Source organism: Zootoca vivipara, chromosome 16 (assembly GCF_965207765.1).
Source record: "Zootoca vivipara chromosome 16, rZooViv2.hap1.1, whole genome shotgun sequence".
NCBI classification, from domain to species: Eukaryota; Metazoa; Chordata; class Lepidosauria; order Squamata; family Lacertidae; genus Zootoca; species Zootoca vivipara.
In genome coordinates this window covers 31,723,506-31,776,154 of record NC_142599.1, presented here as the reverse complement: position 1 = coordinate 31,776,154, position 52,649 = coordinate 31,723,506, and the positions used below count along the sequence as shown (strand labels likewise).

General features: G+C 45.9%; 3 protein-coding genes across 5 annotated transcripts in view; 2 read left to right on the top strand and 1 right to left on the bottom strand.

Moving 5' to 3' along the window:
- Window positions 1-530: 530 nt before the first annotated feature.
- Window positions 531-33,311, bottom strand: TTC9C (tetratricopeptide repeat domain 9C). Of its 3 annotated transcripts, none has more exons than XM_088659289.1 (5): window positions 33,217-33,311; window positions 31,908-32,163; window positions 31,394-31,576; window positions 30,282-30,381; window positions 531-650 (listed from the first exon to the last, which is right to left on the bottom strand). In XM_088659289.1, the coding sequence occupies exons 1-4, from the start codon at window positions 33,235-33,237 to the stop codon at window positions 30,287-30,289; spliced, it is 555 nt and encodes a 184-aa protein (XP_088515415.1). In that variant the 5' UTR covers window positions 33,238-33,311; the 3' UTR covers window positions 531-650; window positions 30,282-30,286. The 3 variants fall into 3 exon arrangements, with proteins under 3 accessions (XP_088515415.1, XP_088515414.1, XP_034955132.1); XM_088659288.1 differs by lacking the exon at window positions 531-650 and adding an exon at window positions 25,974-26,928; XM_035099241.3 differs by lacking the exon at window positions 531-650 and having other exon boundaries at window positions 29,942-30,381.
- Window positions 543-22,842, top strand: LOC118076072 (uncharacterized). The gene is made up of 4 exons (XM_035098598.3): window positions 543-722; window positions 15,791-16,076; window positions 17,461-17,703; window positions 19,279-22,842. Exons 1-4 carry the CDS (start codon window positions 543-545, stop codon window positions 20,724-20,726), a joined length of 2,157 nt encoding a protein of 718 aa, XP_034954489.2. The 3' UTR covers window positions 20,727-22,842.
- A 2,944-nt stretch (window positions 33,312-36,255) lies between the features above and the next one.
- The window catches only part of HNRNPUL2 (heterogeneous nuclear ribonucleoprotein U like 2), a 23,015-nt gene continuing 6,621 nt past the window's right edge, over window positions 36,256-52,649 (top strand). The window contains exons 1-11 of the mRNA XM_035097939.3: window positions 36,256-36,950; window positions 40,827-40,959; window positions 41,450-41,523; window positions 42,335-42,474; window positions 48,123-48,213; window positions 48,329-48,441; window positions 48,842-49,105; window positions 49,795-49,917; window positions 50,328-50,459; window positions 51,475-51,643; window positions 51,785-51,985. Of these exons, the coding sequence (XP_034953830.3) occupies window positions 36,434-36,950; window positions 40,827-40,959; window positions 41,450-41,523; window positions 42,335-42,474; window positions 48,123-48,213; window positions 48,329-48,441; window positions 48,842-49,105; window positions 49,795-49,917; window positions 50,328-50,459; window positions 51,475-51,643; window positions 51,785-51,985 (1,957 nt within the window). The 5' untranslated portion in view covers window positions 36,256-36,433. The remainder of the gene's footprint in view (window positions 36,951-40,826; window positions 40,960-41,449; window positions 41,524-42,334; window positions 42,475-48,122; window positions 48,214-48,328; window positions 48,442-48,841; window positions 49,106-49,794; window positions 49,918-50,327; window positions 50,460-51,474; window positions 51,644-51,784; window positions 51,986-52,649) is intronic.

Genomic DNA, 52,649 nt, shown 5'->3' with positions numbered 1-52,649 from the left:
GGGCCATCTGGCGTTCCGTTCAAATGCAAGCGAGAAACTTTCCGAACTTATCGCTCTTTGAAAATGTTGGCGTTCGGCGTGGGCGCGCCCGGGTCCCCTCCCCTTCTGCCTCTCGCTCGGGCCAATCGGAAGCCGGCAAGTTGATTGGGAGGGAAAGGGGGAGGAGAGAGAGAGAAGGCAACCTGTCTCCACGTGACACTTTCAAAACCTTCCCCTTTGTCTGAACTGCGGGTTGCTTCTTTGCGAGCGTCCGAGTCCGGCGTCGTCTTGTGCGCCCTGGAGTTGGTGGCGCGTTCCGGCGCGTGCGAAGCCGGTGCTTCCCTCCCCCCACGACACGCTTCTGGCGCTGCTTTGCGATCCCCCCCCTCCTCGACCACCCCAAATTGCGGTGACCCCTCCGATCCTTGCCTCTAGTAGGGATCTACCGCTCCTCTCTCCCCCCACCCCCCAAAGGCCGATCCCCAGCTGCGGGCGCATGAGAGGCGATCTCTCCAAAAGGGACAGGAGCCCGTGGATTTAGAAAGGCGCGTCTCGGAGGGGCCATGGCCGGCCGCAGAGCAGTGCCCCCGTCGCTGTGGTCCGGGAACGAGCGGCTGCGGATCGGGGAGCGCCTCCAAGCCAGCCTGGCCGGGATCTTCGAGCTGGATCTCCTGCGGGAGACACAAAGGGAGACGGTGGAACGCGCTCTGGAAGGGAACCGGAGAGATGGCGAGCCGCAACAGGTGTGTGTGTATGTGTGTGTGTGTGAAAGAGAGAGATCTGAGAGAAGTCTGAGGGGAGGGGGGAGAAAATCGTGGGGGAAGTTTGCTTAAAATGTCCTTTAACTGCCTTTTGCACCAAAGAGTTCAGGGCAGTCAACAAAACTGACAATCCACTAATTCACATAACTGCGATTCAAAGCCAGCCGATTGGTACAACAAAGTGTAACATTTTTTGGGGAAAAAATATACAGTACCGTAATATCCCAAAACTTTAAAAAAGGAAGAAAGAATAGGGCGCATATCTTAGAACCAAAGGAATGCTATGCCAAACTCTTAAAATGCTCGCTCCTAGGCATGCTTACTCAGGAGTAAACTTACAGGCTGTCGTAGGTAAGGCCAGGAGGGGCTTAGCTTGCTAGGTTTCCAGTGCAGCTACTCTAAGCCAGTGTGCAAAGGATTGCAATCAGATAGCCCCATCCCAGGCTATCCATTATATATAATTATACTGTATGCATTATATATAATTATACTGCATGTGCCCCAAGGTATGTAATCTGTTGTAGTTGGACTCCTTGCAGAGCTACAATTCCCAGCCCAGCACCCTTAAACTACAGTTCCAAGTATTCTGGGGGAAGACTGCTGTAAAGGTGTGACGTGTATGCAGCCAGAGTCCCACTCGGTTCAAAGGCGTTTCTCTATCTGATTGCAATTCTGCAGTCCTGCGCACACTTAACTTAGGGGGAAGTGGCACAGAGGAAGGTGCCATTGTACCAAGTCGGAGCATTAGTCCACATTGTAAACACTGTCGGGCAGCGGTTTGGGGGGGTGTTCAAGTGGGGAGTGACAGAGCAGGATAGCTCAGCCAGTAAAGCTTGAGACTCCTAGTCTGAGGGTTGTGGGTTTGAGCCTCATGTTGGGCAAAAGATTCGTGCATTGCAGGGGGTTTGACTGGATGACCCTCGCGGTCCCTTCCATCTAGGATTCTACATACAAGGCAAGATGCTCTTATTGCCGAGCGACGACATTTCCCCCCACTAAATAGCGCTTTACAGGGTTTGTTTTCAAAGGCTGTTGACGACAATCTCATTGCCAGACCTGCTTTTTTATTATATTTTTCTGTTTTGACACACGTGGTAAGGCAATTTAGGTATTTTCTAGAAAGGCAAAGTGTAAATCCGCACATAATGAATTGCACACTGTGAGACTTGTGTCTGAGTAGACAAAATGTGGGCCTTTGGTGTAATCCAAGGAGGCACTTCTGTGATGGGTTATGCCTTAACTCTTCAGCGATTCACAGCAGGTGCCGCTGGCTTTTCTACTGGTAAAATGCATTTGAGTAAAGTTGGCTTTCTAGTTTTTGAGGTGGGGGGAGTAGCTTGGTTGTTGGGAAGTGATATCTTTGGGGCAGGATTTTGGGGTGGGGTGAGCAGGAGGGGCCCCAAACAAAGTAGAGCACCCCCATTTTAAAAATTAGCTTTTATATAACAACAACAACCAATAACAGAATGAACACACACACACACACACACACACACACACACACACACGTACAGAATCTGAAGTACTCCACACAATTTCAAACACTATACCAGGGAAAATACACTACTGAGATTATTCTCTCTCCTTGCTTGATTGGAACATATTGAATATAGGGAAACCAATCGATAAATTGGGAAAGGATCCTTCTCTGATTGTCCTTGAGGCTTCTCAACCACACTGGTAAATTTTTCAGAAATGTAGCCCATTTTGAAGAAAGTGAAATAATCAGACCTAAAGAAGCCCTGTATCCATTATGTTTAGAGTCTAAAGCTGCTTGGCTGCACCACTGTTGTAAGGATTTTTAGAAAGAGCTTTGGGCCTAAGTGGGTCTGATACAGAAATGCACTTCTGCGTGTTGCAAGTACTCTATTCCACACTTAAAAATGGAAAGCGTAATGCTGGTGGTCAGCAAAAGAGGTTTAAAGACTGTCTCAAGGCAAATTTAAAAAATGTAGTATAAACACTGACAACTGGGAAACACTGGCCTGCGAGCGCTCCAGTTGGAGAACAGCCTTTACCAACGGTGTCATGGGCTTTGAGGACACTCGAACTCAGGACACAAGGGAGAAACGTGCTAAGAAGAAGGCACACTTGGCAAATCCACACCCTGATCAACTCCCTCCCGGAAACCAAAGTCCCCACTGTGGAAGGACGTGTGGATCCAGAATTGGCCTCCACAGTCACTTACGGACTCATTGTTAAAACCGTGTTTATGGAAGACAATCTTACTTGGCTACGAGTGATCGCCAAAGAAAGGACATACTTGAGATCACTTCAGGAAAAGTAACTTATGCCTTAATTTGGGGGTGGGTCGGCAACCTGCTGGGGGTTACGTGTGAGGTGTGGGTGGGGCTACAGGAAAGCCAGAGGTTTCTGCATCCAGCTCCTTTTCATAATGCAAGAGGCATTATGGCAGTTGCGAAACCCATTCCAGTCAGGCAAAGACGCTCAAGGAGCATCCAGCATAGGGCTGTTGAAGGACATGGGGCCAGACAGGGCCAGACAGAGAGGCCTAGAGGGCCGGCCCCCCCATGCATCAAGTTCCCAACCCCTACCTTAGCTGAAAGAGATCCAAAGTGTGCCTTGCTGGTTTCATTTGAAAGCCTGTCAGTTGACTACAAGAAATCTAGTTTTTTAAAAAAAGTTGGCCTATTTAAGAACCCTGGGATAGCTCAGCTGATAGAGCATGAGACCCTTAATCTCAGCGTCATGGGTTTGAGCCTCATGTTGGGCAAAAGATTCCTGCATTGCAGGGGGTTGGACGAGGTGACTCTCACGGTCTGCAATTCTATGATGGGCATAGAGATGTGGCTGTTGTTTTTAAAGAAAAGAACAGTCTAACTTCAGCTGGGAACACCTGTTCATTACTTGGAGCTTTTTGCAGGGAAACATATTCCAAATAATGATTTAGAGAGTTAAAAAACAAATCCTGAGGAAGAGTGGTCCCTGCCCCGAGGAGCTTCCAATTTAAAACCTGAGAAGGATAGGTGCAGAGTTGTGAAGTCAGCAGTTGGGGTAGGGTGTATGTCTTGGGGGATAATGGGAGTGGGGTTGATTTGGAGACAGAAAGATTTGCTTTGTACAGTCCAGGTGCCCTGACCTTAGGGAAGGCTGGATTCAGAAGGGCTGTGGCAGAAACTAGGAAGATCAGGCAGGTGTGTGAGCTTGGGGAAGTCCATAAGTAAGGCTTGCCGACGTGGCAGATGTTTAATGAACGTAGGAGAGGAGCTCTTCAATAGAGGAAAAAGAAGAGAGGGTGGTAGTCTGGGAAGGTTGAAGGAATGGGAACTATAGAAGGGAGCAATGTATTCAAATGATGAAAAGGGGAGAGCCTGTGGCGACGTTTTGGTGGAATGGCGTGATTCTGGCAGGACCCCATGTCGTGTGTGCTGGATCTTGCACAGGGCAGAATGTTTACACCAAATATGTGCAAGGTCACACTCTTGCATGTTTGTCTGGAATAGCGCCCAGGTTCTGTTGTTGCAACCACACATGTGTTTTGGAATCCGCCCATCGGCATCCACCTGAAATGGTGGCGTGGGCAGCAAGTAATCCACTGTTTGGATCCTGAATGGCTAAGCAGGTGGTGTGGGGGGGTTGTTTTTGCTTTTCTGCTATTCATCCTTCCTTGTGCTGAAAGAATTTGCTAGCAGGGGGTGTTGCTGCATCGAAACTCGGACAGCTGGGCCACTGAGGAAACAGTTGTTATTAACTGCCCAACAAAGGCTGGTGTGTTGCTTGAAAGCTTGCATGCTCCTCTTCTGGATTCTCCCTGTACAGAGTTGCCCTACCAGTTTCGCATCAAAGACGTACCCAGTACGTAGCTTCCCGTTTTATATTGCGTACAAAAAAGGTTTCTGTCAAATTGTTAGCTCTGCTTTCCTCTCTGTGGTCTGAGCAAGGTGTTTCGGGAAGCTTTTGGCAAATCAATGAATTTTGGTAAATTAGCAGCTGGGCTAGTTGCAGAGAAGAATACCAGCACAGAACACCTTGACGTTGGTTTGATGAAGCGTTCTGCCTCTCCTGAAAGCTTGCACAAGCTGAGACTACGGCCTGTTAATGATTGCCAGTTGGATGTTGATGAGGCATCTGTATCTATAAATATACCAGGAAATGTCACTTTCATTTTCTGACTGTTCTCTCTCTCTCTTAAATGATCCTTGCTATTCATCCGTGGCCACATTTTACATCATGTTTTGGTGAACTGGGATCCTTGATCAGCATTGCCAATTGTAAGTGCAGAATTAGGAAGCTGGTGCTCCTCCTGGGATGAATTAAATTGGATAACACAGGAAGCTGTGATAGACCAAGACATAGTTTTCCCCCTCTAGTCCAGTGTTTCCCAAACTTGGGTCTGCAGCTGTTTTTGGACTGCAACTCCCATCATCCCTAGCTAGCAGGACCGGTGGTCAGGGATGATGGGAATTGTAGTTCAAAACCAGATGGAGACCCAAGTTTGGGAAACACTGATCTAGTTATTTTATTTTATTTATTTATTATTTTATAAACCGTCCTTCATCGTAAGACCTTGGTGTGGTTCACAAGATAAAAACATAGGATAAAGGCACAAATAAGTACTTAAGAAAAAAGCAAATCAAAGCAATAAAACCCTCTCTCCCACAATAGACTACACTTGCCCGCTCTGACTCATGGCAGCTCAAGAGTGTCATCTTGCAGACAGAGCAGGAGACTGTTGGTACCGAGGTCACATCCCCACCATGAATTCAAAGCAGCCTTATATCACTTGTAACAGCTATGGTTTCCACAAAGAGAGGAATGTAATTTAAGGGTGCTGGGAAATGTAGTTCTGCAGGGGATCTCCTAATGCAGGCATGGCCAAACTTGGCCCTCCAGATGTTTTGAGACTACAACTCCCATAATGCCTAGCTGACAGGACCAGTGGTCAGGGATGATAGGAATTGTAGTCCCAACAACAGCTGGAGGGCCAAGTTTGGCCATGCCTTGCCCTAATGACTCTCAGCATCCTTAACAAACTACACTTCCCAGAATTCTTGGAGTGGGAGGGGGGGGGACAATGACTGTTAAAGTGGTACTGTATTAGAATTTGTCTGGTGTGGATTTGCCCCTACAATAGTGCATCTTGCAAGTCTCACCAAGAGGGTGATTTGTTATTAACATTTAAAAACAAGCTGACTTCTGGGTGTTAGGATGTGGTCAGAGCCTGCCTGTGTCTGGAGTGGAGCGCCTCCTTTGGAAATGAGATCTTCTCTTTTCCTGCAGTCTTGGAATCAAATCAAATAATGCAGGGGATCCGGGCTAAAAATGGCACTAGCGAACCCTCTTGGTTTTCCAGGCCCCTCTTTGTCTCATGCAGGTAGCAGCTGTTGCTGCAGAGGTCCTCCCCATGCTGGGAGTCCTGGCAGGTGGGGTTTGCCTTGTGGTTTGGCTTGCCAGCTGTGGGCGTAGGCCGGCCATTCCCCCTGCATGCGTAGGGTGGGGTGAGAGAGCAGAGCAAAACAAAGCACCTGCTGTTCACCACGGTGACTTCCTGCTTGGCACATCTGCTACCTGGAGGGAACAGTGTCTGTCCCTCTCCTCCAGCTTCCTTGTTTTTGCTCAGATTTGTAGACCTGAACTACGGTACCTGACAAGCGTCTCACTGATGCACAGTTCGTCGCTCTGTGTTTCCATTCTTTTCCTGCATTCAGGAAGACCCTTAACATGCGTTGTTGTCTCGTCCGCTGCAGAACCCCTGTGTGTTTTGCAGGGGATTCTGGGAAGAGCATGCGAAATGCATTCTGGGAAGGGCGCACACGGTTCAAGCACGGTACTTGTGGCGCTGTCCCACGCGGAGAATGAGCTTGCACTAAAGCAATACCACTTGATCGCTGAAAAATTGATGCTTTTGAGTTATGGTGCTGGAGAGTCCCATGGACTGTAAGAAGATCAAACCTATCCATTCTTAAGGAAATCAGCCCTGAGTGCTCACTGGAAGGACAGATCCTGAAGCTAAGGCTCCAATACTTTGGCCACCTCATGAGAAGAGAAGAATCCTTGGAAAAGACCCTGATGTTGGGAAAGATGGAGGGCACTAGGAGAAGGGGACGACAGAGGACGAGATGGTTGGACAGTGTTCTCGAAGCTACAAACATGAGTCTGACCAAACTGCGGGAGGCAGTGCAAGACAGGAGTGCCTGGTGTGCTATGGTCCATGGGGTCACGAAGAGTCAGAAACGACTAAACAACAACAGCAATACCACTTTATAGAAAATCTAATTGTCAGGAGTGAGCACTGCCTCCGCTGAGGGACAGCAGCTCTTTCCCAATCCTGCTTCCTGGGACCCTTCTAAGTGGAGAAGCCGGGAATTGAACCTGGGAACTTCCGGATGCAAAGCAGGCACCCTCTTCATTGAGCTATGGCTCCTCCTAAGCAGCCCATGTAGAGCTGATTCATGTGAGAAACAAAATCGCACACTGACTGCACAGCTTTTAGACTATAGGTGGAGATTGTTGCCTGTTTAAATCGGCCCCTATTAATACTATTTTTTAATTTCTTAAACTAAAATCTGGCATATCAGGACTGAGGCTGTTTCTTCCTGACACACTATTTTGTTTATCTTTTAATATTGGAGTCAGTTGTTTAATATCGAGGACTTATTAATAATAATAATAATAATTTCATTTCTATATTAAGAAAAATTCACAAAGCAGTTTACAACCTACATTAAAACGTCAAATGAAACAATCCAGGATTAAGTATTAGTGAAGAAAGTAAAGTATACAATCAAAGCAACACAATTTGCAGGAAACTGAAATATTAAAGATTTCAAAATAAAACGTTGCAAAAAAGGTCAACTACAGAATGCACATTTAACACAGCAAAGTCAACTTTTTAAATGTTGTTATTATCAGGAGTTGTTCGTACCCCCCAGGAGCTGTTTGCTCAGTGTCGTGGGCCCAGCTTTATGGAACTCCACTGCACTTGAAGTCAACAAGGGCCCCTTCCCTGTTGATGAACTTCTGGCTGCTGCTGAAGACTTTAAAAAAATAATAATCAGCAGGCTGAATTCTGATTTTATAGCTCAAACCGATTTTTATCTTTATCCTGTTGTTCAGATACTTTTTACTAAGAGACATTTGAAATTCAGCGGTGTATAAATAATCAACAGCAAGTAATTGCTTTCCACATAGGTTCCAAGGCAGGGTAGAAAATAAGGGTAAAAGCAGTTCCAAAACAGCAGGGGAAGAAATAACAGATGAGTTTAAAAGCGGTACAAAATGGGATGCCCATGGCAGAGACCTCTTCATCCAGCTGGTAAAGCTGCAGACGTGTGTACACACATTGCTGCTTTTTTATACTGACATAACCTCCAACGTTTCTCCGATGAAAATAGAGACATACTAAGGAAAAGCAGGACGTTCTGGGATCAAATCAGAAAACGGGACGGTGTCTGTAAATCCATGACTGTCCCTAGAAAATAGGGAACGTGGGACCTTCTGCATGCAAAGCAGATGCTCTATGCACTTAGCCACAGCTCCTTCTATAGACGCAGCTTCTATCTTTGCTCAATGGTGTTGTAAGAAAGAAAGCCTTCTGTTTTTGTTTTATTGGGGGGGGGGAGAGAAATGCTAATGGATTGGCAGTTGATTTGTCTTTCGAGCCCTCTTCTTTCTCCCTGCTCTGTGCCGACACACCCCTCTTAAACAGCTTGCTTTATTTTATGGGAGAACGAGCTCTTGGGCAAATGGGCAGATGGCAGCCGCCGGCGGGGAGCTCCACCCGTGGCAGGGAGAGGCTTTCACGTACACCCAGTGACCTAATCGTGGGCAAACAGTGTTATCTTCCAGGCTAGGCGAGGAAGGGTGGCATGTCAGCCGAGGGTGGCGTGAGATCGGGCCTTTAGGCCGTCTAGCTCAGGAATGTCTGCATTGGTTGGCAGAGGCTCTCCCCAGGGTTTGAGGCTGGGAGTCCGTCCCCCCCCCCATCCTACCTGGGGGTAACTAGGGATTGAGCCTGGGCCTGCCGTGTTTCACAAACTTGGGCCTCCATCATCCCTGCCCAGAACGGAGGGCTGTAGTGAAGATTGATCAGAGCTTTGCATTCATTCCTTTATTTATTGCATGTCTACCCCACATTTTTCTCCATCTCATTTAATCCTCACAACAACCCTGCGAGGTAGGTTTTGAACCCTGGTCTCTTATCTCCAAAGCCCTGACACTCTAACCAGTATGCCACACAGTAGCTCTTAAAATACTGTTCTGGCTCTCATCTGTCGGCCTCGGCTCTCCTTATCTTTAAAGTGAGAACAACATCGATCCAGTTCACAAAGTTCTCATGAAGGTAAACAAAGGACTTTTTAAAAAAACAAAAAAACAGTATAAGGCGGGTTTGCCTGTTTTAAGTCATGCACAAAAAAAGGCTGACATTTGCTCAATGTGCAAAGAAGCATTTTGTCCGCACAGCATGTCCTTAATTTATGGAATGTGTTGCCGGAACATGTGGCGGTAGATACTGGCTCAGCTGGCTTTAAAATCAAAATAAAAGGATTAGAAAATCAGCGAAGGCTCCGTTTGCCTTTGTCCATTAGCCGGCAAAGACTGGAACCTCCAAGTACAGGGGTAATATATCTCAGATTACCTAATGGCAGGGAGAGGCAGCAGGGGAATGTATTGGCCTTCTTGCCTTGTTTCTGAGCTTCCCATGGAAGCATATGGCTGGCCACTATAGGATTAGTAGGGTATTTGCTGGATTAGATGAACCTCAGGTCTGACTGAACACTTTTTCTTACTATGTTTATTTTTTATATTTTTTTTTGCATTTATATCCCGTCGCCTTCTCCAAGGAGCACAAAGTGGTCTACATGGTTCTCTCCCTTCTTGCTAAATCCCCACAACAACCCTGTGAGGTAGGTTGGGATGAGAGGCAGACCCCAAGCTCACCCAGTGAGCTTTGTTGAGGAGTGGGGGGCCAAGTCCTAGTCTGACACTCTAACCACTATGCAACACTGCTATGTGGGGGATAGAGAGAACATGCGGCCCTCCAGATGTTTGTGGGCTGCAACTCCCACAAGCCCCAGACTGCATGGCTGAAGTTCATGGGAGTTATAGTCCAACAGCACCAGGCATGCCACAGGTTTCTCCTCATCCCTGCGCTACGTGTAATGATAACAGTGTGGCATTGGTGTTAATGTTGTTGTTGTTGTTGTTTAGTCGTTTAGTCGTGTCCAACTCTTCGTGACCCCATGGACCAGAGCACGCCAAGCACTCCTGTCTTCCACTGCCTCCCGCAGTTTGGTCAGACTCATGTTGGTGGCTTCAAGAACACTGTCCAACCATCTCGTCCTCTGTCGTCCCCTTCTCCTAGTGCCCTCAATCTTTCCCAACATCAGGGTCCTTTCCAGGGAGTCTTCTCTTCTCATGAGGTGGCCAAAGTATTGGAGCCTCAGCTTCACGATCTGTCCTTCCAGGGAGCACTCGGGGCTGATTTCCTTCAGAATGGATACCGTAGGTTTGATCTTTTTGTAGTCCATGGAAATCTCAAAAGAGTCTCCTCCAGCACCATAATTCAAAAGCATCAATTCTTCGGCGATCAGCCTTCTTGATGGTCCAGCTCTCACTTCCATACATCACTACTGGGAAAACCATAGCTTTAACTATACGGACCTTTGTCGGCAAGGTGATGTCTCTGCTTTTTAAGATGCTGTCTAGGTTTGTCATCGCTTTTCTCCCAAGAAGCAGGCGTCTTTTAATTTTGTGACTGCTGTCACAATCTGCAGTGATCATGGAATCCAAGAAAGTAAAATATCTCACTGCCTCCATTTCTTCCCCTTCTATTTGCCAGGAGGTGGTGGGACCAGTGGCCATGATCTTAGTTTTTTTGATGTTGAGCTTCAGACCATATTTTGCGCTCTCCTCTTTCACCCTCATTAAAAGGTTCTTTAATTCCTCCTCACTTTCTGCCATCAAGGTTGTGTCATCAGCATATCAGAGGTTGTTGATATTTCTTCCAGCAATTTTAATTCCGGCTTGGGATTCATCCAGTCCAGCCTTTCACATGATGAATTCTGCATACAAGTTAAATAAGCAGGGAGACAATATACAGCCTTGTCGTACTCATAATTTCACAAAATTTTATGCTTTGGGGAAAAAACGTTTTTATGGGCAGCTGTAGCCCTGACTGTTTTTGGGGGCTGCTAAATTCTTAGAGAGACATTTCTTTTTAAAGAGCGGATAATCTTCTCCAGCACTTGAAATTCGCCAGGAGCATTTTGCACCTGGCTACCAAGTGAAGGTGCCTGGTGCAAGGATAGCACCTGATGGCTCTACCATTTGGAGATTCTTGCCTGGGGATCCTTGGATCTGGACTGTTTTCACACACTAATACCCCATCCTGTAGAATTCTATCCATTATATTTTATCTGCACGAATTTCAGGAACCAAAAAGTTGTATTGAAAAATATGGTTTTTGAGCTGTCTGGTTCAAAAATAGCAGCTAGACCAGGCACCCCCAAACTTCAGCCCTCCAGATGTTTTCAACTACAATTCCCATCTTTCCCGACCACTGGTCCTGTTAGCTAGGGATCATGGGAGTTGTAGGCCAAAACATCTGGAGGGCCGCAGTTTGGGGATGCCTGAGCTAGACATTATGTTTTGTTGGCTGTAACCCTGGTTTAAGGAACCATTTGATGCCTGGTCTATATATCTGAGTTTCTAACGCTGATCTCATCTCCCCCACCACCACCACTACTCCATCTGAGCCCATCTTCTCAGCAGCCTTTTTGGAATAATAAATACAATTCTATAATTGGTTATTATTCCCGGCTGAACTATATAATCAAAGTAGTTTTTTGCAACAGCAGCAGTCTCGAAACAAGCATTTGGGTTGTTTCTTTATTAGTGAATGTTAAATTTCAATTTAAAAATGACGTAAACACACCGTTGTCTTTGCAACGGTTTCCTTCTTAAGAATTACGAGTGTGTCTGGCCTTCACAGAGGCCTCAAGGCTGTCATCATCTGAGGTCTTTGTCTGTGTGCCTACTCCAAGGGAGGTCCAGACGGTGGCAAAATCGAGACGGGCCTTTTCAGTGGTGACTCCCCACTTGTGGAATGTTCACCCTGGGGAGACTCACCTGGCACCATCTTTGCATGTCTTTTTCGCCAGGCTTTTTCGCTTCTAATCATTTGCAGCCTCCTTGAGCTGGTGGGGTGTTTTATACCCACCTTCTCAAAGCAGGACCATCGTTCGGATTTTTGCCTTTGTTTTCTCTTACACTGGTTTCAATGTGCGCATTCGTATAATGTCACTCACATTGAGTTAACTTGATTTTTGGAAGAAGAAAAAATGCAACCAATAGATTTGATGCAGAAAACAAAACATTGCGTCTCGCTCCACCGACGGGGCGGATTTGGGGGTGGTAATGAATTAATGTGGACAAAATGGCAGCCCCAACCTGGGCCCTGTTAAGTTTTAGGGGCCCAAGCCCAGAGGAATGGCTGCTTCCCAGTCTGCCAGCCACACACGCCATGCACCCGCCACATGACACGTGCGTCCGGCTGTCTCGCTTGCTATTTCAATAGGTAGCCAGGAGGCCCCAAGACAATGGCGACAGCTGCTTGGCTTTAGGAGGAGGAGGAGGAGGAGGATAAACCTCCCCCCTTCTCCTGTTCATGTTTCATTCCTGCTGGCTCAGCAAATGGGACTCTTCCCCGCTCCCCCTTTCCTTGCGTGAAGCAGCTGTCTTAACTGTTGTGGGGGGGAAACTCCGCAGGCATGTTGCAACTTTTACCCCTCCAACGCCCCACGGAGATCAATAAATCTTGGAATCCGGCCCAGGTGCAGTCTTGAGGGACAGGCAGGGTGGGTTAGGAGATAAGCCGCAGCATGTTTGCTTCCTCTTGGATTTCTGCACCGGTTAATACCTTTGGTTTTGGAGTCATGCCTTGCTATCAACCTGCCTTTGGAACGCAAGAGTTGGAAGGGACCCCCCCCCCCGGGACATCTCATCCAATTCCCTGCAGCGCAGGAGTTGCAGATGAAGAATCCATGACAGGTGACCATCCAAATGTGCACACTGTCAATAAGACATATTAAAGGTTTAGAGAACTGTGTAGGGAGCCAGCCAGCCAGCCAGCCATGCCCTGTTTCAGGATACTCCATTCCATTGTTCACCCTGCCCAGGTCCACCCACTGGGCTTTGTTGTAGAGCGGAGACTCTGTGTCCATCTGAGCATTCTCAGCTGCCTTTTGAGCTGCTTTGAGGTCCCCCCCTTTTTAATCTAAATATTTGTTTGTACTTCTAGAAACCTTGGGGTTTCCCCAAGCCTGCTGCTATCTGCCTCTATTTTTTTTTGGGATAAGTCACACTCTTCTGACTACATAAGGATTAGCGTATAGCGAATGAGTTCACTCTTAGTGTAGGGTTCAATCCCTGACATAGTCTGATTTGCTGTGGGACAACGTCTTATACGGGTGGCAGCCATTTTGTGTGTGGGTTCTGTTCCTGGCCCCTGTACATGTAGATGGAGCGCACATAAGCCTGCCACATTCTGCCCCTGTTCCCTTTTCCAGGTCCAAAACGAGCCATTTGTCGGCAGTCACGCATCCATCGGACACACACAAAATGGTTGCTGCCTGTATTCCTGTGAGACCGCTACAAACAGTCATGGCTTCTCTCCCCAAAGAATCCTGGGAACTGGAGCTGTTTTGAGTGCGCTAAGAGTTGTTAAGAGCCCCCAATTCTCCTCACTGAGCTCTGATTTGATCCTGGGAAGAGTGCGAGAGGAACAGGGGCTTCCTACCAACTCTCAGCACCCTTAACAAACGGCACTTCCCAGAATTATTTGGGGGGAAGCCATGATTCTCTCAAATGGTAGCATAGAGGGTGACGGGCAAGGAAGATTGGCCTCTGTTATCGCAGGCCAGGTGGTGGGAGGAGACGTTCCAGAATGGGGCTTAGCGAGGGCCCCCGAAAAGCCTGAGGGTGGTTAGCTGGCTTTTGCAAAATGGGATTAGACAAATCCAATGAAGGGACACATCTGTCAGTCACAAGATAAAAGCATCAGAAACCTCTGTGTACAGAGCGTGGGGCTCCTTCCTTCTATTTCCGCTCTCTGGGAGAAGCGTTCCATTCCTTCCATAGCGAAAAATTACCCCCGCACAAAAGAGAAGGATCAACCTTGAGGTTTACAAATGCTTAAAAATATTTAAGGGAGAAAACCCAGGTGGACAGGAGAATGGAATGGCGTGACTGAAGGAAGTGGCGCGAAGAATGAGGTTCCATTCTGTATTTTTCGTATTTATCTGGATAGGTCGTTTCCTGCCTCACACCTGCAGACAGAAGTGGGTGTTGCTCATAGACATCGGTGCACAAATCCAAGAGCCCAGTGTGGCCAATAATAATAATAATAATAATAATAATAATAATAATAATATATTTATTTATACCCCACCCATCTGGCTGGGCTTCCCCAGCCACTCTGGGCGGCTTCCAACAGAAAAATAAAACACAGTAATCTATTAAACATTAAAAGCCTCCCTGAACAGGGCCGCCTTCAGATGTCTTCTAAAAGTCTGGTAGTTGTTTTCCTCTTTGACATCTGTTGGGAGGGCGTTCCACAGGGCAGGCGCCACCACCGAGAAGGCCCTCTGCCTAGTTCCCTGCAACTTGGCTTCTCGCAATGAGGGAACCGCCAGAAGGCCCTCGGTGCTGGACCTCAGTGTCCGGGCAGAATGATGGAGGTGGAGACGCTCCTTCAGGTATACTGGACCGAGGCCATTTAGGGCTTTAAAGGTCAGCACCAACACTTTGAATTGTGCTCGGAAACGTACTGGTTAGACTGGTTAGAGTGTCGGACTAGGACTTTGGAGAGAGACCAGAGTTTGACTCCCCAGTCAGCCATGAAGCTCACCTTGGGCCAGGGCCTAACCCGACCTCACAGGGTTGTTGTGAGGATAAAATGTGGAGGAGTGTATGCTGCTTTGAACTCCTTGGAGGAAAGGTGGGGCTTAAATGTAATCAATAAATAAAATAGATAAGTTTTTGATGCAGGTGTGTCCATTCATCGTCGCCTCCACCATTTGAAAGAAAAAAAATGGGGTTGGAGAAATGGAAACAGGCAAATGAGGACTGCCTGTTTGGAGGAGGAGACGGTCACAGGTTGGGGAAATGGAGCAATGTGGTAGGTGCCAAAGGGCTAAAGACCCAATTCCTCTACTGTCAGGAACAGACCTCCTAATAGGATGGCATCTGCAGGAGGCCCTCATCTGCAAAGTGCGGGAATCAATTGGGTATATAAGGGATGAGACAATCTTCCGTATACATACATAAAATGAAATAAAATTGCATATTAAAATATCTGTCAGTGTCACATATCTGGGTAAAAAAAGAGGTAAAGGTAAAGGACCCCTGACAGTTAAGTCCAGTCGCAGGCGACTCTGGGGTTGCGGCGTTCATCTCACTTTACAGGCCAAAGGAGCTGGTGTTTGTCCGCAGACAGTTTTTCCGGGTCATGTGGCCAGCATGACTAAGCCGCTTCTGGCACAACAGAACACCAAAACCAGTGCAGCACACGGAAACGCCGTTTACCTTCCCATTGGAGCGGTACCTATTTATCTACTTGCACCGGTGTGCTTTTGAACCGCTAGGTTGGCAGGAGCTGGGACAGAGCAACGGGAACTCATCCCATCGCGGGGATTCGAACCGCCGACCTTCTGATCGGCAAGCCCAAGAGGCTCTGTGGTTTAGACCACAGCGCCACCCGCATCCCTCACATATCTGGGTAGGCCTGCCTAAATAAAAAAAATACAGTACAGTACAACAAAGATGTCTGCCTAATGTCAATGGGCCGGGTGGTTCCAGGTTGCAGGTGCTGCCATGCTGGAAGATTGATACCCTATGAGTGTGGAATGGAGATTATGTGGCACTTTCGAAAGAGCCGACTGCGCAAATCGAAGTGGTCAAGTGGGCATATATGATAATAGCAAAACTTTGAATTTGTCTGATAATAAAATCAGCAGCCGTTTCCTTTTTCCTCTGCTGTTCTGTCTCACAAAACCCATGCTTGTCCCCCCCCCCCTTGCAAAAAACAGGAGGACCAAAGCAGCCTGGGCGATAACCGACTACCCACCACCACTAAGCTGGACCGGAGCAAATCTGAGGACCTGCTGGGGACCCCAAAGGGACCTCGCACCTACAGCTCATCAGAGAACATTGAGGCAGACCCCGGGGTGCTCCATGCTCCCATGGGGGATGGATCAGAGAAGGGATGCCTTGGGTTGCGGATGGTCAGCGAGCAACTCCTTTCCTCCAAGAAAGCTGGAGTCAATGGGGGAGATACCCAAGAAATCTTGGAGGCAGACTCCAGGCCCAGCTCAGGTATGCCTGCTCCAGGTTCAGGGGGGAGGAATCTACCTGCCTGGTGGGTTGTTTGATTTATTTGTATTGTAAATTTAACAGAAAAAAGAAAGAAAATGCAGGCAGCTGGCTCACATCAGCAATAAGAATCATCCATCAGTTCTGATTTACAGGGCAGTCTCGAGCAGGTCGGCCGCCCTGGTGCTGAGGGGCGGAGATCGCTCCGGCGCCCCCACCCTCGTAGGGTGCAGCAGGTTTTCCACACAGCTTTGCCGCCCGGCACCCTGCCTACCAGCCTGGCGCACCGTGCCACCGGGGGTCTACCTAGAGCCGGCCCTGCTGATTTAAATGTTTATATTAATATAGGCAGTTCATGTGTCCAAATAGATATCCAAACAAGACTGATGATTATAATATCAAATGTTCAAATATAGAAAGGGCAGTTGATTAGAGCATGGTGCTTATAATAATGATCTATGAACCTTTTAGTCTTGAGGTATAAAGGTTATATTCAATTAGTAGGCCCATTGAATTTAATGAACATGTTAATCACGTCTGTTAACTTCTGTAGTTCTGCTCTGAGTACAAATAGTATTTGGTCTCTACAACCAGAAGGGTTTTGTAGGATCCACTTCCATTGTCCATCTGTTAATTCCTTGCACCAGAGCAATGGAATGGAAAAGGGGGTGAATGTCCGAAAATATCAAGGATTTTTCCGAAACAAAGCTAATGTGAACAATGTTTTCTGACCAAAAAGAAGACCCCCTCCACTAGACACTAGGCAGTCCCTACGACACACACCGGTCCTTCTCCCAGAAAACATCTGATCCCTTTTCTTTAAATCCAGTTAAACCTCCGTCCAGAGTGCTTCACTAATTTTTATTGAAAATGTAAAAGACAAGGCTGCAAACAATAAATAACAAACACTTAAGAGAACTGTCCAGAATTAAATTGTTTAATTTAATTTCACTGCACACAGGTGGTGTAGTGACAATAAAGGTTTATTTATTTTATTAATGGCAGCAAAGGTAAGGAAAAATAAATAAAATATACAAATAAACAAAAATCAGGGGTGAGTTTGATTTATTCTGCCTCTCTTCCCAAGTTTCATAGTGTGCAGCATAGAGTTCCCAAAATACCAGTCACTGATCTTGAGTGCCAAATCTTTTAGCTATTAAGAGATCCATAAATGTGTATTTCTGGCTGGCGTATTTGAGGCCTCTGCTCCCACATGTATATATTTAATAACATCAAAACTAGACTAGATAAACACTGCCTTTTCTTGATTTTCCCTCTGTGTAAACAAGACTCTTTGTATTTGCTTTTTTTACATGTGGCCAGACTTTACCACCTCAAATTTCCACCATGGCCAGAGCACTGCATCTTCTTTCATTGTGTTTTCCAGGGTTTTACGAGACGAGCGAGATGGGCTCCCTGTCTGATTCCTGCGCCTCCGTCCACAGCGATGGGCCTGGGGGTTCCCGCTGCAGCACTGGCTCCCTCTCCCACTTGCCGGGCCTGCGGGAGGCCACCTTCTCCCGCCCACGATCTACCGATGAGGCTGCTGTCCGCCTCCTAGATCTCCAGCTGCAGCGTCTCACCTTGGCAAACGCCTCTGGCGCGGACAGCAGGAGGCCTGTGTCGACAGGTGAGACGCACTTGCATGAACAGGTCCGCTGTGTGCTTGAGCCTCTCTCCTCTGCTCCAGCCAAGAGAGGAGTTAAAAAGGGAGGAATGAGGGTAGAGTACAACAAAGAACACAGACTGGGCTGCACATGTCCAAAAATAAGACACCGTCTTATATTTATTTTTCCTAAAAAAAAAAAACACGGTGGCTTATTTTCAGGGGATGTCTTTTATTATTATTATTAAGTATGGTACAGTTTAACCTGCAAGGTTAAACTGCCTATCACTTTGGCTTATTTTCGGGGTATGGCTTATTTTTGAAGAAACACGGTAGCTCAGTTGTAGGGCACCTGTTTTGCATGCAGAAGGTCCCAGGTTCAATCCCTGGCATCTCCAGGTAGGGCTAGGATAAACTGAGACCATGTTTACGCTGTACAGATAGAGCAATTTGATACACAGTCCTTTGGGGGAATAACTTGGCTTTTCCCCAAAGAATTCTGGGAGCTGAAGTTTGTGAAGGGTGTAGAGCAAGCAACCCCAAACTGCGGCCCTCCAGATGTATTAGCCTACAACTCCCATGATCCCTAGCTAACAGGACTAGTGGTCAGGGAAGATGGGAATTGTAGTCCAAAACATCTGGAGGGCCGAAGTTTGGGGATGCCTGGTGTAGAGAGTTGTTAGGAGGCCTCTGTTCCCCACACAGAGCTCCCTTGGAAGATTGTTAAACCATTCTGGGGTTTGTGGCTCTGTGAAGGGAATAGGAGTCTCCTAACAACTCTCAGTACCCTTAAAAAAAGACACCTCCTTGGATTCTTTGGGAGAAGCCATGACTGTTAAAGTGGTATAACGGTGCTTAAAATGTATAGTGTGGATGTTGCCCATAGGACAGCTTTCCTATGACCCCAAATTCTATGAGGTGATCCTGACTTCTAAGTTCAGCTTCCTGAGAACCTCCCTCCTCCCTTTCAGTTTGAACTAACAAACAGGAAGTTTTTCTCTTTATTATTATTTCTTTTTTGAAGCATCCTTTTAGCGGTTTATGAAGATCAGTAATAAGGCAGACCCTGTTCTTGGGCTTACCGTATACTAACTGAAAAGACATGACACACAAGGAAAAAGGGGGAGGAGGAAAAAGCAAACTCAACTCAGGTGTTATGTTTTAGTTACGAGATGGCACCCGTTCCCCCAGGGCAACTGGACTCTGCTGCCATGGGCTGCATAAACAGTTTTGTACCGCCCCAAAATATATTTTGGATTTGTTTTACTCCATCGGCCCCGGCCAGCAATTCAGATGTTGCTGAATGACTACAGATGACCCACCCCTGTTTTATGCCCATGTGAGTTCAAGGAATGATTGAACATGGGCAATACCCAATACTAGGTCTTCTGAAAATAGACTCATTGAAATTGATAGGTATGACTACGCTAAGAACATTAATAGCAATGGGTCTGCAGTGAGTCTAACTTAGCTGGCTACAACCAGGTAGCTTCTGCCTCCCTTGAATCCCTGTTAAAGAGACAGTCCATCTTCTATGTTGCCCGGCCTATGGTCGTTGGTTCCTGTTACCCATAAGTCCCTTGTGTTCCCTTGCTGCAGGTGACCTTGAATTCCTCCTGGGCCTTGGAGACTTGTCCCTCCCACTCCCAAAGAACCCGAGTCTCCAGCTGCTGCAGTACAAGTCGGACCTCGTCTCCCGGAACACCAACGAGATCTACCACTACCCGAGCCCCTTGCATGCCGTGGCTCTGCAGAGCCCCCTCTTCACCAGCAGCCTCTCCCAGAGCTCGTCTCAGGAGGATCTGGATGAGGGACCCCTGGAGCAGCCTGGCACCAGCTCCCCAAAGAGAGTGGCCGCGTGCTCCAAGGAGCAGCAGAGAGCCCGATTGGACCAGTACGTGGCCAAATTGGTGCTACGTTACAAGTGCCGCTCGGCAGCCAGCAGGCCGGAGTCCGGATACCTGGCGGGGAATCAGAAGAGCTTGTCAATGTCCTCCGTCTGCAGTTCTGTCCTGGGTGCCAGCCAGCTCCTGGCGCCGGCGCCCGGGTGGAAGATCCGGCGGCGCATCTCCACCTGCTCGCACCTGCGCTCTCCAGAAGGTTCTGAAGGGGCACGAGACTCCCGGGTTTTAGACAGCCAAGGGGATTTCACTCCATTTCTGGAGCTCAGCTTGGTCCAGTCCAGCACCACCAACCTCGTGAAGACTACCGAGCCGTCGGTGGTGTCCCTGCCTGATTCTCTCCCACCATTTCCAGAACCTTCCGTCATCCCCTACCCAAAAAAGCAACATGGCGGATCGGAGGTCCTGGGCTGGGTCAATGGGGCCCGTTGTCATGTTGTCCAGGCCGAGGCTCCCTTCAGAAAGGAGGCCTCGTTGCCGCAGGCCACTATAAACTTTGACAGGCTGTACAAAGGCAAACATGCCTCGCGGGAGTTGGTGAAAGCAGCTGAGAGGCAGGAGAAGCCGGCCGAGAGGAGCTGGCTGAGCCCCCGGGAACTGCTACGCAGGCTGAGCCTTCGCCGTAGGCCGCCCGCCCGCGTGGGGAGCAGGGCCCGCGCCAGCTCGGAAATCAATGTCCACGCGGCGGCGGGGCTGGGTTGCCACAGCGACTCACAAGCCAGCAGAGGCAAAGCGGTCAAGCCGAAGTGGACATCGGTCTTGGAGATTTCCAGCAAAGCCCCCGGACGGCAGCGGCTGAAAGCCGGCACCTTCCACCCGCCCCAAGTGCTGAACCGCCACCTTGCCTTTTCCTCTGACTCGCCAACATCGTTTTGCTTCCTGGGTGGCAGCCATCTTGACCTGCCGCCTCGGCAGCGGGCTGGACTTGCCGGCAGCAGCCTTGGAGAGGTGGACGCCACAAGCGCCGTCAGCCTGAACGGGGACTGGATCCTCCATCAGCTCGGGGACAGGTGGCCCCGCACTGCGGCCACGTTGGACTCTGCTGACTTGCCAGTCCGCAGCTTCAAGCTCCGGCGCAGCCGCTCCTTCAAGGAGCTCAAGAAAATGATGTCACGCTCCTTCAAGGGCTCCAGGACCACCAAGTGACTCCTTCCTCCCCCCCCCCAAAGGGCTGTAAGATGTGTTGGGTGGGTGAGTGGAGGAGAAGAAGCTTCTTAACCGTTTTTGAGGCTTCTTGATTGACCTTCCTAGACAAGTTTCCCCATCCCCTTGGACAATGGGGGTTGTCTCCCGAGTTTTTCCCGCACCCTTATTGTTACGTACATCCTTGAATTTGGACATGATCTCTTTATGCCTCAGGATTTCTCACTGGCCTAAACAAGAACCAAAGATGGACATGGAACTCCAGCGCTTCTTCAATAATCTTTTCCTAAGAATGGATTGAGGGGCCTTGAAGCCACCACACCTAACCCTGGTGGTGGCTGGTGGGGTGGCAGGCTGGAAGCCCCACAGTAGGTGGCACCGGAGAGCCAATGGCAGGCAGAACCAACACATTCTAGTTTTGTCCCCATGCCCCCCCCCCATGAGTTGTACAAGGGGCAGTGCAGAGACTGAGGGAAATGGCAGGTAGTGCCACCCCCTGGACTGGATGTAACAAGGCAGGCGGGTGGGGGCTGGCTAGGGGCAGACTGAGGTTAGTGGGGCAGCCTTGCCTCCGCCCTCATGTACCGGCTTCCACTGAAACCCTTGAATTATGGTAGTCCTGCAGCCTAGCCAATATGAGGGTCAGAGACACCCCCCCAACATCCTTTAAAAGTGTTGCCTTGCCTTGGGTTACCCACCCACCCCAAATATGGTAGGGAAAGCATGCAGATCTCTATAAGTATTTTTTAATTATTATTATTTTTAGGATCCCCGGCCCAATTACAGTACTGAGGTATTTGAGGAGGAGGACGCTTTTCATGGCTCCCCATGGCTCAGACACACGGTTTGTATTGTGTTCGACCACCCTCTCTCTCTCTCTCTTGAACTCCCAGCGCTTGGTGACAACTTTTTTCTATTTCAGCGCACATTTTGCGAGGGGGTTCCCCAGCCCCATGATTTCTGTGGTTCATTTTAACTTGCTCTATGTTCTTCTCTCTCTTGTACAACGCTTAGAAAAGGTAGCATGTAAATTATTTAAATGAATAAAGTGTGCAGCCTGTCCTGAGGAACACACAGCCTGCCCAAACAAAGTCATTCCCTAGACCACCATCTGCCACCATCCTGGATTTTTCTTTTTGGCAGTTCGAAGCAGGTGGTGAAAACCAAAGAAGGGTTTGGCAGGGGTCCATTGTGTGGGGAGGGAGCTGTGTTAACAGGTTGCAAATCGTGCAGGCCTAACACTGATTTTGAAGTGGTATTAATTTGCCTTTTTCTTCAAGGTTTTATATTGCCTTCCCTTTCCAGTAAGGGTATAATGCAGAGTTGTGGCACTTTGGATGCCAATGGAATACAGTTCTCATATCACTACCCAATGTGGTGTCGTGGTTAGAGTGTCGGATTAAGACCCGGGAGAGCAGGATTCGAATTCCCACTCAGCCATGGAACTCACTGGGTGACCTTGGGTCAGTCACTGCCTCAATCAGTCCAACCTACCTCACAGGGTTGTTGTGGGGATTCAGTGAGGAGCGGGGGGACGACTTGTACTTGAGCTCCTTGGAGGAAAAAGTGGTATAATGAAATAGATGAAATAAGTACTGTAATCCTTGGGTAGCCGGGCCTAGTGGTCAGGGATGATGGGACCTGAAGTTCAACATCAGGCAGGCCACAGCCACCCCCCCTTCCTAGTGCAAGCTAACCCTGCACAGGGAAGGCCTTCATCACCCCCCCCCAATTTCTTCATTTTGGCCCCCAAAGGCTTCCAAAAGTCTTCCTAGATATTTCTGTCTGGTACCGCTGCCACCTTTAAAGGCTGTGCTCCCATCTGCCTTCCTCCCCCCCCCCAACTGTAATTAAAATGGATGAGTAGCCTTTAGCCATCTGGATGTTTCTGAACTACAGCTCCCATCTGCCCTAGCAAGAATGGCCAACGAAGATGGGAATTGTAGTTCAGCAACATCTGGAGGCCCAAGTCTCCCCACAGCAGACTCAAAACGAGGTAGCTTTTTTAAACCGTCGTTTTGTTTTTATCCGCCTTGCTCTTTGAAACTGTGAACCTTACTTCCCCCACTACATGTAAATGTTAAGATCAAGATAGAAAATAAAAATGAGCAGTTTGAAATTGGGCGTCTTGCTTGGTCTTGGGAACATGGGATGATCAGAGTGTGAAGAGATTTAAGGATGTTTTTTCTACTGAAGCATTATTACAAAGTCTTGCAGCAGCTAAGTATATATTCCAGTATGTTTTCTGTCCGTATATATCTATAACTCTTTACTGACTGTGACTGTCATGAAGAAACCCTGTAGACGGGATAAAAAGCTCCCCTTTATCCTCCTAGGGTGGTTGTAGGTCACTGGGGAAAGGACTCTCCTGCAGAAATAGTAGACTTTGACACTCTTCTGCACCATTGGAACATTGCCCCACTGATCTCGAGAATAACGTGCCCTTCAGACGGTGAAAGTCCTCCACCCCTGGTATCTATGATCATACCTCACTGCGTTTTCATATTTGCGATGCAACACTTTGCAATGCACACTGGAGAGAGGTGTGTTCCCACCAAGCCATGGGTTTATAAAATGGTGTGGGGGAAAGAGAGGCGGGATGACGGATTATTCCCTCCTATAATTAATCCCTCCCTGCTCAGTGCCTAGAAGCAGGTAGGATATAGCAAGCTGGTTTCTCCTGCCTTCCAGGCACACATTTTTGCCTCCTCGACGCCGGTGCTCCTGGTTATGCCTTGAAAAGGCTGAGCGAATTGCTGTTTACGGCATGCCTCCTGGCACCGCACAGCTAATAATAGTAATTAAGGAGGCTGCAAGACGGTGGGGGATGGGGTTCGGCAAGCCGGAGCTTGTTGTCTGGTCCTGCCACAGCCTTCCAGCCCAGAACGTGCATTTTCCAGCAACAGAAAACCCCCGTTAAATGGCTTGAGTGGCTCAAAGCAGTTTGCATACATTGTCTCAGTAATCCTTAACCAACACCCTGGAAGTAATATCATTCCCCCCCATAATGCAGATCCGGAAGACCGAGACTGAGAGTGAGTCTATGGACACGTAGTGAGTCGGTGGCAGAGGTGAAATTTGAACTGGGGCCTTTCTAAAGTGTTATTCCCCACCCTCGGAGAACTCTGGGAGCTGTAGTTTTTGATAAGGGGGCTGGGAGTTATAGAAAGCTGCAGTCCCCGGGGTTCTTTTGTTGGGAAGGGGGGTTACTTTAAAAGTAAGGTTGAGTATGAAGCCTTAGCCATTATATTGCATCAGGAAAGCTTCACCAGGTAGAAACTTGCTTCCTATCAGGTGGGTATTATGAGGCAGAGAAGCAGTATAAGGTGAGAGTGCCTTTTCAGCCAGAACAGGCTGCACCATTAGGAACAGAGAGGCAGCCCACAAACCCTTCAAGGACAGCAAATAATAAACTACAGTGGCACCTTGGTTCTCAAACGCCTTTGTTCTCTCAAACTCCAAAAATCTGGAAGTTAGTGTTCCGGTTTTTCAACGATTTTTGGAAGCTGAACGTGCAATGCAGTTGTCTGCTATTGTTTCCAGGGCGCCTGCACCAATCAGAAGCTGCACCTTGGGTTTTTGAACATTTCGGAAGTCGAACAGACTTCCGGAACAGATTAAGTTTGGCGCTTTTGTTTTTGCCATTTTTTTTTTGTTTATGAGGGGTTTTTTGGTTAATTTGTTTTTGTGACTGTGTGGAACCCAGTTTAGCTACTGATTTATTGACCGCGTGACTGCGGAAATGGATACCCACCCACCCACCCAAACAATGACTATCGTCAGTGCAGCAAAGAAAAAAGTATCTACAATACTGTCTTATTTATTTTATAGTAGGGTACATTGATAATTGCTTTAATTTTATGGATCAATGGTCTCGTTAGATAGTAAAATTCATGTCAAACTGCTGTTTTATGGGGTTTTTAAAGTCTGGAACGGATTAATTCGTTTTGCATTACTTTTCTATGGAGCGGACTTCCAGAACGGATTAAGTTTGAGAACCAAGGTACCACTGTACTTAGTTCAGGCACATGGGTTCTTGTTTGGTCTCTTGCCAACTAACCCTTTTACCCCCACCAAACATTACCAGATCCACAATTGTGGCTGGGTGGGTCAGCTAAAACAGGGTGGCTGAGGGGCAGAGCTGATTACTCCCTGCTGTATAAGCCACAAGCCATACACCTCGTGATCCCCAAACAAAGAAAAGTCTACATCTGAGCGACTGATTTATTGCACCTTTTCCTCCCACTTCGGGGTGGTGTACACGGTTCTTCTCATGCTCATTTAATCCCTGCACAACAACCCTGTGAGGTAGGTTAGGCTAAAAGACAGTGACTGGCCCAAGGCTGCCCCATGAGCATCCTAGCCAAGTGGGGTTTGAAACCCTCTTCTGGTCTCAGCCCGACACTAACCACTACACCACACTGCCTTTTGACTACTCACTGACTGGTGGTTCTAACAAGCCCAGTTTAGAAAACATGCTTTTTGCTATTGCAATTTACGCTGCATACACACATTTAAATCGCACACACCCAAAGAATCCTGGGAACTATTTTGCTAAGGCTTCTGGGAATTGTAGCTCTGTGAGGGATAAACTAGTTCCCAGATTTTTTGGGGGGGGGGGGGAGAGATGTATGGTGTGTGTACAGCCATAGTTAAATGTTTAGGAAGCAGAAACCTCTGACCAATAATCTATTAAACTCCCAGGAAATCCTGCTCAGTCTTCTGCTTGCCTTTGATTTAGTTTTCCGCCCCCCTGGCCTAAAATGTCATACAGGCCTCCTTAAGACAGCTATTTTAATCAATGGAATTTGTTAATAATAAGCCCGTATCTGCTTAGGAATGTCTTCAGTCATTATTCAGGGTCTTAGGCAGTGTTTAATCCCCCAGGAAAAGGGATTGATTGTTAAACCACTGTGAGAATTATAGCTCTGTAAAAGAAGCAGGGGTCTTCTAACAACTCTCAGTACCCTTAACAAACTACACCTCCCAGGTTTCATTGCAGTGTGTGTGCGTGTGTGTGCGTGTGCGTGCGATAGGGTTACCATATTTCAAAAAGTGAAAATCAGGACATGAAAGTTGTTGAGCTTTTCCTACTATTCTCCCCAGTTGCCTTAATAAAATTTTATTTTATTTTAATAAAATTTTAATTGTGGAGGTCTGTGCATAACAAGTTTATCTGCTGCATCTTGGCAAAACAGCCAAATACTGCTGAGCAGTACACACCCTGAACCGATCACATACATACATAAATACATACATACATAATTTTATTTATATGCCGCCTTTCAAACAATGCTGAAGGCGGCTTTCAACATGAAAAAATGCAGAACAATGACATAGCAAAGTAGTCATAATCCATACCTTCCTGCTGACCACAATCGGTCATGTTTTTAAATAGGTTACATGTTTTTAAATATGTTTTAATCACTTGGTCGCTTTTGTGTTTGCTAACCTGGGTTTTAAAGAGGGGGTTAAATAAACAAACTTTGGACCCTCTTCAATTACCATATTTTTCTGTCTATAAGACATCCCCATGTACAAGACGACCCCTATTTTGGGGGACTCTGATTTAAGAAAATTGGGGGAGATTGCCCCCGTATATAAGATGCCCCCAAATTCTGGACATTATTTTTTAGGGGGAAAACCCTAGTCTTATACATGGAAAAATACGGTACCTCTCTGGGGGCACACTCAGGACTGTGTCTGGCAAGTTTCCTTCCTTTTAGGAGTTAATTTCCTCTCACTTGTTTACCTCTGACCAGGCCTTCTGTGGTTGCTGACCTGTCAGCAAATATTGCCACCCTGTGGACTAGGAGCTTTCTTTGGTGATTAAAACAACAACTCCGGGAAACAGTTATCTTCTAGAAGCCAAATTTCTGTTTGGTTCAATGCTACCACACCCACAATGTACACATGCGCCGCACACACATTCCACTGCGGTTGCTACCAAGTCACAAAGGTACTATGGACACAGAGGCCCATGGGCACCCCCCCACCCGCAGCGACCCCCACCCACAAAAAGAAAAACTTGCTGATGTCTTGCTTGTTTGCAAGAGGCAAGGTCACAAACGGCAGCTGAGAAAAGCAAACAGCCCCTTTTCCCAGCTGTGTGCACACACGCACACACAAGTATTTGTTTAAGAGACGGGAGGAGACATGCATGGCAGCAATGAAGGATGTTTGCTGGGATGTCACAGCTGGAGAACTGGGAAGAAAGCAGAAATGACAAAATCGATAAAGGCAGGAGTTCTGACTTTGTACAACTGCCAATATGGCTCAGAATTAGAAGCCTCTCCGATTATGTCCCCACCATTTTCCTTCCCCAACCTTACTATGAACCTGCAGAGTGGAGCTGGCGTTAACCCTCACTTTTTATCCTGCATTCACAATCATTTTGGCATATTGTGTTGTCAGGGCAGCTACACGTGACCCCACTTTCAAAAGTTTCAGGGTGGACAAACAGCTTTATTTTCCCAGTTGGTGCGGGTCCTGTAACTTCCTTCTGAAATCCTGTAACTTGCTCTACCACACATATTCCTGTTTATTCCCCCCCCTCCCTCTTTTCTTGCTCTGTGGCACAAGAGTGCCCCCTCCAGACGGCAATAATGTGGTAAGCGTTGAGGAAGCCTCGCAGAACTACTAATAAAACAGAAGGTGTGGCTCGTCCGGTGCAAATCCAACAGTAATCCTCGGTTTATGAACACCTCGGTTTACGAATTTTCGGTTTACGAACGCCGCGGACCCATCTGGAACGGATTAATTCACTTTCCATTACTTTCAATGGGAAAGTTCGCTTCAGTTTATGAACAGACTTCCGGAACCAATTACACCCATGCTTCGGGTTAAGTACGCTTCAGGTTGAGTACTCCGCGGACCCGTCTGGAATGGATTAATCCACTTTCCATTACTTTCAATGGGAAAGTTCGCTTCAGTTTATGAACGCTTCAGTTTAAGTATTCCGTGGACCCGTCTGGAACAGATTAATCCACTTTCCATTACTTTCGATGGGAAAGTTCGCTTCAGTTTATGAACGCTTCAGTTTAAGTACTCCGCAGACCCGTCTGGAACAGATTAATCCACTTTCCATTACTTTCAATGGGAAAGTTCGCTTCAGTTTATGAACGCTTCAGTTTAAGTACTCCGCGGACTGTCTGGAATGGATTAATCCACTTTCCATTACTTTCAATGGGAAAGTTCGCTTCAGTTTATGAACGCTTCAGTTTATGAACAGACTTCTGGAACCAATTGTGTTCATAAACTGAGGTACCACTGTATACTGAATCAGTCACATATTTAGGGCTGCCAACTTGAATAAAACAGGGAAGTCCAGGTAAGAAATACCCATCAACTTTGCGGGGGCCCAGTCCCTTAAAATATTTTATTGGGGGTGTGTGTGAAGGGACCTAAGCCCCTTGCAGAATAAATTGGCAAACTCACAGCAGCCTGGAGGGAGGGGTCCTTAGTTACTGGGTGGGATTTTGAGCATGGATCTCCCCTCACAGCACTCTGAAAGTGCATTCGCCCCCCCCCAAAAAAAAAAATTCTGGGAGCTATAGTTTGTTATGGGTGCAGAGAGCTGTTAGGATACTCCATTATTCTCACAGGGTTATAATGCCCAATAAGCAACCGATCCCTCTTCCCAGGGAACTCTGAGAATTGTAGCACTGTAATGGGGATAACCTAACAACTCTCAACAGCCATAACTACAGCTCCCAGAATTATTGGGGGTAACCATGACAGTTTAAAGTTTCCGGGCACAATTCAAAGTGTTGGTGCTGACCTTTAAAGCCCTAAATGTCATCGGCCCAATATACCTGAAGGAGCGTCTCCACCCCCATCGTTCAGCCCAGACACTGAGGTCCAGCTCTGCTCTGAGGGCCTTCTGGTGGTTCCCTCACTGCGAGAAGTGAGGTTACATGGAGCCACTGAGAGGGCCTTCTTGGTAGTGGCGCCCGCCCTGTGGAACGCCCTCCCATCAGATGTCAAGGAGATACAGAACTACATGACTTTTAGAAGACATCTGAAGGCAGGGAAGTTTTTAATGTTTGATGTTGTATCTATGATGATGATGATGATGTTGGGAGCCGCCCAGAGTGGCTGGGGAAACCCAGCCAGATGGGTGGGGTATTGATAATAAATTATTGTTGTTATATGGTATCGCAGAGCTTTAAATGTATGGTGGGAATGTGGCCTTGATCTTCCTCCCAGCGCCACGATGCTCCCTTTGTGCCTGTAATTGCTTGTGCCTTGCAGGATTCAGACCCAGGTGAAACCCCAGGCATCTTTCTCTCTTTGAAGGGTTGGCCTCTTCTGGCATGCAACCAAGGATCACCAATAACCCACCCCAACTGCAATTTTATGTTAGAAGAAATATGAAGAAAGGGAAGCAAACCCATTTTCTTAAACACTGGATGAACTACCACCTCTTGAGAGCGGGAGCAGCAAAAGCTCCAACGCAGGCATGTGGTAGGTGGAACATGCAGACCTCTGGCCTTCCTTTTGTATGGGCAGAGGTGTCTGGGCCATGGGTGGGGTGAGGGCGAGGTCACACGGAGATGCCAAGCATAGCTGACACAACACGACGCCGTTGCCATAGGAGCAAGCCACGGGAGAGGTCTAGTGACGGTTGCTATGGCACTGAAGGGCACCGAAAAAATAACGATAACAAAGCACTCTTGAGTCACCTGCTAGATATGTGCAATGGAAGAGTGGGAGGAGAGAAAGACTCACAGCCAAAACTCAGCAGTTTCCCCCAAAGCCAATACAGTACAGTCATACCTCGGTTTAAGTACGTCTCGGTTTGAGTATTTTCAGTTTAAGTACTCCTCGGACCTGTCTGGAATGGATTAATCCACTTTCCATTTCTTTCAAAGGGAAAGTTCGCTTCAGGTTAAGTACGCTTCAGGTTAAGTACGGACTTCCGGAACCAATTACACTCATACCTCGGGTTAAGTACGCTTCAGGTTGAGTACTCTGCGGACCCGTCTGGAACAGATTAATCCACTTTCCATTACTTTCAATGGGAAAGTTCGCTTCAGGTTAAGTACGCTTCAGTTTAAGTACAGACTTCCGGAACCAATTGTGTTTGTAAACCGAGGTACCACTGTACAGTATATGAATAAGGAGCTCAGCCTTTCTGAAGTCGTTTCAGTTTCAGTTTCTCCCTCTGCAGAATCAAAACGGAAAACAAGCACCACACATACACACGCAGTCAAAAGTTACATTTCCCAAAATACTTTTATGAAACAGCGAGGTGGAAGGGGAAAAACGAAACAGAGGGCAAATCTAGCCGGTAGTTCCTATTTTAGCTGCAAAGGAAGGTAGGGAATCGTTTAGGGGTTGGGCAGTGCATCCCCAGGCCCCAAGCAACATTGGGCATGGAAGAAAATGTTGAAGGAGGTCTCTGTCGCTCACACTTTTCCAGGCTCAATTGGTAATGAAACACGTTTCCCAAGGCACTGCGTCACCTGATGCTTCTGAAGCCAATAGCCACATATGGCCCACAAAACCAGGAGCCAACACTAGGCCGCATCCAGGTGTTTTCAGGGAGGGACCTACCGCCTCTAGCCAAACATCCCCATGTACAACTGCTTTTCCTTTTCGTGGTAGCTATTCAGCTGAGATTCCGTCAGCTGCAAGTAACGCTTCACGTTGGCATCTTCGATGGAGAGATTGGAAAAGAAAAACAGGGAGGGAAAGGGTTGCAAAAACCAAAGTTAAAACCAATTGTTTTTAAAAATGTCGCAATGAAAATTTGGAAGAAGTTGTTTTGTGAGCTGAATCCAGCCCACAAACTGTCAGGAAGGTGCTGTAAGTCAGTAGATGAATCTGCTTTGCATGCAGAAGGTCCCAGGCTCCACTCCTCAGTAACTCTGAGGTAGGACTGGGAATGTCCGCTGCCAGAGAACCGGAAGATTTGCTGCTGCTCTGTGCAGACAATATTGAAGATGATGGACCAATGGTCTGACTCAGTATACGCAACATGGGGTCTCTTGCATTGGGGACCACCTTTGCTAAAATGTTCTTCTCTACTGTTTGTATTTTGATGATGATCAATGGTCTCTAACAAATAAATAATTTGACTGACTGACTAGGGATATGTATTGTACAGTCGTACCTTGAATCCCGAATGCCTTGGTACCCGGATGTTTTGGCTCCTGAACGCCACAAATCCATGAGTGAGTGTTGCGAACGTTCTTTGGAACCCAAACGTCTAACAGGGCTTCCTGCAGCCAATCGGAAGCCATGCTTTGATTTCTGAATGTTTGGAAGTCGAACAGACTTCGGGAACGGATTCCGTTCAAATTCCAAGGTACGACTGTATTATAATAATTATTATTTTAGTTATTAAATGTGTATACTGCCCTATACCTGTAAATCTCAAGGCAATCCACAACATAACATCGCAATATAAAAAACACAAAATACATAATAAAAACAAAGAGAATAAAAACAAAAACACACTACACCTTTAAGGAACATTCAAAGCACATTCTTTCCCTCAAAGAATTCTGGACACTGTAGTTTATTCCAAGCAAAGGTATAGTGCATATACAGCCTCAGTATAGGCCAGCTTCATATGTCGCAGATGCCCACACTTGCTCTAGAGATCACCAAAGTCAAAGTGACCTGTATTACAATCCTTCCAGCACCATGTTAGCACCTCTCACCTTTGGGCTGCTTGCTGGTTGCTGCCAGTAGATGGTGCCGGGCTCTGTCGTAATCTCGCAGGTGGTAGAAAGCCACTCCAGCTCGGTATAGTGCCTTAGTGTTCTCAGGCCGCCTCTCTAGGACTTTTAGACTGTACTCTTTCACCCGATCATAGTTCACAGGTTCCATTTGTAGGAGGCACGCTGTGGAAGAGGCACACAGCACAACATTGTTACTAGGAGGTCAGCGACAGCCTGGGATTAGGTTCGGGTAGGCACTCTGTGCACACTCAAAGGTGCTCTCACCATTAGCCAGCCTACAGCTAACAGAAGAAAAATAAATTTATGAAATCACCTTTCATTGTGAGACAATCCAATAATACTGGCTGGAGGTCTTGGACAAGACAGACAAATGGGAGAACTTTATCACCCAGCCAAAGGATGGGATAGCTATCGTGGGATAGCCCAGTCAGTCGCTGTCATGCCATGCTTGCGGACTTCATCAGAGACATGTAATAGACTCTCCCAGGCTTACCAGCAAGGTTGTTGTAGCAGTCGCTTTGGGTGCTGTGAAGTGCCTTTTCCTGTTCCGGTGTCACAGGAGGCCTCTCCGCACCAAACTCCTGCAAAGGCGAAGGCACGCTGGGATCCAGCCCTTTCACCTGCAGCAAGGCCCAGTGATAGCGGCTCACGGCAGCCCGCAAACGCCCCTCTTTGTAACAGCGGTTCCCTTCCTCCTTGAATGCTTGGGCCTGCTGCAGCCGCTGGTCCATGGTTGCTTCCGAAGAAGCCTGGAAGGGACAGGGGGCAGAATAATTTAAATGATTTAAAAGATTATTAAAAGACTCCAACTCCTGTCAGCCTCAGCCAGCGATCAGGCATGATGGCAGTTTTAGTCCATCAACAACTCCACTCTCCAAGGGAATGCAGCCATCATGTTCAACAACGGAATGCAGTCGACACCATGTTGTTGGTCTTAATGTCTGGAGTGATTTGACCCTCTTGACTCTGTCTTTCAACTTCCCTTTTACCAATCTCTCAGTTTCGGGGAAGTCTGGCAACCGGCCATTTATTTAATTTAATGGCATTATGGTCACTGATCCCAATTGGTTCAACAACAGCATCACGCACAGGGGCACCACTCAATACAGTATTAAGTCCAGGGTCACCGCCCCTCTGGCCATTTCCATGACCAACAGTTCTGGAGCACAATCATTCAGAGTATCTAGAAATTTTGTCTCTTTGTCATCCTGAGTGGAACACATGTAGCCAGTCTATTTGAGGGTAGTTTAAGTCACCCACCACTGCAACATTTTGTCTTTTGGACGTTTCCTTGAGTTGGTTATTCATTGCAAGATCTCTCTAAGCATTTTGATCTGGGGAATGAGAGCATGTTCCCCACTACTAATTTACTCTTGGGACCTAGCATCGCCACCCACATTTGGGGGGGGGGAAGAGTGAAGCCGACTGAGGCTGTTGGTCCATCTAGCTCAACACTATGCAACACTGACTGTGAGTGGTGCTCCAAAGTGTCAGGCAGAGGTAGTTTCCCCCAGCCCTACCAGGAGATGCTGGAGATTGAACCTAGGACACTTCTTCATGCAAAACCACATTGAGTGATGGCCCATCCTCTCTAAATGTAAAGATTCCAATCCTCGAGATTCTGCTTTAAGCAGGAACAGGCGATGCTTCCTTACCGTCAGGCTCCAGAGTTTCAGGCAGGGGGGCATTCCCAGCCCTACCTGGGAATGCCACGGATTGAACTTGGCACCTTTTCTATGTGCATGCAAAGCAGATGCTGTACCATTGAGCTACAACCCACCCACCCCACCCCACCCCCGTACCTTTGCTGTTGCGGTGGCCATTGGGATCAAGAGGAGCGGCGGCAGCAGCTTCTGGAGCCGGCCATCACCACTTGCTGCTCTGCATGGGCTGCCACGCCCCCTCCGTGACCTGGAAGCAGAGTTTAAACTGCAAAAAAAATGGGAAGGAGCTTCGGACAGCGAAATCACGTGACCGGAGTCAGCTGATTTCGGAGGAGGCGAGCGGGAGAGCCGGGAAACAACCAGCCCCCAGGAATGCTGGTAATACAGTACTGTAGCGCAAATTGCTGGCTTTACACTGTATATATACTCTTACCTGGGAGTAAGACCCATTGAACTCAGTGGTGTTTCCTTCTGAGTGGATGCGGACATGTGTGCGTCCTGGAAAGCACGCAAGTCTCCTGTGTGCGTAGGGAATGCAGCAAAGGTTTTGGGTCACAGAATTGTAAATTGTAGAGTTGGAAGAGACCCTGTGGGTCATCTAGGCCAACCCCCTGCAATGCAGGAATATTAGCTAGATTATCCATGGCAAATGGCCATCCAACCTCTGCTTAAAAAACCTCCAAGGAAGGAAAGTCCACCACCTCTCCTGGGAGTCTGTTCCATTGTTAAACAGCACTTACTGCCACAAAGTTCTTCCTGATGTTTAGTCGGAATCTCATTTATTGCAACTTGAAGCCATTGGTTTGGGTCTAGAGCAGGAGAAAAGCTTGCTCCATCTTCTATGTGACAGCCCAACCCTTATTATATATTGGAAGATGGCTATCATATCTCCTCTCAGTCTCCTGTTTTCCAGGCTAAGCATACCCAGTTTCTTCAACTGTTCCTCATAAAACGTGGTTTCCAAACCCTTTACAGTAACATTTTGGTCACCCTCCTTTGCACACATCTAGTATGGCATCATGGACCAGTTTCAGTTGATGTGGCTTTATGAGCATCCCCCTTATAAGGGACAAACGGTTATAACATTTGGGACCTTTTAGTATTTTTTGGGGGGGGGATGTGAGCAAGTTGGAGGAGGGACATGAGAGAGGGGGATAAAATTATGCATGGTGTAGAGAAATAGGATAGATAGAAGTTTTTCTCCCTCATAAGGTAACTCATTCAATGAAGGCAAATGTTAAGATGATTTAGGACAGCCAAAAGAAAGTACTTCTCTTCTTGCAGCACATACAATATGGAATTTGCTTCCAGAAGATGCAGTGATGGCTACCAACTTCAATGGCTTTAAAAAAAGGGTTAGATGAATAATTGGAGACTAAGGCTATCTTCTAATGCAGGCATCCCCAAACTGCGGCCCTCCAGATGTTTTGGCCTACAACTCCCATGATCCCTAGCTAACAGGACCAGTGGTCGGGGAAGATGGGAATTGTAGTCCAAAACATCTGGAGGGCCAAAGTTTGGGGATGCCTGTTCTAATGTATGGAACATTGCTTCAAAAATGTTTGCGTATATGAACAATAACAACAAACATTATATTCCCTTCCACCCTCCCTGGACAAGAATATACTTATAGCAATGTTCATACCAAAGGGTACCGGTATTTCATAAATTGCCATGAACTGAAAGATTTATCCGAATGTCTGGTCAGACATAGATGTGTAATCTGAGGTGAAGCCAAATCAGATAGTTTTGATGTAAAATGATCTGCATTTCCTGATTATATAAACAGTAAGTATCATATAGATGTCCTGTTTTTCCTTAGGATGTCCTTATTTTCATCAGAGAAATGTTGGAGGGTATAGAGTTATTTGACCTTTAGTTTTTAAAATGTTTAATTTTTATTTTTATTTATTGTTGGAAGCAGCCCAGAGTTGGTTGGGTAATAATAATAATAATAATAATAATAATAATAATAATAGGATGTCCCTACTTTCATTGGAGAAATGTTGAAGGGTATGGGATTGTGCTGCCAGTCATGCCCATTTTCTGCCACTGACATGGCTGGAACATTTGAAGACGGTGTATGGTGTCCTGCCGCCAACCTGTGTAGATTGGGCCTAATCAGTCTATTTTTTAATGATATTACCAAATCGACCCAAGACACTGTTTTGTTTCACATATTTCTTGATGCACTACAGGCACATCCACAAAGCATGAAACTTCCCAGCATACGTGGTAGATACCTTCAGAAATAAAGAAGCAAATGCTTGCAGGTGATGAAGTGAGGGGGGGGGGAAAGGGAGAGTCCCCGTGTTACTGTACAGAACTGTGTGTTTTTGGTCGCACTTTGGGGGATCAAGCGAGGTGGAATGTAAAAGATTCAATAAATAAACCTTGTTACTGGCAAGGGCTCTGTGTCTTTTAAGAGTTGCCAACACGTAGTAATTCAACTGGTGCAGCACCTCCAATTTGCACGCTGCATCTGTATGCAACTTTTGAAAACGTAAGAGTCGCTGTCAGGGGCAACAAGATAAAACAACTGTTCTCTTCTTAATGTGAGGCTTTTAAGGGCAAGATGGCGGCGCCCTCGATTTGAGGTAAAAAGTATAAGAAGCTTCGCGAGAAGCCGCCCAATTAAAAAGCAGCTTGGACTGTTCATAGGCAGAGTAACTCTGCGAGCTCTTTATTCTGATTGGTGAATTTCAGCCAATCTGAAAAATTCATATTCCCCTCTTGTAATACGCCCGCCCCAACGGGCGTTAGCTGCCCGCCCAAAATCTATCACTGTGCACGTAGGCGCGGAAAAACGCATGCACAGTTCAAAGCAAAAGGGGTGCTTAACAGATCGTTTCAGTAAATAAAAAAATCAACCGAGGCCGCGCGGACTAAAGGAACCTTTTAAAACTATACATAGTGGGATCGAAAGAGGAAAGGGCGGGGACGCGAAGGGGCAGCAAGCGCGCATGCGCCGCAACGAAGCGCATGCGTGGTTCTGCCGCTTGCCCTAATCGATGGACTGCTGGCTATCCACGCCTGCGCGATGTGCCTCGCTGCCTAGCCTGTCGTCCACCGAGCCTGCGCAGCAGCCATTTTCGCCAGGCTGCGCTTGCGCGTTAGAAGTTGTCGAGGGCGGGGGAGCCGTGCTTGCGGGGTGGTCGAGGGGGAGCGCTCCTGGACGGCGCAGGCGCGGGCGCGCGCGCCGAACTCGGACTGCAGGGGTGTAGGCCTCCGCTGAGGGAAGAACGAGCGAGCGTGAGAGCACCGCGCAGGCGCAGTCCCTCCGGAGCGCCTTTCGTTCGATTAATTCCTCCTCCCCCCTCCCTCCGCCCCCCCTCATCCGCGGAGCGCGCGCGCCATGGACGTGAAGCGGCTGAAGGTGACGGAGCTGCGGGCCGAGCTCGGGCGGCGAGGCCTGGATTCGCGCGGCTTGAAAGTGGAGCTGGCCCAGCGGCTCCAGGAGGCTTTGGACGCCGAGATGTTGGCGGCCGGGCCTGAGGAGGCCGGGGCGGAGTCGGCAGCCGCGGCGGCGGCCGGGCAGAGCCTCGGCAGGGCCCGCTTGGGAGGCGGCGGCGGCGAAAACAACGAGGGCGGCGCCGACGACGAAGAAGACGAGGAGGACGAGGAGGAGGACGAGGACGAAGAAGCGCTGCTGGCGGACGAGGAGGAGCAGCAGCGGGAGGCGGCGAGCGGCGGCCAGGCCCAGCCCCAGCAGGCCGGCGAGCAGGACGAAGGCCAGGCCCAGGCTCAGCCAGGCGGCAGCGGCGGCGGGGTTAACGGCGCCCAGCCGCCTTCGAAGGAGGAAGGAGGCGGCGGCGGGGTTGGCGAGGAGGCGGCGGGAGAGGCCGCGGCCAAGGAGGGAGCCGAGCAAGAGGGTAAGGCGGGAATTGTGGCTGGGCTGGGGGGGGGGAATGTAACGGTCGCTTCGCATCGCGGCTGTTGGCCGCCAGGCAAAGCTCCTGCTTACGTTGTTGGTGGGCTGCCTCTGGTTAAGGGGCCGAAGTTCGCTCAGGAGCCTCCCCGAGCTGAAACGGGCGGACCCAGATTCAGGTCGTGTCGACGAACTCCAGTGGGGCTACTCTTGAGTAGGGTGAGCGTGGGATGCAACCCCCCAGTCCGTTGATTTCATGGGCGAAAGCCGTTCCTGAAGTGCACCATTCGGATCAATGAACTTAGCAGAAGTTTCAATGGGCCTTCTCAGAGCATGGCTGACGTCGGATACGGATACACACAGTAAAGCCCCGTGTCTTTACTGTATTTGTTTCTCATCAGCATCCTCATTGTCATTGTTACTTATACGTTGTAATATTAGGGTTGCATGCAACCGTGTTCTGCAAACTAAGGTCATTGAAATTAATGGCCCCGAGTTAGTAACGTCTATTAATTCCACTGGGTCTACCCTATGTATCACTAAAGTTGGATACCACTTTGTGTTTATTCTACCTACGTATTGCCGTCATTATTACTACCTATTTGTCGAGAGGTGGTTAACTATGGCATCCTCAATATCTTACCTATTCTCTATGTTACCACTAATGCTGTGTTTATTTGTTGTTACCCTGTGTTGTCATTCTTATCGTTGTGAGGCATTCTGAAGGGCAGCTATGCTACAGCACAGCCTAGGCATCTTTTATTTGCAATTAACTTGTGTTGGATTGGTGTTGTTGTTGTTTAGTCGTGTCTGACTTTGACTCTTTGTGACCCCATGGACCAGAGCACGCCAGGCACTCCTGTCTTCCGAATTGATGGTGCTAACCTGCAAATCAATGTGAATAGTGATGGGATGCACAGGGTTGCAGCTTTAGTGGTGGATAAGCCCTCTTTAAATCAGTGAATCTTGCTTCTGTGGGGGAAATGTATAGGATTTTGGCCGTTGAATTGTATTTTTGTGTGCAGTTTACCCAGAAGTAAGCTCTCAATTAACACAATAGGATTAGCTTTTGAGTTAAAGTGTATTCTGGTAGGTAGATCTCTAATGGCCCAGTTGTAGAGGAAAAGTAAAATACTTGTCAGGTTTATTGTGGGCCAACAGGTAAATTCATAACTGCAGAAGATGGTGTAATCACCAATTAACTGCTGTTGTGAATAGCCAGTGTGCAATTTATATGTAGCTGACCTAGTATAGAAATGTCACAATTCTACTGTCTCACCAGATTTTCTGTGTTACAGCTCTGTTAGTCATGGTAGGCCTACTTTTTAGCCATTCCTGTATATATATCACTGTAATAGTAACTGAACTCCTATTTCTCCTCTGTTGATGCTTGTTTCCATCTTGTTTCTCATCTTTCCTCCCCCTGAATTGAATATTAAATTGGAAGCTCCTCAGGGCAGGGACCTCTTTTTTTATACAGTAAAAATATAGTAGAAGTCGATAGAACTTAATTGTGTGTAAAAAAATTTTTTTTGCAAGAATCCCAGTCAGTGGCAGGCAGGCAGTGGTCCAGAAGAAATTAGCTCCTGCAAAGAGGAGTGCACATTAATGGCTAGTATAAATAAATAATCTATGTAGTGGCTAAATTGTGTGAGTCAGGACATATCTAATTTAAATTATGGCTGTAGTACTAATATATTTACTGCCCTGCCTCTTTTTCCATTCCAGGATATGGGTTTTATACTACGGTATACCTTGTCAGGGTTGGTGTAAATAAGGTTATTAAGATATGAGAGATAGTCTTGGAGTAGAGGAGTGTGAGATTGAATTAGGACAAGGGGTTCTTATTCTGTGGCCCATGGACCCCCAAGGGGGCCATGGATAGGCTTCAGGGGGCCCCTGTGAACTAGGCACATAAAGAGAATATTTTAATTTTTTTTACTTCCTGTTACTTTGAGAATTGTCTTTCGGGAAAAAATTCTGGGGAAGGGGTCAATAGTTAGCAGATTCTTAAAGAGGTCTGTGACCCCAAAAAGGCTAAGAACCACTGGACTAGGGGGTCCATCATTTGAATCTCCACTCAGCCATGAAGTTCAGTGCTGACCTTTAGCTGTTCACTCTCCCAATCTATCCTACTTAACAGGGCTATTGTAAGAAAAAAATGTTGGTAATGTACTCTACCTTGAGCTTCTTAGAGGAGGAGTGGGATGAAAAAATATGTGTGTGTGTGTGAAACACTTGTGAGGAGTCTAAATTACTAGATTAAATTCTTAAGGGCTAGTTCCCTATGGACAGGGATCGTTTTGTTTTGCTGGTAAGATTCTTTTTAAAGTTTCATCTATGATGGACTGTGTGTATAAATGTTAGTAATGTTGCAATTATAATTATTACTCAATTTTCTACAGTTGGTAGACAGGAGAGAGAGGGTTGTTTATACTATTTATCAATTTCTGAATGTTTGCCACAAGAAAGTAATTTTGCATAATAAATGCATAATAAATATATTATGCATTTTACGTGTTCAAATAACTGAACATTAGCATTTTGTTGTGGTGATGTGAAGCTTGTATAAGAATGTATAAAAGTTCACAGCAAAGGTGTGATTTGAATTTAGTACCTGTAAATTGTATTCTCACTACTGTGGGCCATCAGTTTGCTAAGAAGATCTATTAAGTACACTGATGTAGTGCAGTGCCATGGTCTTGGGCCTAGAGGTTGCTGAAAGTGTTTTATTCAGTACTGCTGCCAAATGTGTGTTTAGGGGAAAGCACATCAGACTTCTCAGCCTCTGATGCTTTCACTTTCTTTTTTTTCTGCAATAAACTGTCCTTGATTATTATTATTTTTAAAAAAACCTGCTGGTATCCTAGCAAAGCTATAAACAGTATTCTCAGTTTGTAAGCAGCTGCAATCTTAAACACTTGCTAGGAAATAAACCTCATTGACTATAGCTGGGCTTACTTCCTAGAAGAACATGCATAGACTTATGTTATAGCCGTTCCATGTGTGGCTCCTCAGTTGTATGGTTGTTTATTGCTGTTTGCTAGCACTACTTTTGCTACCTGTCTATGGTTGCAAATTGAAATAGTGTATGCTTTTTAAAAAAGGCATGTTATGGTGCATTATTGAAATAGGCTATTCTGAGGTAAATGGTCTTTCTTTCTATTTAGCTCTATGCTGTTCCTTGACAAAGCAATTAACGTATTGGAAATAATGCTGATATTTATCATATGCTTCATTCTCCTTAGAAATAGGAAATACGTTGGACCCTGTTTTTGATGAGAAAATTGTGGGGGCGTGGGCCACGTTGAGTAGCAGTTAACATGAAAGGAAGAAATAGGAATTTATCCTTAGGCACACATTACTTAATACCCTCAAGATCTACATATGGGCTCAGGGTGTGTCACATCTTTGCCATAAGTTTGATTTGCAGTACTTAACACATGCCTACATCAGTCTTACAGATGTGGAGGCTTTGTTCCTATCTTCTGCATCAGGCACAATGCTACTGAAAGCCTGCAGACCTTATTGATGTAGATGTAAAATAAAAGGTACGCTAAAGAACTGGAGGCTTGAGAGAATCAGAAAATGTAAGACTTCTGCCTACAGGCCAAAATGGAAAAATGAAGCATATCACTTTGACTTCCAGGAGCCTCACTAAATCTATGGTTAACTGTTAGCGAAAAAGGAGGCACAAGGCTTGTTTATAAAGATTTCCCTTAGGTTGATCACAGGGGATTTAGGCTACCCTAGGAGTCCTAGATAAACACCTTATGTGTGCTTCATTCCAAGGTAAGAGAGGCCAGAAGGGGCTTATACATGCAAGTGTGTTTGTGTTCAACAAAATCTCTTTTGTTTTTGTGCTTGTGTTTTCTTACAGCAAATGAGGATGATGAGAAAGCAAAGCAGGCTGGACCAGATGGAGAACGCCACGGACTAAAAAGACAGCGGGATGAGAAGGATGAGCATGGCCGTGCTTACTATGAGTTCCGAGAGGAAGCATATAATAGCCGGTGAGATGTGGGTCATTTTGTCCAGGAATTCATGTTAGGTGGCCAATGAAGGTCATACAGAACACCAAACTGTGGGTTTAGTGCTTTGTGAATGAACGCAAGCAAAGCATCAGTTTCACACACAAACACTCTCTCATCCCACATGGCTGGGAGGAGGACTTGGGCAGAATTTAGTTTCACTTTTGCAGAAGCCACTTTTTGTGGCTTAGTGTTGTGTTTGAACCAGAGGGTGGTGGCTTTGAAACAAACTCTTGTAAGTATCAAAGTCAAATAACATAGGAACATGGATCGTGAACCTGACTTGTTCTGATTACCTAGAGATTGTTTTAATATCTGGTTTGAAAATAATGCTAAATCAGGAAGAAGGGCAAGCAGATGTGAGAGTGTATCATGGTGTTTGCGGTATTGCTTTGTTTTCTCCAGATACCAGTTTTTTACTGGATGCATTTTTAACGTGACCTTGTTGGTTGTTCCTTTATATTCAATATAGATCCAAGTCTCCGCCACCACCAGAGGAGGAGGCTAGAGAAGAGGATGATGAGAATGCTGTGATCCTGGACACTTGTATGTGCTTATTTTGTATGCTGTGTGAACTGTGTAATGACAAATTTAAGTATCATTTCATAGAAAAGTCAGGACTGCTGTAAGGCTGCAACTGAAAGTTTTTGTGTTTTTTGTTTTGTTCATTTTTTAAAAAAATATTAAAAGCAAGATAGCAAGCCCTGGTATAACTGTGATCAGTTTGCCAACCGTAAATAGTATAGAAACCTAAAAGACTTGGGGTTGTATTAAATGTTAGTCAAACTCTGAGTAGACTCCTTGAATTGAATGGACATAACTAACCTAGATTCATTATTTCAAATTCTTGTAAGTCTTTATCCCATTTCTTCCTTCACTGTATAAGGCAAGGGTTGGGAGAAGCAAAAATGGGAGCAGTGGAAGGTGTGAAAGAAAGCCCTTTACAAGTGATGAATTTAGTCCTCTTACAAGAGTGTTCCTCCTCCAGTGAGGTGTCAATCCTGGCCTCCTACTTGTTCAGATTGCTCCCCAACATCAGCATGTGATTCTTAATTATCCCTGGAGGGAACATGTCCTTCCCAACAGGAAAAAAAATCCCTTCTACCGGTATTTTCACTACAATGTATGCCTTTTTTGTAACTTAACCTGAGAGGATTTGGGCACTTCAGCAAGAGTGGGGGAACAAGGGGTGATATGTTTAGGAGTTTAGAAGTCATTATGAACAAAAGGATTACAGAAAGCCTCAAAATCTGATTACTGATCCACATCCCAGGTTTCTCTTTTGAAATTATTTTGCAATGGCAGACATCACACACATGCTGGCTTTAAATGCAACCTGCTTTCCTTTTGTGCCCAGATACATCCGATCTCCACTTCAGAGCTACCAAGGACCGCTATGGAGGCCAGCCTCTCTTCTCTGAGAAGTTCCCTAATCTGTGGTCTGGGGCAAGAAGCACACATGGAGTGAAAAAGGGGAAGGTCTGCTTTGAAGCAAAGGTAAGGATGTTTCCTCAGGGGAACACATAATCCACATTGAGCCTTCTTGGAGTTTTCAGCAACAAGTGTAGTCTGAGCTAGAGTGATCATTTCAACAGACTGCAGTTGGAGTTGTTCTTCATTGTGAATGGCATAGTGTAGCTGCTTGGACCCCTCCACATTGGTATGAAGTGGACATTTAAGTCAAGAATTTAAGATTCATTCATTTTTTTAATTTATTTTTATTTTATTATATATTTTTTTACTTTTGTTTACTTTATTATGAAAAAAAGGAATGAATCTTAAATTCTTGACTTGGAATGTGAACGGACTAAATGAAAAGACAAAACGAAATAAGGTAGAACATGAGCTAATTAGGCAAAGAATTGATGTGATCTGTCTTCAGCAAACCCACGTAACGCGGAAACATATAAGAGTGCTTTCTAATAAAAAATTAGGGCAGGAATTTATTTCGGCTGACAAAACTAAGAAAAAGAGGGGTGTGGTAATTTATGCCAAAAATTATTTGGAACCCAAACTGTTATTTAAAGATTCGGAAGGGAGAATAGTTATCATTGAAATTATGTCACAAGGAGAAAAGATTGTAATAATAGGAATATATGCGCCAAATAAGAGACAAAAGAAATTTTATCAAAAATTGGAGAAAAAATTATTAGAATACGTGGAAGAGAAGACAATTCTGTTAGGAGATTTAAATGGGGTCACCGTACCTGATATAGACAGATCACATAAAAAGAACGGTAAGAGCTCTAAACAAAACAAATTACCGGTAATATTTTCCCAAGCGATGGAAATAATGCACATGAAGGATGCATGGAGAACAAAACATCCAATGAAAAGAGAATACACACACTTTTCCGAGCCGAATAAAACCTCAGGCAGGATCGATGCTATTTGGATTCCTAATGAATTGACTGTAAATATAGCTAAAGCCGAAATTCAGCCCAGAACTCTATCGGATCATAACCCTGTTTTCGTTTGGATAAATAAAGAAGTGACTGGATTAAAAAGATGGAAAGTAAATGAATCCCTAATGTATGACGAAGTAATAATTGAAAAGGCTAAAAAGACTCTTCAAGAATTCTTTAAATTTAATTTAAATAAGGAAACCCCTATCACGACGGTATGGGATGCCGGAAAGGCAGTGATTAGAGGATTCTTTATTAATCAGAGTGTAATCCAAAAACCCAAGCCGGAATTAAGATTGCCGGAAGAAATATCAACAACCTCAGATATGCAGATGACACAACCTTGATGGCAGAAAGCGAGGAGGAATTAAAGAACCTTTTAATGAGGGTGAAAGAGGAGAGCGCAAAATATGGTCTGAAGCTCAACATCAAAAAAACCAAGATCATGGCCACCGGTCCCATCACCTCCTGGCAAATAGAAGGGGAAGAAATGGAGGCAGTGAGAGATTTTACTTTCTTGGGCTCCTTGATCACTGCAGATGGTGACAGCAGTCACGAAACTAAAAGACGCCTGCTTCTTGGGAGAAAAGCAGTGACAAACCTAGACAGCATCTTAAAAAGCAGAGACATCACCTTGCCGACAAAGGTCCGTATAGTTAAAGCTATGGTTTTCCCAGTAGTGATGTATGGAAGTGAGAGCTGGACCATAAAGAAGGCTGATCGCCGAAGAATTGATGCTTTTGAATTATGGTGCTGGAGGAGACTCTTGAGAGTCCCATGGACTGCTAGAAGATCAAACCTATCCATTCTTAAGGAAATCAGCCCTGAGTGCTCCCTGGAAGGACAGATCGTGAAGCTGAGGCTCCAATACTTTGGCCACCTCATGAGAAGAGAAGAATCCTTGGAAAAGACCCTGATGTTGGGAAAGATTGAGGGCACTAGGAGAAGGGGACGACAGAGGACAAGATGGTTGGACAGTGTTCTCGAAGCTACGAACATGAGTTTGACCAAACTGCGGGAGGCAGTGCAAGACAGGAGTGCCTGGCGTGCTATGGTCCATGGGGTCACGAAGAGTCGGACACGACTAAACGACTAAACAACAACAACAATCCAAAAGAAAGAAAAGGAAAAAAAGATACAAAAACTTAGGGAGGAAATAAGGAGAAATGAAGTGGATCTCGATAAAAACCCAAAGAATGAAAAAATTAAACAAAACATAAAAATATTACAAACACAGTATTCAATGATTTTAGAAGAAGACATCCAGTGGAAATTAAAAATGTTGAGGCAAAAGAATTTCGAGCAAGCCAATAAGCCAGGCAAGTTACTTGCCTGGCAATTGAAAAATAGACAAAACGAGAGAATTATTAATAAAATGAAACTTGGTGATAATTACACTTCTAACCCAAAAGAGATTGAAAAAATATTTTTGGATTTTTATCGGGAACTATATAGTGAAGGTAAAGAAACTGATGAAGAAGTAAAAAGATACTTGGAAAAAAACAATTTGGGGACAATCCCCAAGGAGTATGTTAAAGACTTAAATGCACGGATCACCACATTCGAAATCAGCCAAGCTATAAAGAAAGCCAAATTAGGGAAAAGCCCAGGTCCCGATGGGCTATCGGCAATATATTACAAAAAGCTTGAGGAAATCGTTACAGACCCACTAAAGGAGATAATGAATAACGCACTAGAAAAGGGCGAAATGCCCCAAACATGGGGAGAAAGCTATTTAACTTTAATTCCAAAACAGGGAACAGACTTGTCTTTGCCATCAAACTTCAGACCCATTTCGTTATTGAATAACGATTACAAGCTGTTTGCCTCTATCTTAGGATCGTCTTAAGAATGTATTGACAACAATAATCCATGAGGACCAGGTGGGCTTTCTTCCAAAACGATTAATGCAGAGTAACATCAGAAATATTATTAATATTATTGAATATCTAGACATGAGAATTGATAAGCCAGGAGCCCTAATAGCGGTCGACGCTGAAAAGGCGTTTGACCAAATTTCTTGGAAATTTATGAGAGCCACCATGGAACAAATGGAGTTTGGGAAGTCCTTTTGTAACGGAATCCAAGCAATATATACCAAGCAAAGGACAAGACTGTTGGTAAACAATAATATCTCTAACGAGTGTGAAATACATAAAGGGACCAGACAGGGGTGTCCCCTGTCCCCCTTAATTTTTATTTTAGTGATGGAAATACTAAATAATAAAATTAGAGATGAAAAGGAAATAACAGGAGTAACACTCGGTAGGAGGACGTACAAATTACGCGCCTATGCGGATGACCTAATAGTTACCACGGAGAACCCAAAGGAAAGCATAAGTAAGATGTTAGAAATAATAGAGGAATTTGGTAAGGTGGCGGGGTACAAATTGAACAACTCAAAAACTAAAATGCTGGCTAAGAACCTATCAACGGAAGAGAAAATTGAAATTGAACGATTAACTCAATTAAAATTTTGTGGCAAAATCAAATATTTAGGAATCTGGATATCTCCCAAAAACATCAATTTATACCAGGATAATTACATCAAAGTATGGGAAGAAATTAAAAGAAATTTGGCTAATTGGAGCAAATTGAGACTTTCATTTCTGGGACGGATTTCGGTAATAAAAATGAGCATATTACCAAAATTGATTTTTTTGTTTCAAAACATCCCAATAATACGAAATACAGGATGTATAAAAGAGTGGCAGAAGGAAATCTCTAAATTTATTTGGCACGGAGCAAGGCCGAGAATTAAGCACAAGCTGCTTATAGATAGTAAAGAGAGGGGAGGATTTGGTCTCCCCGATCTGAACCTATATTATGAAGCGGCCTGCTTCACGTGGTTAAGAGACTGGTTTCTGCTCCAGAGAACCAGTCTGTTGGATTTAGAAGGTTTTGATCTAAGGTTCGGCTGGCACGCATATGTATACTATGACAAGACCAAGGTACATAGAGGGTTTAGTAATCACATAATAAGGGGCTCTCTTTATAAAGTGTGGGCGAAATATAAAAATCTTTTGGAGCCCAAAACTCCATTATGGATTTCGCCGGTGGAAGCCAAAGCTGTAAGGAAAAAAACTACCAAGGATAAATGGGCTACATACAGATCACTGCTGATCAAGGATGACGAACAATTCAAATTAAAAGGATATGATGAGCTAAAAAACGAATTAGTAAGCTGGTTAGATTACCATCAATTGAATGAAGTCTTTAAGGAGGATAAAAAAATAGGATTTAACTCAGAAACATCCAGATTAGAAAAAGATTTGATGAACAGTAATAATAAGATAATATCTAAAATGTACCACCTCCTTCTTGAGTGGGAAGTAATGGATGAAGCAGTGAAAGAGGTCATCATAAAATGGGCCCAGGACTTTGGCCATGCAATTATGATGGAGGAATGGGAGAAGCTGTGGAAATGCAATATGAACTTCACGGTATCATATACGATCAAAGAAAATATGTATAAAATGATGTACCGGTGGTACCTCACGCCCTCCAGGCTGTCTAGAATGTATAGAAGCATAGCTAATGTCTGTTGGAGATGTGGAGAGGCAAGAGGAGATATGATACATATGTGGTGGACTTGCCGTAAAGTTAAAGTGTTTTGGAATCAGATACACGAGGAGTTGAAAAAAATGCTTAAGCTCAATTTTACTAAAAAACCAGAGGCTTTCCTCCTCGGAATTCTGAATACTGATTTGCCAGTAAAATATAGAGAGCATTTCCTGTATGCTACGGCGGCAGCCCGCCGGTTGATAGCTGCCAACTGGAAAGGAGATAAAATCCCTACAGTTGGCGAGTGGCAAGTCAAGTTATTGGGTTTTATGGAAATGGCTCAATTAACAGATAATCTAAAGGGAAAATCCAAACAGGCATTTACGGAAAAGTGGGAAAAGTTCAGGAATTATATGCAAGAAACCGACAACAGGGAAGGAATCTTCATGGCAGTGCTGCATTGATGGGCATACAATAATTACTCAGACAATCTGGTAGGATAAGCTTTATTATGTACAAAAAAGAATAACTAGATTTTGATGAGGAATGTCAGTACATGAAGAATATAAAGGAGACAAGTTGCAGATGGTGACGGGAAGTCAAGGGCAGTATTTTGATGTATATAATTGCCTAGGTGGTGAAATGATAATGTTTTTTCCTTCTTCTTTTTTTCCTTTTCTGTAAACTTTTTGTAAAACATTACTTTTCAAGAAAGATCTATTAAAGCAAAAAAAAAGAGGACATTTAAGAGTCAATGTTAGTCATATTCAGAGTATGCTCATTGATATTAATAGACATCACTAACCTGGGTCTATTGATTTTTATTGTTGGATACAACTCTTACTCCACAGTTCTGTTTTTAAAGGAAGTGGAGTCTCATTTCTGTGAAGGTTGTTGAGGTGCAAGTTAACAAAGTATATGTTGCCATTCCTTCACTTCCTATTGCTAGTTGGGCCTGCACAACAGCTTATAACGATGACAAAAGTGTTTTGTCCAACTCTTCAGGGCCAATAAATGTATATGTGTATACACAACACGTGTGTGTGAGAGAGAGGGAGAGAGAGAGAGGGAGTGTTGCATGTTGGATAGATGAATTTCATCTGCCAAGGAATTGAGGCTTGAGCTATTGTTGCTAAGTTTATTTTACTTTTACGTTGCATAATAACAAATGTTGCCTAGGTGATCCACAGTGTAGAACAAAAAATTATTAATGCATCGCCCCTTGATCTGCCTTAGGTGACACAAAACCTCCCGCTGAAGGAAGGGTCCACAGAGAACCAGTTGCTTCGCGTTGGATGGTCTGTTGATCTCTCTCGTTCACAGCTAGGTAAGCAGTACCTCCTTTCCTGCAGCAATGCAGCGCAACTAAGCTGGCGCCGCCTGGGGGAAGAAATCGTAGTTCTCAAGGTGAAGTCACCATAGTAAGTGTTGCTCTCTTCTAGGTGAGGATGAGTTTTCTTATGGCTACGATGGACGAGGGTTGAAGGCTGAAAATGGGCAATTCGAAGACTTTGGTCAGCCCTTTGGGGAGAATGATGTGATCGGTTGCTTTGCTGTAAGTGCAGTGAGCGAGGCCTCGGGCCGGCTCTTGAGGGGCCGCTTCGGTATCTTCGGAGTAGGCCGGGGTAGGGGAAAATGAGGTTCTGTACAGCCAAGGTGTAACTAACAACACAAAGTTAACTCCTGCTCCTTTCCTTGATGCAGTGCCGTTCAGGGGACAACCGTGCACTGCATGTGCCGTCACGAGGTTTGCCTTAATGCTTCTTACTAGAACGTTCCCATAACTGGCTGTGGTGTTCAACCAGGGCAGCTAAAAGCCAGCTTTGCCTTCCATTGCTTTGTCTTCAGGAGGCTATTAGAACATGGCTTTGAAAGCATGTGACAGTGTGAGGAAGGTGTGTGTGCCCGTTCCACAGGGACTTGCCGGTCACATGCTTGCGTATCCTGTGTTACAGAACTTTGACAGTGAAGAGGTGGAGCTGTCCTTCTCCAAGAATGGGGAGGACCTAGGTGTGGCCTTCCAGATCAACAAGGAGTTGCTCGGAGACCGAGCTCTTCTGCCGCATGTGCTGTGTAAAAACTGTGTCGTGGAGCTGAACTTCGGCCAGAAAGAGGAGCCTTTTTGCCCGGTTCCTGAGGACTTCATCTTCATCCATGCCGTCCCTGTTGAGGATCGAGTGCGCACTCCCCTGCCACCCAAAACCCCTGGAGAGTGTGAGGTAATTAAACAGACTTCCATGTTTCAGTTCCTAGAGGGGCTTCGCTTGCGTCCCAATAGTACAGTGTTCTGATGCTGCTGCTTAATCTTTCAACTCTAATGGTTAATCTAGTGGTGAAGACTCTGTCTTTTACCTAATTCTGGTGAATTAGGTCACATCCACACATTCCATTTAAATCCAAATTAGCCCACATCCCCCAAAGAATCCTGGGAACTGTAGTTTGTTGAAGGGGGCAAGAATTGGAATTTTAAATGTATGTTGTGGATGTGACCTTAGATAGCTTGTGGTCAAGGTGGGGGGAATAATGTGCCTCCAAACCCAGGTAGATAAACCACCTCTTTTTTCTTTTCCCTAGCCCTAGTCTTTTTTATGTGTTCTATTCCATCCTGTGTTTTCATCAGCCTGGGGGCAGGGCATCTCCCAGGAAGGGGATATGTATTGAAAGCGTCCAGAAAATTGTGTCTTATAATTGCAGGGCAGGGAGGGGCAGTGGTAAGGGAGGGCCTCCTCTGTGGTTAACCCCCTTGCGTTGAAAGGCATTTCAGAGTAAAGATGAAATCTTAATGGAGCTTTGGAAACGGCTATCTTAACAGGCACTTGCATGGCCCAACAGCACAGTTAGCACCAGTGCCCCTTTAACTTTTCTAAATTTGTGGGCTTGCTTACTCTCTTCCTGCACCCCATTCTAGGTGCTGCTTATGGTTGGGCTGCCAGGATGCGGGAAAACCCACTGGGCACGGAAGCACATCCAGGAGAATCAAGATAAGCGCTACAACATCTTGGGGACAGGCACTGTTCTCTGCCAAATGAGGGTAAGAAGTCAGAGGTCACTTCCACTTTTCAGTCTGTGTATACTCGAGGGTTAATCTGAGGTCTGAGCAAATTGGAGTGGGGTAATTGCAGATTAAACCTTGACTTGGCCATCTCGCCTTCATAATCATCTATGCAAGCAAAAGCAAGAGTTTTTTGAACTCACTTCTCCGTAGAAGACAGACAGAGTTTTAGAGAAGACTAAGAGAGAACCCATAAACAACCCAAGAATGTCAGCAGGGCAGTATAGTGGAGACACCCTGGAATACGGAATTGCCCTGGAATAACATCCCTATTGTCAGTTCCTGAACTCTTAACTGTGTAAAGTAGTGGCTTGTGGTGTGTGTGTGTGTGTGACATATTTCTCCTTGATTTGTTCTGTCTCCTTCATAACCCCCACCCCTTTTATCAGACAAAGGGTGCTGAAGTTGAAGAGGTACTGGACACTGCAGCTAAAGACCAACTGCTTCAGCAAGCTGCCCGTTGTGTTAGTAAACTGGTCCAGATTGCCCCCAGGACAAAGCGAAACTTCATTCTCGATCAGGTATTTTTACATAAGTGCTGAGGGGGTTTAGTTCCAAGGAGGTAGGCAATGAAGTTAGAAAATCCAAAGTATTCATACAGTCCCCACGCAAGTTGACAAACAGGATTTCTCTGATGACTGGATACATGACAAAGGGTATTTATCACAACATTTTAGTGGGCCTGTTCTTCTCCATGTTGTTAGAGGAGAAGGCTTAGCATATGGTGATGGCGGTGACATCCAGAAAAGAGTATCAGACCAGAAGAAGCTACTGGAAAGGGCAAATAAAAGCCTTCCGTTAAATACATGCTTAAGACACAGATGGAGAACATGGGGCCCTTGAGGTGTAGTTGGGACTCCCAGCTCCTACCAGCCTCAGCCAACATGGTCAGAGTGATGAGAGTTGTGCTGGCATCATTCATTCCCCACCACTGGTTATGAGGAGGGTGCTTTTACAAAAAATAAGTCCAAAACAAAACAAGCAGCACGCAAAGGCACCAGATTCAATCAAGTTTCAATCAAGTATTATTAATCCAAAGAGAAAACAATAAGAGAACCATATACAAGTGCTGACACAGGAGCCAAAATCAAACGTTAAACAGATAGCATGTACAAATTAAAGGCAAACCAGTCTTTATAGTCTTTGAGGCTATATAATACTTGATTGAAACTTGATTGAATCTGGTGCCTTTGCGTGCTGCTTGTTTTGTTTTGGACTTTTGAAGAAATTGGCAGCATTAGCCCATTATCTCTGTTTTTGTTTTACAAAAAATAAGACAGGGCAAGGCGGGAGATGAGTTCTTAACATTTGGAACAATGTGGAGAGATGAATTAAACTATCACCATACAATTCCTGCCTCTGAGCCTAAAGGTTGGGTTGACCACTAGAAGTCTGATTATCATTAACGACCATAATGTTTGGTTCATTTTCATTCCTGCTTTGCTGTGGTGTCAGGGAGTCCCTTAATGACTTTTGCCATTGCTGAGAGGAGGTGCTCTAGCCATCTCTAAGACACACATGTTTTCTCCCTTTTAGTGTAATGTGTACAATTCTGGGCAACGGCGGAAGCTGCTCCCTTTCAAGGGTTTTGTGCGCAAGGTGATTGTGTTGGTTCCCACTGAAGAAAACTGGGAAGACAGGTTGGAGCAGAGGGAGGAAGCTGAAGGAGAAGATGTGCCTGAGTCTGTGATGCTGGAAATGAAAGGTAGCCTCTGCAGAAAGGGTCTATGGGAACACGAGCGAAGTGGTGGTGGTGGTGGGGCTTGAGGTTTGTTTTCCCTGTTGAAAAGAACTTTCCTCTAATGATTCTGCACTACCTCTTCTTCCTCCTTCCCTGTGATCTCAGCCAACTTCTCTCTTCCGGAGAAATGTGATTTCATAGATGAAGTCCTGTACCAAGAGCTTGCAAAGGAGGAGGCCCAGCCTCTTGTCACCAAATACAAGGAAGAGGCCAGGAAACTGCTCCCACCCTCCGAAAAGCGAACGAACCGACGCAACAACCGCAACAAACGCAACCGCCAGAACCGCAACCGCGGCCAGGGATATGGTGAGGGTTTGCAAGTAGCAAGGGCTGCTCTCTGGAGGTACTCCTGACACACTACATTCGTCTTTTTGCTGAGGACAGCTGTGGGCTTCCTGTTCCCCAGGTCCCAAAGGAAATCCCATGGCTCTCTCAGAGTAGCACTTGCTTCACTCTTGCCCAAATGACTCCCCTAATCCTGTTCAGCTCATTCTTGGCTCCTTGTGGGTTTAGCTTTCTCCCTTTGGAGTTTAGGGTACTTGTGATAATTTCTGACCACGCAAGATAATTGTATGCACACTTAGAGGACTTGGCTGCAGCAGTTTTTTACTAAGATTTTTACTAAGATTTATTATTCCCCTGTTTTTCATATTTTAAGACATACCCATAAAATAAGCCATAGCAGGATTTTAAAGCATTCAAGGAATATAAGCCATACCCTGAAAATAAGACATAGTGATAGGCGCAGCAGCAATGCCGGCCGCGGCAGGAGGAGGAAAAAAATAAGACACCCCCTGAAAATAAGCCATAGTGTGTTTCTTTGAGGAAAAATAAATATAAGACGGTGTCTTATTTTTGGAGAAACACAGTATTACTAGTATCTTGAAGCCCATTAAAATAACGGGTGCTAGAGCGCGTCTCTCGGCAGCGGCAAGGCCAGATCGCAACCCCGGCGCTCGGCTATAGGAGA

Excerpts from the sequence above, each read along its gene's own strand:
- LOC118076072 (XM_035098598.3), top strand. The coding sequence starts at position 543 with ATGGCCGGCCGCAGAGCAGTGCCCCCGTCGCTGTGGTCCGGGAACGAG. Across the intron at positions 16,077-17,460 it reads AGACTCCAGGCCCAGCTCAG|GGTTTTACGAGACGAGCGAG; the intron begins GTATGCCTGCTC and ends TGTGTTTTCCAG. Across the intron at positions 17,704-19,278 it reads CAGGAGGCCTGTGTCGACAG|GTGACCTTGAATTCCTCCTG; the intron begins GTGAGACGCACT and ends CCCTTGCTGCAG.
- TTC9C (XM_088659289.1), bottom strand. The coding sequence starts at position 33,237 with ATGGCCACCGCAACAGCAAAG. Across the intron at positions 32,164-33,216 it reads TGGCCACCGCAACAGCAAAG|GCTTCTTCGGAAGCAACCAT; the intron begins GTACGGGGGTGG and ends TGTCCCTTCCAG. Across the intron at positions 30,382-31,393 it reads AACCAGCAAGCAGCCCAAAG|ATGCCAACGTGAAGCGTTAC; the intron begins GTGAGAGGTGCT and ends TCTCCATCGAAG.